The sequence below is a fragment of the Nyctereutes procyonoides genome, unplaced genomic scaffold (genome assembly GCF_905146905.1).
Source record: "Nyctereutes procyonoides isolate TBG_1078 unplaced genomic scaffold, NYPRO_anot_genome, whole genome shotgun sequence".
Taxonomy (NCBI): Eukaryota; Metazoa; Chordata; class Mammalia; order Carnivora; family Canidae; genus Nyctereutes; species Nyctereutes procyonoides.
Genome location: NW_026575125.1, coordinates 100,276,886 through 100,348,974, shown reverse-complemented (window position 1 = coordinate 100,348,974; position 72,089 = coordinate 100,276,886). Strand labels below are relative to the sequence as shown.

At 40.8% G+C, this 72,089-nt stretch overlaps 1 protein-coding gene and 1 pseudogene across 3 annotated transcripts in view; both read left to right on the top strand.

Moving 5' to 3' along the window:
- The window catches only part of IGSF1 (immunoglobulin superfamily member 1), a 13,594-nt gene extending 3,538 nt beyond the window's left edge, over positions 1-10,056 (top strand). For 2 of the 3 annotated variants that reach the window (XM_055338540.1, XM_055338538.1), the window contains 15 exons: positions 1-219; positions 462-755; positions 1,217-1,495; positions 1,842-1,962; positions 3,865-3,935; positions 4,031-4,063; positions 4,445-4,735; positions 5,002-5,280; positions 5,781-6,068; positions 6,985-7,272; positions 7,946-8,233; positions 8,428-8,715; positions 8,820-9,098; positions 9,483-9,606; positions 9,761-10,056. The exon at positions 1-219 is cut by the window's left edge and continues 66 nt beyond it. In XM_055338540.1, the coding sequence (XP_055194515.1) occupies positions 1-219; positions 462-755; positions 1,217-1,495; positions 1,842-1,962; positions 3,865-3,935; positions 4,031-4,063; positions 4,445-4,735; positions 5,002-5,280; positions 5,781-6,068; positions 6,985-7,272; positions 7,946-8,233; positions 8,428-8,715; positions 8,820-9,098; positions 9,483-9,606; positions 9,761-9,896 (3,278 nt within the window). In that variant the 3' untranslated portion in view covers positions 9,897-10,056. Of the gene's footprint in view, positions 220-461; positions 756-1,216; positions 1,496-1,841; positions 1,963-3,864; positions 3,936-4,015; positions 4,064-4,444; positions 4,736-5,001; positions 5,281-5,780; positions 6,069-6,984; positions 7,273-7,945; positions 8,234-8,427; positions 8,716-8,819; positions 9,099-9,482; positions 9,607-9,760 lie in introns of all 3 variants that reach the window. The other variant, XM_055338539.1, reaches the window with a different exon arrangement.
- A 28,873-nt stretch (positions 10,057-38,929) lies between these two features.
- Positions 38,930-59,176, top strand: LOC129518083 (olfactory receptor 6N1-like; annotated as a pseudogene).
- The last annotated feature ends 12,913 nt before the right edge of the window (positions 59,177-72,089 follow it).

Below are 72,089 nucleotides of genomic sequence, written 5' to 3'. Positions count from 1 at the left end.
ACCTCAGGTGTCAGGCACCAATCTACGGAATGACTTTTGCTCTAATAAGGCTTGAAGATTTGAAGAAATCCTTTTACCGCAAAAGGCCAATAAAAAATGAGGCATATTTCTTCTTCCGGGCTTTGAAAATCCATGATGCTGGACATTACCTCTGTTTTTACTATGATGGGTCATACAGGGGTTCACTCCTTAGTGATATCCTGAAAATCTGGGTGACCGGTAAGAGAGGGGAATGCCATGGGACCTATGTTAGAGGCTATGGATATACAACTCATTCTGCACCCCCCCCCCCGCCCCAGAAAAACTGATCATGCAACCAGAGCTAATAGTGGGAAAGGGAGCATAATTTGTACAACTGGGCTTAGGGTGGGATTTGCCAAGGGTGGACTGGAGGAAGAGAACCCTTCGTGGTGAGAGGGGAGTCAGAATACTAGCCCTTTATATTTTGGGTCTCATCTTAGACACTTTCCCCAAGACCTGGCTACTTGCTCAGCCCAGTCCTGTGGTCCAGATGGGTCAGAACGTGAGCCTGTGGTGTCGAGGGCCAGTGGATGGAGTGAGGCTTGCACTCTATAAGAAAGGAGAAGACAAACCACTTCAGCTTTTGGATACCACCAGCATTGATGACAACAAGTCATTCTTCCTCAACAATGTGACCTACAGTGATGCTGGCATCTATAGCTGCCACTATCTCCTCTCCTGGAAGACCTCCATCAGGATGACATCACACAACACTGTGGAACTTGTGGTTGTAGGCAAGTGCTAACAAATGTCATTTGTTTTTATCATTACAGTATTCTAAGAAGGAGCTAGCAGCCCTTTACCCTCTTGGAGTTATGAGCCAAGGAAAAATACACTAGGAAGATGGTGTAGAATTTTCTCCAAAAACTTTATGTACTTTCTCTCCTAGGACTGTTACTCAGGCCTCTCAGCATGGCCTAGCCCCATTGTGACCCCTGGAAATGTTATTTTCCTTCTGGTCAGGGGAAACTTATAGATATGAGGTCTTCCTGACAGAAGGTAGAAACCCAAGAGTCTTTAGAGCACTGAAGAGTGGGCCAAGAGGTTCTAAAGCATGGTCAAATTTTAAGACCACTGATCTAGTGGAAGTGGAAAGATAAAAAAGATCAAATAGGAAGCTGAGAAACATTTTTGGGGCCAGGAGTACTGAATTCCAGGTCACCTATTCAAATTCTTGTTTCTGTATTGGTTGCAGATAAGCCCCCCGAACCCTCCCTTTCAGCCTGGCCCAGCACCATGTTCAAGCTAGGAAAGGCCATTACCCTTCAGCACCAAGTACCTCATCCAGTACTTGAATTTTCTCTGGAATGGGAAGAAAGAGCAACATTTCAAAAATTCTTGGTAGATGGAGATTTCATCATCAGTAATGCTGAAGGAAAAGGCACAGAGACTTACAGTTGCAGCTATCACATAGAGGCAGACCCCAACATCTGGTCAGATCGCAGTGAGCCTCTGAAGCTGATGGGGCCAGCAGGTGAGAGGACAACTCTTCCTAGGGTTGCCCCTCCATGGCTTTGGTCATGCTACCCCTGGGATCCTGAAGAAGTGCCCAGAAAGCTATGGAAAGGGGAGTCAGGGATTGTAAATCAGGGCCCTTGGGTTTGGGCACACTTCCCCTGGGGTGATCTCATAATCACTCAAAGACAGTGAGCAGCATACTTTCAAAGCTCCCATTCTTCATGAAAAAGAAGGCCCCTTCTGTCACTCCTTCCTTTCACCTTCAGTAACCAGCTCCTCCTCCCTCCTCCCCGCAACCCCAAATGTGTTCACCTCCCGCCTTCTCTATCAAGGCTCCTGCTTCTCATCTTCTCTAGTCACAGGCTTTTTTACCTGGAATTACGTTCTGAATGAAGCTATCAGATTGTCCCTAATCATGCAGCTTGTTGCCTTGCTGTTGGTAGTGCTGTGGATAAGGTGGAAGTGTCGGAGACTCAGAATCAGGTAACCGTCTTATTCCAGCCCCTTGTCCTTCAATCTAGCTGAGTCCAGGCTCTCCAGATACTCAGAAATGAGTCTTACCCCCATTGACATAAGCCACAGGGCCACACTGTTTGTATTCTCCACCTTCTGGGCTTAAGAAACAAGACTTTCCCATCCCAGCTATTTTTCTTTCACCTCACAGAGAGGTCAGTACCCAAGCCAGAGGGTAGAGAAGCATAATTCTTGGAGGGAGAAGCAATCCAAACCTCATTCTCTGATTCACCTCCCCCCGCTCCTGCCCAGGAGAGTGCCCAAATCTCCCTCCCAAGCCACCCTGCCCCTCGGAGATGATTGATGTCTCTCACTGAATTTAGTTTGAACTTTTTTCTCTTGTAAGAAGCCAAGCTGTCCTGTCTCCCTGGGTGTTATCCAAATCCCATCTCAACTTTTCACCCTTACCCCTAGCTTTCAAGAGCTAGAGAGGCTTGTGGTCCCTCTTAGTCTCCATAGGAACCAGTTTCTCTACTGCTCTGGTCTCCAACCATCTGTGCAGAGCATTCTGAGAATATAATCTTAACCTGGATGGGCATCTGATGAAGCAGTAGATTGGGCCAGAGAATCAAACTGCTTCCTCTGAACCACAAAATGGCAAACCAAACAGGTTATCCAGTCCTTTCCTTTGATCCTTTGGTGTCCCTTGGCCCATCCTCCTCTCTCTCTGATCCCCTGGCCTATGCTCAGGTGATTCTGCCTGAAAACAGGAAGATAAGTGACAGGTCCTAGGTTGGTGGGGGCCTCAGCCCCTGAAGGTCTTACCTACTCCCCCAACCCTCTGCTCCTGGCTGTAGCCACCTCATCATGATCATAGGTCTTTGTGTGTCTGAGAGTATTCAATACACAATGGATGATGACTGTGATTGCATGTGTCTGTTTTCCACCAGGATCTGAGGGACAGAGTGCTTGGGTAATTAGAAGGGAGCCTCCTAAATCATCTGTAAAAACCACCATCCTTTGAGTTTTCAAAAAGTTTCAGTGGGGTGCCAGCCCTACTTGTCCTCAGAATCCATCCTGAGTCCCACACCTTAGGGTAACCTCCAAGCCAGGGGTTAGAAAAAAATGTAGCTTCAAGTGCCCCGCCTCAGCCCAGGACCACTACATCAAAAGATGAGCTCAGAAAGCAGATTTCAGAGAAAGCAGCTTGAAAAGCATGTTTTCCTGACCCAGAAGGAGGGTCAGTGTTTTCTAAGTATGAATTGCCAAATGGATTTTGGCTTAATATCATCTAATTCTACAGGACCCATAACCCAAAGCTGCTGCACATTGCTAGTCATAATCTGGGTGGGGGTAGAAAGATCCCACTCTCTGACAAGCTTAGCTCAGCACTGACAATCTTCGGGTAATTCACTGCGGCTGCCTAGGCAACCCTTCCATAACAAAGGCAGGTGAGGCAGGTCGGTCTGAGGACCAATACTGCCATAATAAAAACTGCTTCCAAACTTAAACTTGATGACAGAGAAACACCCAAGATTTTTCCCTCCACCCCCACACCCGCCACCCAGAGCTGCCGATCACTCTGAGCTCCGGGGGTTCTGAGAGCTGGAATTACAAAAGCATTTTCACATCTGACAACTCAATTCCAGCAACAGCCTAATCAGGGGCCATGGGGAGCTGACATCTGATATAGGCTGGGGAGGGGGGAGGGGGCAGGGGGCACGTGGGTCATGAAAGAGCAAGAGGTTTGTAGGTGGTGAGGCCCTCAAAAAGAAAAGTCATCGATGTCAGAAAAGATTATATCCCATTATCCTGCCCAAATCCAATCCCTATTGGGTGGTGAGTAAGCCAATGACATAAATTGCCGCCCCCTTCTCTCCGCCCTCCCCCTAACCCCAGCAGCTCCTCTCATCTCTTTTCTGGTCTCACTAGAGAAGCCTGGTTGCTGGGAACAGCTCAAGGGGTCACCATGCTCTTCATAGTCACGGCCCTTCTCTGCTGTGGTGAGTACAAAGGGGTGGGGAAGGGGCCTGGGCAGAAGGCCGGGTGAAGTCCTGTGGGGGAGGGGGCAGAGCCTTGGCAGCAATTTCTTTTGCAGGACTGTGCAATGGGGTATTGACAGAAGAGACTGGTGAGTTTTTCCTGCTCCAGACTGGGACATTCCTTCCTGGAGATCCGAAATAACTACAGAGTGTCAGTGTCAGTGGCCAGGGAGTGACTGGTTGGGAGGGAAGGACAGCCAGGAAGGGGCACTTGCTAAAACTGCTGGCAAAATTCAGCCTCCAACTCTGATTTTCTGCTTGCAAAATTTCCCCTAAGCTTCTGCACTTTTCTGAGGCTCAGCTAAGACATAAGCTTCCCCTTTCCCCAGCACCTGCAGAAGGAAAGAAACAGTTTGGGTTTGGGTTGAAAGGGGAGGTGGACATTGTGATCTGGGTAGGGGGTTCAAGGGCAAAGAAACAGGGAGGGAAGGGAGGAGGGAAGATGGCTTTATTAACTCTGCTGTTTCTAGAAATAATCATGCCAACCCCTAAGCCTGAGCTGTGGGCAGAGACCAACTTCCCTCTTGCCCCGTGGAAGAACTTAACCCTCTGGTGCAGAAGCCCTTCTGGCTCAACTAAGGAGTTTGTGTTGCTGAAGGACGGGACTGGGTGGATTGCAACTCGCCCGGCCTCCGAGCAGGTCCGGGCTGCCTTTCCCCTTGGCGCCCTAACCCAGAGCCACACCGGGAGTTACCACTGCCATTCATGGGAGGAGATGGCTGTGTCGGAGCCCAGTGAGGCACTTGAGCTGGTGGGGACAGGTAAGAAAAGGCAGAGGTTCCTCCCGGGGTGACATTCAGTGCCCTGTGATTCCAACACTGTTCCTAAGGGTAGGGAATGCACAGAGCCCAGAGCTCAAGGGGCTTGTGCAGCAAGGAGAGGAGGAGCCCTGAAATGGGGGAGGGGGAAGAGAGTGAAAAGGGCCAGTCCAGGATGGATTTCTTTTTTTGCTGACAAAGTGACTCCAAGTGTCCCATCTGGGCACCTCCAAACTTCGACCTCCTTTTTCACCCCATTTGTTTTCCAGACATCCTCCCCAAACCTGTCATTTCTGCTTCCCCCCCAATTCGGGGCCAGAAACTGCAAATCCGGTGCAAAGGATGGCTGGCAGGCATGGAGTTCGTTCTGTATAAGGAGGGAGTGCAGGAACCTGTCCAGCAACTTCATGCCGTTGGGAGAGAAGCCTTCTTTACAATCCAAAGAATGGAGGATAAAGACGAAGGCAATTATAGCTGCCGTACTCATACTGAAAAGCGCCCCTTCAAGTGGTCTGAGCCCAGTGAGCCCATGGAGCTTGTCATAAAAGGTAGAGCTGAAAAGGGTGTATGAGGGAGGAGGGGGAAGGCAAAGCTCTGGGTCAGACACTCCTCTCCCCACAGCAAACTTTGCTGCTGGTCCTAGGAGCCTGTGTCCAATCTTAGAGCCAGGCAGGCGTGGCGCTGGGTGTGCCAGGGCCTCTGGCTGCACGATATTAATAGCCATAATCGTTATTAATAGCTGGGGTTTGTGGAGGGTGATTTAATTTTTCTAATTATTTTCATATCAATTATCTCATTTAGATATAGGCCAAATATTCCAGGGAGGCAGAGCAGGTACCATTTCCCCTTCTTGCCCAAATGGGCAAACTGAGCTGCAGGGGACCAGCAGAGCCCTAATGACAGTTCGCTCTTTTAGCTAGCCTCCATTGCCTGCCCTGATGGCTATAGAAAACAAAGCAGCTTCCAGGAACCATTATTTGCTATATTAGCTATCTTTCTTTTTTCTCTTAATTTGGATTTGTGTTGTGTTTTGTTTTTTGCCTTCTAGAAATGTACCCCAAGCCCTTTTTCAAGACATGGGCCAGCCCTGTGGTCACTCCTGGTGCCCGAGTGACTTTCAATTGCTCCACTCCCCAGCAGCACATGAGCTTTATTCTTTACAAAGATGGAAGTGAAATAGCATCCAGTGACAGGTCTTGGGCAAGTCCAGGGGCCAGTGCGGCTCACTTTCTGATCATTTCAGTGGGCACTGGTGATGGAGGGAATTATAGCTGCCGCTATTATGACTTCGCTATCTGGTCTGAGCCCAGCGACCCTGTGGAGCTCGTGGTGACAGGTCAGGAGTGGGGAAACACAGATGGAGGCAGAAGTGACTCTGGAATGGTGGGTGGAAGGGCTGTCAGAGGGAGAGGAAACATGCTCCTTCTAAAAGTCACCAGAATAGAGCACAGGACTCTTGATCTCAGGGTCATGAGTTCAAGCCCCATGTTGGGTATGGAGCCTATTCAAACAAACAAACAAACAAACAAACAAACAAACAAACAAAGAAATAAAACTAAAAGTCACCAAGAAAGTGCTTAGGAACGTGACTGGTACATGGTAAACAGTTCATGAAAGGCAGCAGATTCTATTATTATTAATACATGGAGAAGAGACAAAGGAGAGGGGAGAGGCAAGTAATTCACTTCTAGGAGAAGAAATGAGGCAGATGAGGGTGTCCAATCTCCAGTGCCAAGCTCACATTGCCCTATTTCTGAAATCTTTTTGTGACTTGGCCTTGAGCTTTAGGCTCAATGTTCACTTTTTCTTTAGCTGGGCTGTCAGAGATTGGCAGGCTGGATGGCCCTCAGAGAAAGGGCAAAGACCTTGAAATGACAGCTGCATATTATGCAGCCATTACAAATGATAGTTTTCAAAGGCTGATTAACGTCATAGGAAAATGTTTACTATATAAAGTTAAGTGAAAAATATTAAATTACACAATTTTGCATACAGTTGGACCCCAGTTATGCAAATAGTTACAGCTACAATAACATGGAAACATAGAGAAAAAAATGAAAAAGAAATATAGAAGCGTGTATAAAGAGTGGTTATCTTTGAATGGTAGAATTGTATTTTCTTAGGTTTTTTTTTCTACATTTTCTAACTTGTTACAATAAACACATATTGTTTCTTACAATAACACTAAAAGAAAACAATCTGCATAAAGTGAGGAGCAGGCGTCTCTCAGGTTGTGGTCTGTTGAATTTCAGAATTCTACCCCAAACCTACTCTTCTGGCACACCCGGGTCCTGTGGTGCTTCCTGGAAAGAATGTGACCCTGCGCTGCCAAGGGGCTTTCCAAGGCATGAGGTTTGCCCTCTTGCAGGAGGGAACCCAGGTTCCCTTACAGTTCCAGAGCACCTCCCGGAATTCAGCTGACTTCCTCCTCCACACTGTTAGAGCAGAGGACTCTGGGAACTACAGTTGTGTTTACTACGAGACAACCATGTCAAATAGGGGATCACATCTCAGCAAACCCATTATGATCTGGGTGACTGGTAAGAACAGACAAGATATATTTAAGAAACAAAACAGACGAACATATGGGAAAAAAAGAGGAGGAAGCAAACCATAAGAGCATCTTAATGATAAAAAGCAAACTGAGGGTTGATGGAGAGAGGTGGATGGAGGTGGGCTAAATGGGTGATGGGTATTAAAGAAGGCACTTCTTATGATAAGCACTTATGATGTAAGTGATGAATCATAAATTCTGCCCCTCAAACCAATATTACACTATGTTAACTAACTACAATTTATTTTTTTTTTATTTATTTTATGATAGTCACAGAGAGAGAGAGAGAGAGAGAGAGAGGCAGAGACACAGGCAGAGGGAAAAGCAGGCTCCATGCACTGGGAGCCCGATATGGGATTCAATCCCGGGTCTCCAGGATCGCGCCCTGGGCCAAAGGCAGGCGCCAAACCGCTACACCACTCAGGGATCCCCTAACTACAATTTAAATAAAAAAAATTGAGAAAGAAAAAATAATGAGATAAAAAAAAAGAACAGACAAGATATGAGACTGAGATAGAAACAACTCGAGTAGGGATTAGGGAGGGTAGAAGGCTAGGCCAGACCATGGAAGGGAACTATTGTATCCAGAAGGAGAAAGATGAAGGGTTAACACAGCAAGTGATAAGTTTCCATACTCTACATCTTTGGTCTCTTTCTAGACACATTTCCCAAGCCATGGTTGTTTGCTGAGCCCAGTTCTGTGGTTCCTATGGGGCAGAATGTTACTCTCTGGTGCCGGGGGCCAGTCCATGGAGTAGGATACATTCTGCACAAAGAAAGAGAAGCCACTTCAGTGCAGCTCTGGGGATCCACCAGTCATGATGGGGCATTCCCTATCACCAATATATCTGGTGCTAACATAGGGCGTTACAGCTGCTGCTACCACCCTGACTGGACCAGCCCTATCAAGATACAGCCTAGCAACACTCTGGAACTCATAGTCACAGGTAAGGGGAAGGTGCTCTGGGGCAAGCATGGGAACTTAGAGAGGAGAGAATGGACTGCAAGAGGGTTCATTGAAATAATTTTTGAAGAGCTCAAGGAGAGGTAAGCAGTAGTCTTTCCTCTTTATTGAACAGACTCCAGGGGTGGCACACTGGAACATGGCCTCTCTCTCTGACCAGGAGTTAATTTCTTCTAGGTTTGCTCCCCAAACCCAGCCTCTTAGCCCATCCAGGTCCTATTGTGGCCCCTGGAGAAAATATGACTTTTCAATGCCAAGGGGAACTACCAGACTCAACATTTGTCCTGTTGAAGGAAGGCACTCAACAGCCTTTGGAACAACAGAGCCCAAGTGGGTACAGGGCTGACTTCTGGATGCCAGCAGTGAGAAGTGACGATTCTGGGATCTATAGCTGTGTTTATTATTTGGACTCTGCTCCCTTTGCGGCTTCTAATCACAGTGACTTCCTGGAGATCTGGGTGACTGGTAAGGGCCTGCAGACCTCAGTAATAGTCTAGTGAAGTAATTAGTCCCAAAAGGGTTCAGGGCCACTTCTTCTAACACTGGTTGGTTGTCCTGGTTGGTTGCAGATAAGCCCCCTAAGCCCTCGCTGTCAGCCTGGCCCAGCACCATGTTCAAGCTAGGCAAGGACATCACCCTTCAGTGCCGTGGCCCCCTGCCAGGTGTTGAATTTGTCCTGGAACATGATGGAGAAGAAGCACCTCAGCAGTTCTCAGAGGATGGGGACTTCATCATCAACAATGTAGAAGGAAAAGGCATTGGCAACTACAGCTGCAGCTACCGCCTCCAGGCCTATCCTGATATCTGGTCAGAGCCTAGTGATGCCCTGGAACTGGTGGGGGCAGCAGGTGAGAGGATAATCCCTCCATGGTCCTGGCATAACCTGCCTGGGGTACCAGAGACAGTCCAGATAGAGATCACCCAAAGATGGAGGTGGGAGAGTTTGGAGTCAGAGACTTCAAGTGTGGTCATCTTTCTCCTAGGGATGGTGAGGAGGTGGACCTCAGATCCACCCACAAATAGTAAGCAGGGTACTTTCAAGGCCTCTTCCACCTTCAAAAGGAGGTCAGGTTCTGCCTTAGCATAAGTGCTGGCTCTAACATTCTCTGCATTCTCAACATGGCTCCCAAGTGAACACTGGAGGAGGCCAGATGAGGGGGCAACAAGAGATCAGGGGGAATGTACATGTGCTAACCTCCATGGCTTTGGTTTCTGCTCTTTTGTCATTACAGGGCCTGCTGCCCAGGAGTGCACCGTGGGGAACATTGTCCGAAGTAGTCTGATTGTGGTGGTAGTTGTAGCTTTGGGGGTAGTGCTAGCCATAGAATGGAAGAAGTGGCCTCGACTCCGAACCAGGTAAATGCCTCATGTCAGCCTCCTTCTATAAACCCAGGGCTGGTAGAAAAACAATAGTCTTAATGTTCCTCGAGTATCTGAGCCCCATAACAAACCTGTTTTCAGGTTGATACTTTTAGATCCTCCCTTAGTCATATCTTTTTTCTCCACACAGGGACTCAGAGACAGATGGAAGAGACCAGACCATAGCCCTTGAAGAGTGTAACCAAGAAGGAGAACCAGCCACCAACACCAGCTCTCCCTCCTCCGTCTCTCAGGGAACCTCAGTGGAACTGCCAGTCCCAGTATAATAATCTCCTCCTTTACAAGAGCTTTCTTCTCTCTTTTATCCTCAGAGATCTGCAAATCAGACTGGTTATACTGGGAGTCAACCTCATCTACTGTTCATTGGCCACTAATCACCTGAGCTGGGTCAAGGGGATTCTGGGATTTGAGAGCTCTACCAGGGTGAGATGTTTCCTGAAGAGAGATTCCCCACCCCTGTAACTCCTCACTGTACTGATTTACTGGTGCATGAAATTCTATTAAATATGTATTCTTCAATAAAAAGAGTATTCACTATTTAACTGCAAAAAACTATGGCAGTGGTTTTTCCATGGGTTTGTTGTCCACTTATAGTTTAGAAATGGTATACTGGAGCTGACCATCATAGCAGAATAAGAGCATGGGGCTGCTAGCACAAAGGAAGGTGCTTAAAGATGGGGTAGGGAAGGCTCCAAAAGAGTACTTCCCAATTTGGTTTGAGACATGGTCACTGAGTAGGATGTCCTTTTGTTCTTCCATCTTGCTATTGAGTGGATGGATGGATGGATAAATGGCAATGTTCCCTTCAAGTTCAGCCCAAAGAGGCTAAACATTGAAAGTATATCCCTTTTACCATGTTACTTCCACAGCATACCTGCTTTTAAACACTAGGATTAGCCCTCTGCAGAACCTTGAAATTGTTGAAGTGTGTTTATGGCCCTTACCTAACAATCTTAGTATATGTGCTGCCGAAGCGAGCACCTTACCTAACAATCATGGAGTGTACATTAATTCACCCATACGTGTAAGTGATTGATAAATGCTGAATACTTTGCCATTCCCTGAAGAGAGTTTTGTTTTCCTAAAGGAATGGGTCTCTGGTAGTGGGATCTCAGAGAGTGAGTAAGCAAGTGAAGCTGGGAGCAGGTGATTCCTGGTGTCTCCTCCCAGGACTCTAAATAGAGACCAGCTTGCATGCTGAACCCATGACCTTCCCTGGATCAGCATACCATTTGCTCTATGGGTAGGAATTCAGTACATATTATGGGGATTGGATTAGGGAAGGGGGCTTACCTAGTTCCTTGAACCTGTTCAAGACCTCAGAAGAATTGACCTACAGGTCCTAGAGGAGGTCATGATTCCTCAAACCTGGCCCTGAAGTTCCTTACCTCCCAACACTGTTTAATTCTAAGCTAACACTGTTCAGTAGAGCAATACATGAGGGTGCTGCACACAGTAAGTTGTTTATCCCAGACCACAATAAAATTTAGAATTTTATTGTAAAATAAAATTTTACATTAAGGAGCTTATTTACCCAGCAACTTAATGGAAAAAAAATGCATCCCATTTCCCTTAATCCTTACAGAATGAAACACTGAATACTATAAACTAATTTGTATTAAGCTCTTTGGAATGTAGAAGTACAAAGTCTCACTCTGATTTCCATTTGATGAGATGCTATTAGTGGCTTATACTAATTTCTTATAGTGTTTCTAAAAATTGCATTTCAAAAATGCTTTTACATTTGAATTTAGCAAAACCTAATTGTTGCTTTCTGCTGATCACTACTCTCAGCCTTCAAACTCCTAATCCCCAACCCTCAATCAAGCTGTACATTTTGAACACTAAAGGGTGGCTTGTTGTTGGTCCTTGGTTTTAGGATAGAAGTTCTTTGCTCAGGTCTGATTTTGTTTTGCAAATCATCAGGTGTTCCAAAGTGTATTGTCAAGGCTAGTGGCAGGGCTATGCAAGTTAGCAAGTGATTACTTGATTACTTTAGCTGTTAACCAAGTGAAAGAAAAATAAAAGAAAAGAGCAGAGGGCCAAGGTCTGAAATCTGGAGAAGCCTCTGAGTTAGAAGAGCAGGAAGAAGATGAGGCAAAAATGACAGAATAAGTCTTGTGAAATCCAGACATTGAATCTGAGATCTCCTATATCATAAAGATTTAAACACAGGTAGGTGCTCATGGAATCAGATAAAATTTTGTTAAACCTTTCAATGAGAAACAAATAGTGAGAAATATTGTGACACTGGACTGTTAGTTGGTTTTCTAAAAACACTCACATATACCATTCTTTCACTTAGAGAACCAAGTTCTACATGTTTTAGAAGGGAAAAAATAGTTGTCAATTAACTGTGAAATACTTAAAGACAAAGAGTGGCATTGGGATTTAACTTTCCTACTCGCTGTCAGAGCTATCTCAATGAATTAAATATCTATTTATAATGCAGAAGTCGTCACAAACTATCCAATGAATTAAATATCTATTTATAATGCAACCTTAGCTTGTTGCTGACAATGCTCCACATGGCACTTTTTTCAACCTGGTTGCCATGGGAATCAGTCCCTTTACCCCTGGCTGGCCTCTAATCATCAGCCTAGCATTGAGTAATTTCTGGGAAATGGAATTTCAGTTAGGGTGGAATGGACATTTAGGAGAAGAACTTCTCTCTGGGACTCTAGTAACACAGGCCAAAGATTCTCTACCCATGTTTTTTAAAAATGTAAATTACTCCTGATCCTTGAGCTCGCACACCTTTGGCCCTAGCATCTCACAGCTACAAATATTGTCAAGGTGGTATGGTCCAATCCCCAACCCAGTACACAATCTCCTTCACAACAGAGCATACAGGTAGGTACACAGCCTCTTTCTGTACACCTCCAGGGATGGGGAATCCACTTCATGACACAACCTGAGAATTTCAAATTGTTTGATTGATCCCATGTCTGCCTGTATATATTCCATTTGTATTCATTGGCTGTAGTTCTGTCTCAAGTAGCAACCCAGATGGAGGCTACTTCTTACACATAAGAGTTTTACAACATCAAGAAGATACTGTTGTCTTCCCTGAGTCCAGAATATCTCACTTGTGGTGCTTCCAGGGTTAGGCCAACATTCATTTGCAAATGTATCTCTATGTAGTTAACTCAGTTACTGAGACTTCAGAGAGGACAGTATTCATGGCCACCCAACTCCTGCCAGGTTCATAGTATATTTTATAGGTTTTTAAAAAATATTTTTACATATTTTATATATCTACTATTGTATAGAATAATATACTATAGAATATTAAACAATGATAAATCATGTCATGAAAAATAAAGCAAAGAAAGGAAATACAAAAGTGTGTGTCCAGTGGGGGAAATTGTTGCAATTTAAAAAGGGTAGCTTAAATTGCACTACTGGGAATTTACCCCAAAGATACAGATGCAGTGAAACAGCAGGACACCTGCACCCCAATGTTTATAGCAGCAATGTCCACAATAGCCAAACTGTGAAAGGAGACTTGGTGTCCATCGAAAGATGAATGGATAAAGAAGATGTGGTCTATGTATACAATGGAATATTACTCAGCCATTAGAAATGATAAATACCCACCATTTGCTTCGATGTGGATGGAACTAGAGGGTGTTATGCTGAGTGAAGTAAGTCAATTGGAGAAGGACAATCATTATGTAGTTTCACTCATACAGGGAATATAAAAAATAGTGAAAGGGATTATAGTGGAAAGGAGAGAAAATGAGTGGGAAAAATCAGAGAGGGTGACAAAACATGAGAAACTTCTAATGCTGGGAAACAAGGGGTAGTGGAAGGGGAGGTAGACTGGGGGGATGGGGTGACTGGGTGATGGGCACTAAGGGTGGCACTTGACGGGATGAGCACTGGGTGTTGTTATATATGTTGGCAAATCGAACTCCAATAAAAAATATACAAAAGAATTTTAAAAACAAAAAAATAAAAAAATTAAAAGGGTAGCTGAGAATATCACACCAAGAAGATAACATTTGACTTACTGTTTGAAGGGCATGTGGAATAAGGCACAGATATCTAGGTAAAGCGGGTTCTTGTCAGGAAGAGAAGTAAATGCAACAGCCCTGATATAGGAGAATCCCTGGCTGGCTGGAGGAACTGTGACTAGATTCTAGTGGCTGAAGCCGAGCAAGGGGGAGAGCAGGAGATAAGGTCAGAGAGGTGGTGGGAGCTGGGCCAAGCAAGACATTTGTAGGTCTCTGTAAGGACTTTGACTCACACCATGAATAAAAAAGGAAGTCACTGAAGTGACATTAGACTTACATTTGCAAAGGACTGTCTAGTTTTCTACATGAAAAGTAGACTGAGGGGAGAAGGTGGAAGCAGAGAGATCTGCTAGAGGCTATTGCAATAATTAGGCAAGAGAGGCTGGGTTAGGTCAGCACAGTAGCAGAGAGGTGATGAGAAATGATTGGATTATTGATATAATCTAAGAAAAGAGTCAACAGAATTTGCTGACAGATTGGATGTGGGGTGTGTTCTGTAAACATTTTCATTAGAAGAAAGAACTGTTTCAAATATTGCCTTAGTGTTTCCCTCCCTGGGTTATTCTAATCTCATCCTCAAGAAGGAGTTTTCCAATGCCTCCCAAACTGGGTTGCCACTTCTGGACAGTTTGTCAATGAATTTATCGTTGTCTATCCAGAAACGTGAACAAAATGCAGTCCTGTACATCTGAAGTGACCTGACGGGCACAGAGCACACAGGACAGTGAAAAGATCATTTTCTGGGATCTCAACTTACCATTTCTATTAATACCGTCTAAAAATTACATTAGTCCTAGGGTGGTCAGATCACTCTGTCGGCTCATAAGAAACCTATGGTCAACTAAAACCCACAACTCTTTTTCATACAAGCTCTTGCCAGTTCAATCCTTTCTTATTCTTCACTTGTGCAAGTGATATGTTATTTTGCAGCTGAGTTTTGAACTCAGATACAAGACTTGACATTTATTCCTGTTACATTTCATCATACAGGCCTCAGCTTACAGATGTCATATATTGCCACTTAATGAGCCTCCTTCAATATGCCACACATATACCCACTACCTACCTCATTTACTCCTAACAACAATTCTGTGTAGCCCCATGTTATTATTATCCCCATTTTACATGAGGAAACAGAGAGTTGAACAGGTTATTTTTTAAATATTTTATTTATTTATGAGAGAGACAGAGACAGAGACAGAGAGACAGAGACACAGGCAGAGGGAGAAGCAGGCAGAGGGAGAAGCAGGCCCCATGCAGTGAGCCTGACGTGTGACTCGATCCCGGGTCTCCAGGATCAGGCCCTGGGCCAAAGGCGGCGCTAAACACTGAGGCACCCGGGCTGCCCTTGAACAGGTTATGTAACATGCCCAAGGCCACCCAGCTCATAGCCAAGGGCAGAGCTGGAATTAGAATCCAATTTTGCCTGTTTCCAAAGCCAGATTCTCCTATGCTAAATCTTGGATAGCACAGTATATGGAACATAGTAGGTACACAATAAATACTCACTGAATTGGCCACCTTCACTCCGTACTTTTTATTTATGTTATTGAACTGACACTCATATTCATTTGGTATTTGTTGAGCTCTGTTCTAGAGCTTTATATTTAATAATCACCTTAATCTTTACATAAATCTATGATATAGGTACTATCATTATTCACATTTTCTACAAAGAAGGAAACAGAGCCACACAGAAATTAAGCAACCTGTCTAGGTGACACAGTCAACAAGTGTTGGGAATGGGCTTTGGACCCAGGCAGTCTGGCTCCAGGGATGACTTTGGTGAGAAAATCCCTTGTTATTTCAGAAAGCCATCTTTGGCACATGTTAAAGGCCTCAGGATGATTCATATGACATCATAGCCTAGCAAAATGTATCTCAGAGGCTAGGGTTCATTTTGAGCTTGAGACAAATCCTATAAATGGTGGCATGTCATAAGAAACTTTTCAAAACTAGTCAAAGTTTTCTTATTTTGCAGGATCGTTACCCAGTTGTCCCATTTTAACCCAGCAGTCAACCCTGGGGAGTCCATCAATTGCTGTCCCAGAGACACCTGGGTGGCTCAGCCGTTTAGTGTCTGCCTTTGGCTCAGAGCATGATCCTGGAGCCCCAGAATCAAGTCCTATATCAGGCTCCCTGCATGGAGCCTGCTTCTCCCTGTGCCTATGTCTCTGTCCTCCCCCCCCCCGTGTCTCTCATGAATAGATAAAATCTTTTTAATAATTGCTGTCCCAAAGTTAGACCTCATGATATACATCTGGGCATAGTGAAAGAATCCTAGACTTGAAGAATATTTGAATTGGCAAGGCCATCAGAGATGATATAATGTACAAACTTTCTACAACATAACAAACAAGTAGCTGGCCAACCTCTGTTTGAACCTTTCTAGAAGAGTGGTGTGGGAGTGGGTGGACTAGACTTACTGCCTATAAGCAGCGGTTGTCCCTTCAATTCAGGTAACTGCAATGGTGAGAAAATTATTTTAATGATCTGAAAGCTGCCTTCTTTCAGCTTTTGTACCAGTTGGCCCACAGAAAATGTTTAACACAAAATTCATCATTCAGTCTTTGCTTTTCCAAGTAAAACATCCTTATTTTCTTCTAACACTGCAACCAGAGTAAAACAATGTCTTAGAGATGCTCTGACCAAGTTTAAATACAAAGAGGTCACCTCCAATGTGATGGACACGCTACATCAATTAATATAGCTCTGAAATCTCAATAGCATATATAGCACGTATAGCAATCACATAACACTATGGGCTTATATGAAGCTTGAAGCAACTGAAACTCCTATTTGTTATTTATTTATTTTTTTATTAATCTCTGCACCCAACGTGGGGCTCAAACTCACAACCCTGCATCAAGAATCACATGCTGGGGATCCCTGGGTGGTGCAGCGGTTTGGCGCCTGCCTTTGGCCCAGGGCGCGATCCTGGAGACCCGGGATCGAGTCCCACGTCGGGCTCCTGGTGCATGGAGCCTGCTTCTCCCTCTGCCTGTGTCTCTGCCTCTCTCTCTCTCTCTCTCTCTCTCTCTCTCTGACTATCATAAATAAATAAAAATTAAAAAAAAATTTAAAAAAATCCCTTTAAAAAAAAAAAAGAATCACATGCTGTACTGATTGAGTCAGCTAGGCACCCTTCCCATGCTTTTTAGAGAAGTATTTCACTAAAAAAGTATTTCACTTGCCTTCACTCTGAGTTTATGTAGTTAATTTTAGAGCTGTAACCTACAATTTCATATTTGTCCCAACCACAGAGTAAGAGGTTGTTTTGTTTTGTTTTTTGGTTGTTTGGCTTCATAGCTATTTGTCCCCTTGGCAAATCACTGAATCTGTCAACCTCAGTTTTCATATCTGTAAAATGGAGATAATCACTATTCTAATTTTGCAGGGTTGTGGTGAGGATGAAACAAGCAACATATGTGAAAGTGCTCTGTAATTAGAAAAGTATCATGCCGCTATAAGGCCTAATGATGATAATGAGGATTCTTATTTTCTATTGTACAATGTACACAGATATCCCCCCCAAACTTGGCCTTAACCTCAGATTTGGTCAATGTCTTAGCTTTATCTTCATTAAAATTGAAAGTACATGCCTTTCTGGGTTTGCAGAATTTATTAAATGTGTACATTTTGTATATGATCATCTAACAAGTTAAACGTTCAACTGTCCATACTATCAGCCTACCCCATTTTTCTACCCTGTCTGAAAGAACATCAGAGAAGTGTTTGTCAAGATCCTTGCTGAAGCCCAGGTAAATGATTTTTGCAGCTTCCTCTTGTAAGCCCATCCAAAAGGAAATGAGCTTAGTCTGGCATGACTTGCTCTTAATGAACCCATGCTGGTTCTTCATGATTAGTAAGTCCCATTTCCAAGGGCTCAGAAATCATCTTCTTAATAATCCATTCTAGAAGTTTGCTGGAGATCGACGTCAAATTCACCAGGCTTTTTGCCATTTGTAGATTCTCCTTACTTTGTAGAGGGGAAAAATTATTCTTTTATTTAGTCTTTTGGCGCCTCTCTCCTTATCCACAAGTCTTTGGAGACTACCAACAGAGATATTCAAACTTATAAGACAGATAATAAAGAAACAATGTGGGGATCCCTGGGTGGCGCAGCGGTTTGGCGCCTGCCTTTGGCCCAGGGCGCAATCCTGGAGACCCGGGATCGAGTCCCACATCGGGCTTCCGGTGCATGGAGCCTGCTTCTCCCTCTGCCTGTGTCTCTGACTCTCTCTCTCTCTGTATGACTATTGTAAATAAATAAAAAAAATAAAGAAACAATGCTAGATCCTAAGCCGTCGTTCACTTTTCCTCATTTTTTTGAAGTGAGAGAATTCAATTTGGTTAGATGATATAGACACACCCTCTACAATTGAGGTTATAGAGTTTATATGCCTTATTTTGGAAAGCCCAGAATGTCAATGGCAGATTGGTTAACAATGCAAAAGTGTCCTTTCCAGGGGATGCTTTACAAGAGCTCACACTTCTAGAGCAGTGCTTCTTAAACTTGAATGGGCACATGAATCACCAGTGGATCCTGTTAAAAAGAAGATTTTTGATTCTCAGTAGATCTGGGGCAGAGTTTGAATTTAGGCATAACTCCCAGGTGAGGTCCATGTTGTGGGTACACAGATTATACTTTGAATAGCAAGGCTCTAGATTAATCATTCTAGACCTTGGCTACACACTAGAATCACCTTAAGCGCTTTTAAAAACTTCCATGACCAAACTGCTCCCCACATTAACTAAAGCAGAATCTCTGGGGTTGGAACCTAGGAATGGGTATTCCTGAAGCTCTTCGGGTTATTCCAATGCACATCCAAAGCTGAGAGCACTCTTCTAAAACTAGTTATCTTTAATCTTTTGGCCAGTAGTCTTCAGGAGGACTCAAACTTTATCCCTTGATTCAGGCAACTGCAGGACCTACCTATTATAAGCCCATGCATAAAGACACTCCTTTTTAGTAAAATGTTGTTAACCAAGAGTATTGGAAGTGTTGTAAGAGACTATATTCCAATGTTGGTAATTTTAGGGTTACTTTGCTTTCCTTGCTGCCTACTACCATAATTGAGGGGTCAGTAGGGTGACATGTGAGGGAGGAAGGTTAAGTTAGAAATAGTTTTGTAGCAATAAAAACTCATGTTTCCCCAGTGGGTTGTTTTATATAACACTACCACTTGGACAACAATTTAGAAAGTACCATAGAAATGAACAGGTTTTGGTTTGGCTTGGACCTCCACAGAAAACTCCACTTACAGTAAACAACTCTCTTTTGATCAGAGTGAATACACACATAAAACAGAATATGCTTATTTGTTAAACAATCTCTGTCTTTATTGATAGCTAGTTAATGACAGCAGAGGCAGGCTAGCCCAGGCAACTAAAAGAATTTGAGATACATTAAATTAAACCATAAAACTCAAAGACAAGTCATTTAAAGGTATAGTATCTTCCATGAAGATTCTTCAACATAAAGGTTAAGGATCAACACCAAAGAAAAAAAAATGTAGCAGAGAGCAGGCATTGAAATTTTACAGATCTGGACATTTCTTAGTTGAGCAATACTGATATAAATCCTCTCCCTGGCCGTTAAGCACAGGGAGAAAGCATATCGGTCTGTGGGTGGGGTGTGTGAAGGGTAATGGCTTGGCTGGCGCTCCAGCTAGGGGCATACCAGAGGGAGAACCGCCAAATGAGGCCAGGCTCAAAGGGGGAACAAAGAGCAGGCTGGATGGTGGCAGGTCTCAAAAAAGTTCTAGGCAAGATCCTCCTTTGGCAGCAATTGTTGCTGGCGCCAGACCTGACAATCCTTTGGGACAACATAGAAAAGGGCCACTTTGAGGCCTGCTAATAGGATCACCATTATTACACTGTTGATCATTTTATAACATTTAGAGAGTCAACTTTCAGCAAATTCCTTCTCTTTATGCCCTGGGAATATGTTAGAGAACCTAAAAAGGGAAGGCCTAGGAGGGAGAATCTGTGGCTCCTTCAAGGAAGGAACGGCACTGTCAGAAGCTTTTCCAGTGACTTATTTCCCCCTGGAGAACCTCCCAAGGACAAAGAAGAGATGGGACTGCACTTATTGCCCCCTCCTTCAGAACTGAGTTCATCCCTACTTCTCACCCCTTTCACACCTCCACACTTCTTCCAACATTTCATTCTAAACCTTCCAACAGCCTGGTAAGTCAAAGAGAATAAAAAAATTTCTCCCTTGTAGCACATCTTATTTCCAGATGCCGCTCAGTGTGGCATCAGCAGTTCAAGGATCATTGTTCTGAAAGAGACAACTCTAGTCTCTGAGAGGTTTTTCTTCCATGGGCCCTAGGCATTGTTCCACACTCTCTATTAGACTGCGCCCACTCATCCTCCCAAGGCTAGTGCACAATGATACTCCTAATTCTCCTTGTCTGTCCAAAAGCAAGCCACGTACCCTTCTGAGGTGGTACAGTACACAAACAGTTCATTTTATGATGTGATGAAGAATGCAAGCTTTGGAGTGAGGGAGCAAGCCCAGAGTTTGCATTCCCCATTGCCACTTACCAGCTGCACACCCTTGCATGCCCACTAGAACTCTTGGTACCTTAGTCCCTCCTTATTTCAAACAAAAATGAATACTAATAGTATGCAATTCAAGGGTTGTTATGGGGATTAGCTATGATGTACATCCATTGCCTACCATGCAGTAGGTAAATGGTCAATAAATAGTAGCTTTCATTATTTTTTCTAGACTTCTCTCTTGGCAACTATAAAGAAAACAACTAGTGAGGTTTAAAAGATACTAACTGCAAACAAAAGTTGAAGGCTACAAAGTCACAACAATTTGAAAGTAACATACAAGAAAAAAACATAAAAATCACTGAGGTAATCACTGAAATATGAATAGAAATAACCTTGAGCTGTCTCTGCCCAAAGCTTGCTGAATTTCAAGATTTTTGCTTTTTCTTTAAACTGCAGTCTGAGGTAGAGATGAAGGTTCCTGGACTTAGAGTCAAACAAGCCTGAGATCAAATGCCAGCACTGTCCCTTACCAGTTCTGTGACCTTGGACAGGTCCCTTAATTCCCTCAGCCTCAGTTCCCACATCTGCATAAGGAAAATAGAGTATCCAATTCCTATGGCTGCAGTAAGGATGTAATGGGCTTGTTATAGCATAAGAGCTCAGTAAAAGGAAGTTGCTCTCATTAGCTTGTGTTCCTACCTCCCGGGCCTGCGAATTTTTAGGGCTGTGTTCATGGATCCCATCCACATCTGAGTTCTTTCACATTCTCTTTCCTCCTAGGTCCTCTTTTGCATTCCAGGAAAATCGAGCTGACACATTTCCACCCATCGGTTGAGCTTAATCACTCCAAGGAGGAAAGGAACAGAGGAAACACACCCCAAAACTGTAGGAGACCCTGCAACCCTGCCGAGCAGGAATGGGAGGGGCAGGATGGGAGGCAGAGAGAGGAAATCCTTCTCCCTCTGCCTTTTTGGCCCCTCTTCTACATCGGCTGAAAGCTTGCTGGGCAGCTCTGTAAAGGCGAACAAGGATTGGTGTGTCAGCTCTGCTGCTCCCTCCAGTGGTGGGGCCTGGAGAAGCCATGAGGTGGAGACGAGGTGAGGAGTGTAGTCCTAGGACTCATGGGGAACAGCAATAATCCCAGTGACAACCATAGCAACAACAGTTTATACAACAGTAGCAATAATACACCATAGGTTCGTAGGGAAGAAGTAATGATCATAAAAACAACAATAATGATAATATTTGGTGGCCTTGCAGAGGAAGAGGACTAAAGTTCTGGGAAGATTCATGGTTAAGAATGGATAATGAGATTTACAAGTAATATGACAAAGATCACAGTAATATTTAGTGGCCTCATGTAGAAGAATAATCATGATTATAAAAGCAACATTTAGCAATTACTCCCTACACATCAGTGCTAAGTGCTTTGTATGTATTATTTTACACAACCCTTCAAGGAACTTCGGCCTCAGAAAAATTAAATAACTTGTCCATGGTCACATGGCTAACAAGTGGCAAAGCTGGTAGGAAAATCCAGGTATGTCTGACTCCAAACCTGTGCACTTCCCCCTGTACCATGCATGTAGTGGCAATGGAAGAAAACCAGCTGACCGAGCTAGTTAGGACACCTATTTGCCTTCCAGTTCTTAGCCATGGACGTCTGCAGAAATCTGCAGGATTCTGAGCACGACTGACTGGTTACCATGGGAGCCACCCTCTCTCCCCTAGGCTCTTATTACCAGTCTTGGACAAGGGGGCTTTGGGAAAATAGAATTCTCTCCCACCTCCAGTAGGGTGGCAGGTTCCCCACTGAGTAGAACAATCTGGTACCCAGACAACCAGGTGTGTAGTCTTCTCATAAATGTGTGAATTGAGGGACATGAGGGAGATTCCTCCTTCTTAATTGCGAATGTTTGAAACTGGACCTTTGGAACATTCTGTACTTTATTAAAATGCAAATACCTGTTTTGATTCATTTACACCACAGTGTGAATCTTTTAGTTCATCATTTCCAAAAAAACTAGTCTCTGAGACTTTCATCCTAACATAGTTAGGACTACAGGCAAAGCCCTTCACAATATCTCCATCTCTGGCTTCAACTGCCCCCACTCTCTGTGCTAATACTTCCTACCACACTCCACCTCAAACCAATGAGTTCAAATATGTTAATGTAGTTGTACCCTACCTCCCTTTTACCTGATTTTTAATTGTCAGTCAACATTCAGTACAGATGTCAACCTCCTTCCGGTCTGCCTCTCTCCTCCACCCATGTACCACCACACACAGGGTTATACCCTCTGGTTTAGGTGACTGTCCCTTGTACTATTAGAGCAGCCTCTGTTTTTATCTGACTCTATCCATATAGGTAATTATATATATATATATATATATATATATGTATATGTATATACATATATATATTGTTATTGTATATATATACATATATATAGCTATGGCATCTATTATTATGTTAGTTCCATATGAAATAGTATGTATTCAATCAGAATAATAATAGTAACAATAATAAACGCACATGATTAAAATACACAAGCAGTGCAGATTATGAAGTGAAAAATAGAATATTTCTATATCTTTCCCACCACAGTCTCAATCTCCAGAGGTAATCTCTGTTAACAGCTTTTCCAGAAATGTTGGATGCCTATACAAGAATATCTGTATATGTTTCGTTTTCACACAGGAACTACATCTTTCTTTTCTCATTCTGTAGATCTGGGGGAACTTCCCATATTGAAATATATAGCTGTCCTTAATCTGTTGTAAAATATTCAAAGGACAGAAGTATCACGATTTCCTTACCTATCCAGGAGTCTATCTTTTTTTAAAGATTTTATCTATTCATGAGTAACACAGAGAGAGACAGAGGGAGAAGCAGGCTCCATGCAGGGAGCCCAATGTGGGACTCGACTCCTGTGTGGGACTAGATCCTGGGACTCTAGGATCATGCCCTGAGCCAAAGGCAGATGCTCAACCCCTGAGCCACTCAGGCATCCTCGATCAGAAGTCTATCTTTGTTGTTGGTTTGGTTCATTGCTGTTGTGCTTGCTTTGGTTTTGTTTGCTGTTAGAAACAGTGTTGTAATGAACATCTTCTTACAAATATATAATTGCCTGTTTGTATGCATATACACTTAGGATAAACTCTTGGAAGTAGAACCACTGGGTTGAAGGGTATGGCCTTTTACAATCTTGATAAATATGTCAAATTGCTCTACAAAAGCATACCTTCAAGTTCAACTCCAGCTGATTGCAAACAAGAATTATTGTATCCCCACATCCTCAAAAGCATTAGGTTTTTATCATGTTTCAAGTGTAGTAGGGGAAATTATATCTCATTGTTTTGATTTATCTTTAATCATCAACACATTTGAGTTGAATTTTTATATTCCTTGGACATTTGTATTTCTTTTCCTGTTAAAAATTTTATAAAGATTTTATTTTTTCATGAGAGAGAGAGAGAGAGAGAGAGGCAGAGACACTGGCAGAGGGAGAAGCAGGCTGACATGGGACTCGATCCCATGTCTTTAGGATCACACCCTGGGCTGAAGGCAGCGCTAAACCACTGAGCCACCCGGGCTGCCTGCCTGTTAAAACTTTTTAACCACTCTATTGTGAGGTCTTTTTCCTTCATGCACTAAAAGTTTTTGGCACATACACTTTTAATTATTGTTTTTAAATTTTAAAAAAGGGCTTAAAAATCTTTATTAAATGTATAACCCATTTTTTCTTTGTTATTGCTTTTTGATTTGCTTATTTATTTGCTATTGCCATATATAAATGATAATATTTATGTAATTGAATGTATTAATCTTTTCCTTTAGAGTATCTGGTTTTTATATCACACTTAGATAAAAATATCTCTTTCACTGCAAGATTATAAAAACAATCACCTTTGCTTTCATCTAGTACCTTATGGCTTTTCCTTTTTTAAATATTTAAGACGAGTGATCCAGAATTTGTTTTGGGGTAAGGGGTCAGATACAGATTCAGGTATTTTATTTGAATGGCTAGCTAGTTGTACAATTACTTTGTATTTTTTAATATTTATTTGTCCCTTCCCCTAGAATCTGAGCTCTTCCAAGAAAAGAGCACTACTTTACTATTGATTGTAACCCAACATCTAACACTGCCTGGACTATAATAGCATTTACTCTATACATGTTGAATGAATGCCAGATATGGTTTCAGTTTCCTCTGTTGGTAAACAAAGCCTGCTGGAAGACAATTAGTAGCCTATATGTGCCACATTTTATTAACTCTACTGCTAAACCAGTAGGAGCCTCTCTTCTTATCAGCTACTGCTTGGTACCTATAACCTCTTACCCAAGCTAGCTGATTTAAAAGGCTAGATAGGGCAGCCCAGGTGGCTCAGTGGCTCAGTGGTTTAGCGCCGCCTTCGGCCCAGGGCCTGATCCCGGGGACCTAGGATCCAGTCCCGCGACAGGCTCCTTGCATGGGGCCTGCTTCTTTCTCTCTCTCATGAATAAATAAATAAAATCTTAAAAAAATAAATGGCTAGATAGACAAAACCTGAGCCTACTTAAATATTGCAAGCTCATGGTAAAAAGAAACACAATAAAACTCCATTGGGCCAAGAAGCCCCCTATTCCATAGTTACTACTGACTGAAATTCTATCTTTAGGGCTTGATATCCTTTATTAAAATGCAAATATCTCGAGATACCTGGTTGGCTCAGTGGTTGAGCATCTGCCTTCAGCTCAGGGAGTAATCCTACCATCCCGGGATCGAGTCCCACATCGGGCTCCCTGCATGGAGCCTGCTTCTCCCTCTGCCTCTGTCTTTGCCTCTCTCTCTGTTTTCTCTCACGAATAAATAAATAAAATCTTTAAAACAAAATAAAATGCAAATATCTCGTTGAGCTGGATTTCTTTTTTTTAAAATGTTTTATTTATTTATGATAGGCACACAGTGAGAGAGAGAGAGAGGCAGAGACACAGGCAGAGGGAGAAGCAGGCTCCATGCACCGGGAGCCCAACATGGGATTCGATCCCAGGTCTCCAGGATCGCCCTGGGCCAAAGGCAGGCGCCAAACCGCTGCGCCACCCAGGGATCCCGAGCTGGATTTCTTTATTCATTTACACCACAGTGTGAATTTTTGTTGCCTAATCCAATGCAAAGAAGAAAGTCTATGACAACAAGTTTTGAGGGGATGGTTGGAAAAAAGTAAAGGGCAAGAAAGGGATCGCTGAGGAATGCTGGAGCAAAGGATTGCATGGGGGAAAGCACTTAATTCTAACATTCCAACATGGCACTTTAATGTACCAAGCCACTTAATCACAAAATACATCATCCTACACACCCTTCCCTGAATTTCAGCAATCTAGACTCTCCAGACTCATTGGACATATTTGTAGGGAACTATTTAAATTAGAGAAGATTACATCAGTCTGCTAAAGGCTAATTTCTTTGGAGTGTTTTTGAGAATTTTATCTAGAAAGAACATATGGGTATTATATTTTCATTTAAAGAATCTAATAGTTGATTCCAGTGCCCAAAATGCCTTCTCATCCTCTGTTGACTCCAAACTTAACATCTACCTGATTAAAAGTACTTTGGGGAAGGAAATGGCAAAAAGCAGAAGGTCAAGATGTACCTCTGCACTCTTCTAATTCAGGGCTTTTAAATACATATTGTTAAACTCCCTCTTCCCCATTTTGTCTGGCTGAAAAGAAATCCCAATTTTAAGAATCTTAAATTGGTGTGACTTGCAAGCCTGCTCAGCACCTGGGCTTGTGCTTTGGGGGTTGACGTCAATGAGCAATGGGGGTTAAGAAAGTCATTTTCCTGGTTTATTAGAATCTCTCTCTTTGGACCCAGGTCATTCTTCACATGCCCTGGTCATGTTGGTCTAAGCTACTTCCATCACAAGCTGTTTTTCATTTCCTAGTTTGTATGAAAAATTGACCATAAAAGTCTGTACATGAGCCACTTGTTTATTGCTAATCCATCCCTGGAGTTTGAAGGGAATAAAATAACTAATGGACTCTGAAATTAAGCCCTTATTAAAAGTGTATATTCAATGGAAAATGCAGCATTTAAGTTAATACTCCTTCATATCCTACTTAGCATGAATTAGTGTTGGAGGCTTTCCTACAGAAACTCTGAGGATACAGCTTAGGAAAGAGTAAAGAATAGAAAGGGAAACAGGGCATTGGACCCTAGGGGAGAAAGTACCACTAGACCTAAAAAGATCCTGAAACAAGTAGAATAACACCAGAAATAATCTTCTGTTTTCTCCCAATTCATCTGAAATCCAGTCCCAGAAAAGAAAGCTCTGGAAATTCCCACTAATCTATTAACCCTCGGCAATAATAATAATAATAATAATAATAATAATAAATGTTAGGTAATATTCAGTGATGAACCAGAAGACTTCAGAAATTGAATTGAATTTAAATATTTTAAAGGTCCTGTAAAATAAATATATGCACTTATATATTAAAAAATAATCACTATAATAGAGAAGCTGATGATATTAGTGGCAAGTTATGTTTACTGAGCACTTTGTGCCAACCACTGTGTGCATAATAACTCATTTAAGCTTAACAATTTTTAGGAAGGCACTATTATACTCTCAGTCTTACAGAAGAGGAAATCCGGGCTCAATGAGATTAGTAACTTGCCCAGTATCATACAACAACTAAGAAGCAGAATCTTCTTCCACTGGCTGAGAACCAAGACTGAGCCCAGAAGCCCTATACTGCACCATTGTGCTACTTCAGGCTTGTGCTGCTGCTGCTGCTGTTTGTTATCTCTAGGCCCCAGGTCCACAGCAATTCTTGCTCTGGATAGGATTCTGAGTCAGAGTTGGCCTTTCTGTATCTTATTTTCTCCAGCTGGGGGCCCACTCCTCTAAATACTTTGAAGGCCATTTTTGTATTCCACCTTGGCACCTCCCTCCTAAATTGACTGATCCAAATGAAGCAAGGACACGTCTCTTGCATGTCAAACATTTTCCTAGGTGCTTTCACACTTGGTCTTCTTATTTAATATATCAGCCTTTGAGGTAGATATTATCATCCCCATTTGGCAGAAGCGCAAACTGTGACTAAAATGAGAATATACCTAAGACAAGTGACAATTTGGATATGGGTCTGTCTGATTCCAGAGTTTGAAAGGACTGGTGAGATATAAATAATTTATACTTCTCTAGACTTCTTAAAGGAGGATTGGATGAGTAATTAATGTTGGAATCTCTGTAAAAGGGACAGGTAGATGAGGCATATGTTTTGGGACAAGAGGCTTCTATCCTAGGGTCTTCTCCACATCACCCCAAGCAGGAGTTTACTCCTTAACTCACCCCACACACACATAGCACTGGCTAGGCTGATCTTGCCTGGTCTGTTCATCCTTTCCCTTACTAGGATTGTCCTGAAAATCATTACAGTAATACAAAGGTCACCCTCTAGTTTAGCTCCTTTTTTCCTGGCTCAGTCTGGTTCTTACATAAAGGCAGAAAGCTCAACATACATTAGAAAAGTTAGATGGGAGTAGGGGGAGCTTTTCTTAGTCCTTTCGGACTGGAGCAAAAGTATCTGGAAAGAATCAGTGGGTCCTGAAATAGTCGTGTTGGCTCAAGCCCATTTGGAACTCAAACTGTCCCTCTTAATCCAGTTACGGGAACCACAATAAAATGATGCCCCCTCCTCAGTCTCCCCAACATTGATGAGTTATTAAATAAGTATTTTTATTTCAAATTTAAATAAATTAGAATAAGGACTTAGACTTTCTAGCATAGACAATTATATTTATCCAGTCGCTTAATGAAAAATGCATCATTGAAGCCTTGCAGTGCTTAAGCACATGGAGCACTGTAGATTAATTTTATTAAGTTGTTTTGCCTTTAGGATACCAAGCACTCACTTTCAGTTTGATTAGATGAGAACCCATCAGATGTGTATGCTAATTTTATAGTGAATCTAAAATTTTCTGCTGCAAATCACCTGTCCTTATTCTTTACTGAAGCCTCTTTGACACTGTAAAACACTCTTTATCCAACTCCACCAAATTGCCTGACTGGTACCACTTCCAGTATGACTTGACTCCATTAAAGGTTTTTGCCTTAACACACTAAACACCTGGATTCATGTCTTATCTTCAATTGGAGATCTCATATCTGTGGAAGGAGTTGAATTTTTAAGACCTGGATGTTTACAAATTTGAATTCTGAAACTACCCCTTTCTTTATTCATTTTAAATAGAAGCTCTAGGGATCCCTTGGTGGCGCAGCGGTTTGGTGCTTGCCTTTGGCCCAGGGCGCGATCCTGGAGACCCGGGATCGAATCCCACGTCAGGCTCCCAGTGCATGGAGCCTGCTTCTCCCTCTGCCTATGTCTCTGCCTCTCTGTCTCTCTCTGTATGACTATCATAAATAAATAAATAAATAAATAAATAAATAAATAAATAAATAAATAGAAGCTCTAAAATCTAAAAAGAACTTAACACACTCAACACCCAAAAAACAAATAATCCAGTTTAGAAATGGGCAGAAGACATGAATACACACTTTTCAAAGAAGACATCCACATGGCTAACAGATGCAAGAAAAGATGCTCAACATCACTCAACTTCAGGGAAATACAAACAAAAACCATAATGAGCTATCACATCTGTCAAAATGGCTAAAATTAACAATGCAAGAAACAACAGGTATTGGTGAGAAAGGGGAACCCTCTTACACTGTCGGTGGGAATGCAAATTGGTGCAGCCACTATAGAGAACAGTATGGAGTAAACAGAAGAATAACAAACAAAATTGAAGGGAAAATTGATCTAACAAACAAGAAAAGTATAAAATCTATCAAAGTTGAGGAGAGGTAAAAATCTTCAAATAAAAAGCACACACCAATTACCAGGAAAGCTAGCTTAATAGAAAGGTATCCAACTGAAGACACATGATGGTGAAATTTCAGAACTCCAAGGAGAGAGAAAATAAAAATGTGTGAACATTTCCAAAGCAGTAAATAGGCAACCTACACAGGAATGAGGATCAAACTAGGATCAGATTGCTCATCAGCAATACTCAATGTTAAAAAGTAGTAATAGAATAGCCTCCAATTAATGAGAAAAAAACAACTTGGAATTAAAGATATTATACTCAGAAAAAAACAGTATTTCAGTTGGAGGGTTGGAGTCTGAGTGAAATGAAGATATTTTTCATTGGGCATGCAGAAATTCAGGTATTTCCCCACCTGCAATTTATCTTTGAATGAATTACTGAGGATGTTCTCTAGCAAAATGAAAAATGAACCCAAGGAAATGATGTGAAGTAAAAGAAGTAATGGGATCCAAAAGTCTGTAGAAATTATAATAAAGTCTAAGTAATAATTGACTGAAAAAAATAACAATATGGAACTAAATCCCAGATGATCTCTACATGGGAAATTAAGGGGATTAGGAGGAAAAAAGAGGTAAACTATTGTTATGGTTGTTGTTTTTTTTCAAGATCAGGATATAGATAATTATACATTCTAGAAATGTGTGGGAAATATGTGTTTAAATACTTTTTAAGAAATTAAGGGTAACAACTGGAATATGAGATATAATATAAAACTTCCCCCCCCAAAAAAAATACTAGAGAACACAAAATAAAACACAGGAAAATGTTATCTCCTAAAGTTACTGGAAAGGAAAAAACAAAACAAGAAGTCATGGTAATTAGAAAAAGTAAAACAAGACAGGATAATCATAAATATCAAGAATAATTTGAGTCTACATAGATAAATATTGTTAAAAGACAGATCATCTCAGGTTGGACAAATAAAATCTAGCCATATCTGGTTTAAGAGACACATTTTAAACCAAATGGCACATGAAACTTGAAAACAGATTTAGAAAGACACATAAAAAAATACTAACAAAACTCAAGTCAGGGGGATCCCTGGGTGGCTCAGCGGCTTAGCGCCTGCCTTTGGCCCAGGGCGTGATCCTGGAGTCCTGGGATCGAGTCCCGGGATCGAGTCCCACGTTGGGCTCCCTGCATGGAGCCTGCTTCTCCCTCTGTCTGGGTCTCTGCCTCTCTCTCTCTCTCTCTCTCTCTCTCTCTCATGACTAAATAAATAAATAAAAATCTAAAAAGAAAACCTGAAGTCAGGTGTAACAATAGTAATACCAAGCAAAAGAAAAAAAGATAAAAATTAAAAGGGACAAGAGCATATTTCATATTGGTATAATCCACCAGGAGGATATATCATTTATTAGACTATCGTGCCAATTGTTTGATTAATTATACCAATTATTAGATTAATAAAAATGTTACTCTGAAATAGATGAAATAAACATGGAAAACAAAAAAGAAGAAACTGGAAATCCACAAAATTAATGGGAAACTTTGACACAACTCTTGCTCAGAAACCCAGCAACAGATCAAGTGGGAACTTAAATACAAAGGAAGAGAATTTGTAGAACCCGTGAGTTTGATACAACATACATGTACATGCATGTATCCAACAAGCAGAGAATTGGCATTCTTTAGACATATATGAGACATGCACAAAATTTGACTGTGTGAGTTTACAAAAATCTCAACCAGTTAGGAAAAGCTAAGAACATTAAGGTTATATACTCTGAACACATCAATACAATTGGAAATTAGTAATACTGGCAAAAGAAAAGAAGTTTTGAGAATTTCTCCATAAAATCTTTTAAAGTTTCTTCCAATGACTCCATGTTAAAGAAAAATATCAAAATTAAAATTGCAAACTATTTAGGAATAAACAAGAATAAAGGTACTATTTAGTGGGGTCCCTGGCTGGTTCAGTTGGAAGAGCATGCGACTTGATCTCAGAGTCATAAGTTTGAGCCCCAAGTTGGGTATAGAGACTACTAAAATATTAAATAGACTTTTAAAAAAACATTACATAGCAAAACAGATAGAACATGGTCAAAATGGCACTGAAAGAAAACATCATAGTCTAAATAAATGTATTAGAAAACTCAAGATGTTAGGGAAAGAAGAACAAGGTTAACTAAGGGAAAATAGAAAGGAATATAAATGTAAAAGCATAATTTAAAGAAATTTTGATAAGAACAAAAAGAAACACAAGGGTAATATGGATCCATAAAACCTAACATAATTTCTTTGAAAAGGTTACTAAAATAGATAAACCTTTGAGGTAGTCTGAGCAAGAAAAACAGATGGGAGATATAAATGTTTGAAACAATAGCTATAATAAATACATATATTGAGGTTATTTAATGTATTAAACACAGTTATGCATAATTTTATGAGAGTAGAATTTTTAAAATCAATACTTAATGAACTATTTTTTAGGAAAACACGTATTGCTAAAATTGATGCAAGAAAATGTAGAAAACCTGAATAGACTAATAATCTGGAAGATAGTCATAGATCTACCCTGTGAAAAAGGAACGGGGCTCAAAAATTAAATAGACAAGTTCTATTAAATCCTCAAAGGACAAGTCACTCTTGTGCACTATAAAATGTTCTGGAGCATGGAGAAAAAAGGAAATATTCTGCATTCATTTTGCAAGTCTAGCATAACTGCCATGCCAAAAGTTGGGCAAAGATTCCAGAAAACAGAAAACTATGGAGCCAACCTTGCTTCTGAGCCTAGATGCAGAATACTAAACAGAACATGAGCACTTCAAGTCCAGGAGTGTGTTCAAAGAAAAAGTACAGTATGAATCATGACCAATAAGACTTTTCTGTGAAATGAATATGGCTTAATATTAGGTACTTTATTAATGCCATTCACTACATTAACAGATTGTGATATAAAAATTATATGATCGCCAATAATTTGATGCCCCAAGTTTTTTCATGAAACAAGCTATTCCCATTATGACACACATCCTAGTAGCATATCATATTTTAGTACCTATAAAACATTACTGTTTTTATTCGGTGCACTGAGCTTCCAGATTTAACACATACTTTCAAAGTTCTGCTCATGTTGATTACACCTCATTGACTATTTGCATGTGATCCTTTGGGTTAATTCATCTTAAGACTTTACTCTTTTAATTTCCCTTTCTCCAAGGTTCTGTTTTTGTTGATTTGAAGTTTAGTTTCTATCTTATCATTTATTTGATTTCTCCACTAAAGTTTATTGACATATCTTCCATGGTTCCTCAGAGTTCTTGTATATAATACAACCAGGGTCACACTCTAAATTTTTTAAAGATTTATTTTTATTTATTTATGATAGACATAGAGAGAGAGAGAGAGAGAGGCAGAGACACAGGCAGAGGGAGAAGCAGGCTCCACGCCGGGAGCCCGAGCGGGACTCGATCCCGAGACTCCAGGATTGCGCCCTGGGCCAAAGGCAGGCGCGAAACCGCTGAGCCACCCAGGGATCCCCTCTAAATTTTTTTTATTAACACCTAAATGCATAAAATAATGAATAAGTAGAGTTGTGCTAAAAAAATTACTTCTTAAAAATAGTCCCTGTGTCAATAGAATCACTGAATGATTAGAATAAATGAAATGAAAAAGTTTTGATAAAGTTGCAATGAAACTGTTAGTATGCATATATATTGGTTTCAAGGGCAATTTGACAGTATTTAATAAAACTGAAATATTCAGACCCAGCAATTCCACATCAGAGAAATATACCCTAAAGAAATGCTTGCACGCGTGTACAAAGAGATGTCTAAAGTTGTTCATTGCAGAATCATAACTGTGATCATTTGTAAACAACCTATGTATTTATCAGTGGGGAAAATAGCTAAGCCAATGATAGTATATGCATACTATGCAGCCCTTTATTAAAAATGAGACAGTTTTATACATACCTACATGAAAATATCCCCAAGACATGCTGTTGAATGAAAAAATCAATTTGTAGAACAACACATACAGTTTGATACCATTTATTTTAAAACTAACCCCCACACAACAATACATATCTATATGTCTGTAGATACATAACAATTGTTTGGAAATATGTACTACAAATGTAATTTCTATCTTGAAATAGGTATGAAATAGAGGGCTGAGGGGGGCCTTTGGTATTTTTTAACATTTTTACAATGATAAAAGACCCACATATTGTGAAATTTTAAAAATAAACACACAAAAAGATGGTAACAAAGACAATTAGGGGCTTTCCTGCAACTTCCACATTTTATAAGTGAAAAACCTGAGCTCAAAAGAAACTGAGTTACTGTCTCAAGGTCATGCAGTTCATTAGTGGCAGAACTGGACTTGGAATCCAGACCCCTAGTCTCCCAGGCCAGGGAGCATCACATAAGTAGGTAGTCATCTCCATTATTACCTAGAATCTCTCTTGTTCCACCAACAATAGAAGTCATTTTGTGATGTTACCAGGATTGCCATTTGGGGATCAGTAGACCAGTACCTTGTCTATAAATGCTATATAAGCCAAACAGAACCTTTTGGCCCCTGTAGAATGGAACAAAACAAAACATCATTTTCTCCTATCACCTATTAACCTTAAGATAAATTACCTTGGTAATCACAATACTGGATGTTTTTTCTGTGATGCACAAAGGGAAAAAAATTCACAATAGACCTCATCTAATGCCTCATGGTGCTGAATGATTACTTTTATTAAATATGTTTCTGTTTGGGCTTTAGTGTTTGATCTATCTGCAAAGTCCTCTGTACAATTATGAAAATATTTTCATTTATACATTCTGAAAATTTCTTTAGCTCCTGGAGCTGGATCTTTAATAATTGAAGCATAAAGAATACACTATTTGGATAAATATTTTGGACCCTCCACAACATGGCTTCAGACAACCATTATAGGAATTCTTCCCTTTACTACCCTATGAGAATTCTTGCCTCTAGTCACAGTGTACTGGGATACTTAGTGCCCATGGAGCACTCCTTGGCAATTCTTACCCCTAGAACATTGTTCAGACTTGTATCTCCCTCCACTTTGTAATAGTCAACCTCATCTATCTACCCACACCCATGGAAGGGCAGTACAGTACAGTGGTCAAAAGCATATGCTCTGGATTGAGACTGAAGTTCATATCCCATCCCTTACACTTACTGTGTGATCTTAAGAAATTTATTTAACATATCTGATTTTCAGTTTCTTCATTTTTAAAATGGCAATAACACAGGCATCTGGCAACTCTTGATACTGGGGTCATGAGATTGAGCCCCATGTTGGGCAGAGAGTTTACTTAATAAATGGCAATAATGATCCTACCTCATGTGGATGTTCTGAGGATATATAACTCCCTTGCCATAGTGTCTACAGCGTAGTAAGCCATTATTATCATTATCTATCTTTCATCAATATCTCCAAATCCTTTTATTTTCAAATACATGCAAGAGCATATGTGGTCACATGTATGTATGACCAGACGTATGAGTTTACTTGCCACTGAGCTCATGTGTAGAAGAGGGTGATTCTCATCCTAACAACCAATCAGAACCAGGTCAATTGTACAACAGCATTTTAATATCTTCCCTATCTTCATACCTTAAAAAAAACTGAGGCACACCTTCAGTTCACCACTCCATTCTGCATGAACTAGAAGTATTCAATGGCTGACTGTGAAGACATAAGAGATTTGCTGGGCCAAAAGTGCTTCTGGAAAGGGGGAGAAATTAGAGATGTCATCCCAAGGAGCCATGTCAGAGTTGGGACCTGATAGGGAAGAGTAAGAGCCACGTCTACTCTAAAATGTTTCCCCATGAGTCAAACTTACAGGTGCCTGAAATTTTCCCATTAGAATTTTAAGTCTGAAAGACCTGGAATTTGGAGCCTTGTGCATGAATTTCTAAAAAATAAATTGATTGTGGGCATGAAAACTTTAAAAGAAAGACTTATTATTTCCAAATTAAGTGATTGGCCTTTATTAAAATGCAAATATCTTATGAAAAGATACAGAATTAAGTTGTTTTCATCCATTCACACCACAGTGTAAATTTCTATATCACATCAGTTCCAGAAAAACAACTAGAGAAAACAAGCTTTCAAAGAAGGAGATTAGAGGGGAGAAAAGGTCACTGCTATGCACATGGGCCCTCATCCCTAGGGAGAAGAACGGGAAAATGATTTCATAGAAGACAGCACTTAAAAATCATGTTCTAATGCAGGGACATTTATTTACAAATCAGGTAAATTAAAAAATGCATCCCACTTACTTCTTTATGAACCTAGGCAAACCACATTCTCTAGACTGATTGGATATGTTTGTACAGGACGATTTCTCTTAGAGGGGATTGCATTAGTCAGTTGTGGGCTAATTTCCCGGTATATTTCCCAGAATTTCAATGGGAAAGAGTATTTGGGCATTTTATTTTTCTGTTTTCTTTAAAGACACTGATGATTCATATGATGAACATACCCTCCCCACCCTACAAAAATAACCTTATTTTTAAAATATTTACTTTGAGTATTTGCTATTCATAGGAACCTGAGGAAGGTTAGGCAATAGGGAGGGGGCAATTGAGAGCCAGGTTATTTCCTACAAAGATAAACTCTCAAAACTGGCGTCTCTCCCTGTTCTGGTCAAAGTTTTCATTCTACAAATCAGTCCATAGTTGTATCACTGTTCTTACTATATCACATTGCCATTATCTACTGAAGTCTCTAATCTTCCAGAAAACCACAAGCTACAGAAAAGCAGAGATCACGGATTTATCATCAAAGGACCCTTAAATCTTTGCATAGTATCTGGAACCTAAGAGATACTCAATAGAGTTGAATGAATGAATGTGCAAATGAATGAATGGAAATCAAAAAGCCAGAGTGGTGAGAACTCCTGACTAGGTCATCCGAAGCCTATGGTGGGAATAGGATATTCTCCTGTGGGAGAATGAGAATGAATTACTTGCCACCTTGAGTGAAAACAGATTAGAGGCCTCAAGGTCAGGCATAACTGCAAGGCCCCTGGAGTTGTAACAGTCAAATGGAATGAGTATTTGAAGCTTTCTCTCCCACACTCCAGTGGCCTTCAGGAGCCAACAACAACATCTCCTGGGAACATGTGGCCCTCAAGGCCCCACACTCTCCCTAGGGAGTGGGAGAAGAACCAGATTTGGAGCTAGAAGGCTGGGATGCAAATCCTGATTCTGTGCTTACAAACTCAAATCCCTTGGGGAAGTCACTTGCATTTTGAGAGTCTCAGTTTCATTATCTGCAGAATGGGAATGATTAATAAAGTCCACGCTACTGAGCTGTTCTGCAGATACAGTGAGTCAGCCTATGTGAAGGCACATAATAGGAATTTAGAAAATGTTACATTCTAGGGCCTATCCTTGTTTGTCAGCAATACTGTTGGCCTAGATTAGGAACCCCTTAAAGTCCCTGAGATTCCAGGGGGCAGAAAAACAGACTTTGTTTTAATTGAATCTGACATCTCAGATGTCAGCAAAGGGCTTGGGAGTATGTGTGGGAGGAAGAGGGGAATGGGTAGAAGCAAGAGTAGAACCATGGGGAAGTGGAAGTTGCTAGGGAAATAAAAGAATAGAAAACCTTGTTATACATTTTATGGAAAGTGGGAGGAGAAAGGCAGGAGAGAGAGGTTGATAGGGCAGAAGTTGTAGTTTAGGAATGATCAAGGGAAGTTAGAAAAGTCCCCAGAGTAAGAAGAGCAATGCTCCTTGGGTATATCCCCCACCCCTGGTAGCTACCATGAAGTAGGACCTTAACTGACTAAAAGGGAGCCAGCAGGGAGCTCTCAGCCACACATCTTCACAAAAAGAATTGTCATGTCTTGCCATACCTCCCTTAGCACAAGTACTGCCACCCCAGAGATTCTCCCAATCCCTTTCTGGGCTAGAATGGCTGGTTATGAGTTCAAGGATAAGAGGGCAGATCTGTAGGGAGAAAGGAGGGGTCTGAGCATGATGAATTCACCTGATACATCCACCATGGCCCTGAGCAGACATTGGCTCCCCTCAAATGAGGGTGGAGTGAGAGAAATAACCATATGAAGGAGTGATTCTCTGGCATCAAGAGAGTGAAACAGTAAAATCTTTCCCTGGCACTCACAGAACAACTCTAGAGGTACCTCCACATCACCTTCTCTAACCATGTGCCTAAAAGACAAAGGTCTACTCTCTTTTCCCTTTGAAAATCCACATTCCTTCTCAAAGCTTCCTCTTTGGAGACTTCCTTTGGGTCTGAGATAGCCAAATGGTTGCCATGGGAACCTGCCCCTCATTTGCCTCTAATCACCTATTCTGGAGGGATAAAGCTTCAACTCCTATTTCTATTAGATGAGATCACATCAATCAGTTATACTAATTTCCTATAGTGTTTCTAAGAATTTCGTCTGGAAATAGCTTTTATGTTTTGTTAAAAGAAGCCAGTTGTTGATCTATGTATTGCATACTGCCATCACTCCTGCCTGTTCCTGTGAAAACCTCTGTTTTTAATACGCTTGAGTCCAGTCATATAGTTATGAAATTTCAGCCTTCTAGAGTGGGTTTAATCTATCAGATGTCAAAGTTGAAACTTTATCTTGTCAAACTTCCTGTAGCTTCTTAAAATAGAAGCTAGAGAAATAAACATCTTGAATTAGTATGACAGGTGAACTATTAGCACACAAAGTTGTCAGAATCCCACTCATGTGGAACTAGCCTCAGGTCCCTCTGTGTAACATAACATAGCATTGTATCAGAGGAAAAGTACATTCTCCAGATTCTTGGATTTGGTCTGGAGGAAAGATGGGAAATCCACAACCTTTCTCCTTTGTTCCCCTCTTCTGTGCTTTTCTCCCATTACTGGTAGCTGAAGTTCTTATGTCAGTAGAATTATGAATAGTTTTGTGCCTAGAGATGGAGTAAGATTGAAATTTCAGTTTCATCCCCCTTAGATGGCTTTCAAATTTCTAGTTCAGTTCCCTCCAGTTTCATGATGGAGACCACAGTACCTCTCCCTGCTTCTGTCCCCTTCTACCTCCTCTACTCTTCTCACCTCAATCAATGCCTGAATAGTGCAAAGCACTCCAGCTGCTGACCCACAGCGGTTCAGAGGCCACTCTGCTCCCTCCACCCCCACCTTCTTGTAGTGCCCCATACAGAGCATTGTGCCTAGCACAAAGCCTTTTGTAGAAGTTTAATACATACAGACAATAAAGCAGGCACATTTGCATTTTCAATTCGGGGAGAAATTAGGTTAAGGGGAACTTCAATGCCTGAATCTTGGATAGGGAGTGGGAAAAAAGTAAAAGACAGGGTCTTCAGGGAGATGCCAGAATCAGTGGCCCAAGGAGGCTGAACTCCAGAGACTGGGAGAAGCTAATGGGGAAGCCAGGACAGAAGAGGGAGACTGTGAGGAGGTAGTGTAATTTGCTTCAAGCTGGCTCTTACTTGTGACTTATTTGTGATTCAGATGAAGTCCAGTTCCCTGGCACTGAAAGAGCTATGCCCCCTCCCCATCTTCTAAGGACATCAGAAAGATGAATACAGGAGGCAGACCCAAGAGAGCTATGGAACACTTTGTAGGGAAGAAACTTAGAGCTACCCGCAGTGCGGTGAATTTTATTAGTGAGCATTATCTCTCTTGCTTTTCAGAAAATAACAAATGGCCTTAATAGCTTAAGGCATAGTTACCAACAAAATATATACTGCAACTTTCTTATAACATTTTTCACTATAGAACAAAACAAGGCAGGTCCATCATGGACCCCATTAAAGGAGCTTTAGTTACCAAAGTATCAAAAACATCTTGCCATTAGGTGTTCCCAAGGCAAGAAACCCGAATAAAGTGTTATTGTGATACCAGGGGTAATAAAAGCATCTAACGAAATGAGATACTTTCTTTCCTTTGCAGCAATGACTGTACCCATTGCTAACAGAACATACACTGGCCCAGATCCCCTCATGGCCGATAGCAACAAATCTGCAGAACAAAGGTAAGCATAGACTGAGTCAAGGTCAATATCCCTACCACATTAAATCCACATAAGGGCATGTGAGGAATTTGATGAGCCCACAAAGAAATTATCATATATCTAGATGCTTATTTATTTTCTATCTACTTTTAAAAAGGAACTTAAAAAACAATGGGTAAATTCTTGGTACAATTAGACAGAAATCTGTTAACAAAGAATAAAAGCAGTGCAATGGGAAGAAGATGGAGACAAAATATACTAACCGCCGCCCTCATATTTCTGGAATGCTGAAACAATCGAGTATACAATGTAGAACTGAGTTTCCTAGCAACCTAGGTGAAAATCAAAATACTATGTTAACACTCAGATTGTGATAGTACCATTTATGCTAGTTTCCACATGGACTTTTGCAATATGCGACCCATTTGTCTCATGGTCAATTAACAAGGGTAGTAAGAAATCATGATTGAACTAGTCTAGGGAGGTAGTAGGATTTAGAAAATCAAATATTTCCTATATGCTATTAGAGCCAGGTCAGTGTACTTCTATAAAGCTATCAGATCAGCAGATCTTTCCATACATCCCATGGACAATTAGGCCTTTTCTTCTGCCTGAGCACTACCAGTTTCCAGAGCTTCTTGGTCCTTCAAATCAGTGATTCTCAAGGGCAAGACTCGTCTGAGACCTGTTTCCTACACATTCCTGCTTCTTTCTAACTCTAGAGGCCAGGCGCAGCTCCTAATTTTCTGCTAGAGAATCCCCAGCACGAATCAGCTTAGAAGCTGATGACGCCATCATTGTTGCCTGGGAATTCTCTGGATTCCCTGTTAGGTTTGTTTGTTTGTCTTCCAATTTTTAATTTAAATTCTATTTGGTTAACATATAGTGTAGTATTGGTTTCAAGAGTAGAATTTAGTGGTTCATGACTTACATATAACACCCAGTGCTCATCATAACAATCTGTCAGGCTTTTGAACATGACTCTTCATATTCAAAGAAGACTCTTTGAATAGTCCTCTTCAGAAGTTGTGGCTTACCCTGTTTCCCCAATTTTAAGTGAACTTTATGAGCAGTCCTCGGCTTCTTCCTCACCTCCAATACTCCTACTCTTAGTAGATCCAAAATATTTCATACAGCTGGAGAGTTTTTGTCAACCCTCTGGCTAGGGTGTGGGGGAGAGTTAACTTCCATATGATGGGTTTCATTGCTTTCATTGTCTGACAGAGGAAAGCAGACACATTCACTAGGAGAAACAAACTTTTTTTTTCCTGGCCCTGATTTTGGAGAAGAATTTGTCATGAGGTTTTATATAAGGAGGAGCACTAAGCAATATAATATGTGATGTCCTGGAACAGGAACGAAATATGGGGAGCCAGCTGCAAACTACAAAAAACATCAATTCACAACTCTGCATCTGGTGCTCATAAATCAGAGCCTCACTGAGCTTATGATGCTGTTGCTGACACTCCAAGACCATGAAAATTTAGTCTGGGGCCAGGCACACCCCTATATTCCCATTCCAACCAGTCTTTTCATGGTTTTCAGAATCCGAATGCCCCAAATGCTTACTTCCCACTCTCTTCACTAGGCTTTAGCTCAGACCTGCCAGATGTGATTGAAGCTTGTCCTTGTGATAAGCATCAGGTAGAGAGCCTTGTGGAAAGGGGTTTTTGAAGGCCTCTACATCCTAGATAGTAATATTCATTGCCAATGAAAAGAAGTTAATTGTTATCAAGGAATGACCCTGTAATTCCTGGTTACTCTGCTTAGCAGCCATCCCCAATTCCTCTCCTCCCTTGATGGAGGAGGTTTCTCTGTCCTGGGGTCTGCCAACATGAGGGCTTTTCCTACAGAAGCCTCCTTTTCTCTGCTCTCTATTTATTACCCTGGAGTTTGTTTGCCAACAAACAGAAGGTGACTGATTGGCTACAAATATAGGAAAAAGTGAATTAAATATGGAGAAGGAGAATAGAGCTCAACTAGAGAGGGGTTCTATCTGTTCCCCCTTTGTCTCTGGAGCCAGTGCCTCACCCTTTCTTCCACCTTTCTCTGTCAGGGAAACACCCAGCCAGACAGAAGAACAATAAGACAACCATTTTGGAAAAGAGAATCAAAGAAGCCTTCACCCCAAGTCCTACCTTCCTTTCTACCTCTCTAAGGTAGTGAGCAAATAAAGAGACCTCTCCTCAGAGAGCAGGAGTCGTCTGCTCCATTTTTTACCTCAATTCAAAAACAATTCAAGTTTATATATCTCTCCTAACTTCATTCATGTTTATGCCTTCTATTCTGTCTGTAATTCCTGAGATCTCAGTTCATCTACTTAAGATGAAGGACAGCCAGTTCCCACTATAAAGATATAATTGTTTGTCATGGATGCTGTAGTCAGTTGATTAATGGCCTCCAATGATATTCAGCTCCTAATCCCTGTAAACTCTGAATGTTACCTTACATAGAGCAAAGGAAATTTTGCAGGTGTGATTAGGTTAAGAATCTGGAGATGGGGAGATTACCTTGGATTATTCAGGTGGGCCATAAATGTGATCATAATTCTTGAAAGTGGGAAGCAGAAGAGACAATATGACAGAAGTACAGAAGGATTTGAAGATGCTAGGCTGCTAGCTTTGAAAATGGAAGAAGTGGGCATGAGCCAAGGAATACAAAAAATGCATCTCTTGAAGCTGGAAATGGCATGGAAACAGATTCTCCTTTGGAGCCTCTAGAAGGAGCACAAACAAAGAGTTGCAGAAGGGGAGTTGGGTGGGCCGATGGGGTAACTGGGTGACGGGAACTGAAGAAAACACTTGATGGGATGAGCATGGGGTGTTATACTATATGTTGGCAAATTGAATTTAAATTTTAAAAATGTAAAAAAAAATAGAAGGTGCATGGCTCTACTGACACCTTGATTTTAGCTCAGTGCATAGATTTGTACTGCTTTAAGCCACTAAATTTGTGGTAATTTGTTATAGCAATAGGAAACTAACACAAGTGTCCTCTGTTTTGCTTGTGTCAGGAAAATCAGCCCATCCTACTCTCCTTCCCATGCCACAGAAAAAGCCCCATGTCAAGGATCTTCCTGAGAATGTGAGAAAAGTGGCCAGAAATTGTGGAGAGCCTCAGGAAGGTAGAAATAAGGTGATGAAGAGGGAAAGAGGAGCTAAAGGTGATGCCTGAAAAGAGCCCCATTTGAAGGAGGGACCTGTTCCCAGGGAAAGGCTTTGGGAGATTCATAGGCACATGGATTGAGGAAAGGCTTCTTTGCAGCTCTTATTTTCCTTCCAAAAAATGAAGAACCATAAATCAGTGTCATCCACCAAGACTGTATTTTAGTTAGGCAAGTCACTTTGCCTCTCTCAGTTTCCATTTCCCTCATCCCTGCATTGTATCAGGACAGTGATTCTTATTTCATAAAGTTGTTTGAGGGAATTAAGTGAAAGAAGGGAATAGGACATTACCATGGCTGGCAGGTAGTAAGCACTTAGTTAATTTAAATTAGTGCCCCTTGCCTCCTTGTCCCCAGAAAGCAACTTTTAAACACTCTGCTTTCCTGTCACTCTGTTTCCTCTTTCTTTCTATTACCTTGGTGAGGGCCTCTCCATCACCTACACAGAGATACTGTGGAATTTAGCATATGGTACTGGACTTAGTTTGGGGAATATTAGAAGAAGTGAACTGAGAACAGATGTCCAGGGCCTAGAACTGGCTGAGACAAGAACTATCAGGCACAGCCACAGGTTGCCATGGCGATGAATTCACGTCTTCCATTCAGGGGATGGAGGGTGAGATAGGGGACAGAAAGAGCAATAGAGCTTGTTCTGCAAGGTTCTGGTTTAGGAGTAAAGGAAGACCTGGCAGAGGTCAGAGCCTCTATGCCCAACCTGGTGTTTTCAAAACTTGCTTTGTCCTTTGGGGCTCAGTCCACCTTGGTTAGGGTCTCCCCTCCCAGAATTGCTTTTATTAAAGCAATGATTCAAGGTCAGGGAAGGACCTTTTTAGGGAAAAGATAATAGGATATGGGAATCGGGGTTACACTTGGAGTGTTCTGGTGTTCTTGACATGGGGAAGAACTACAGTCTGAGATACTTATCAGAAAACTCTGAACACCTCTTCTAAGATGGGAGTTCAAACTGAATTATAGGCAAATGGGGATATTTATTGATCTGTATCGCTAAACTGGATGGCTAAAACCACTAAGTCATCTCAGGCCTGAACACTTCTTTGAGTATTTAATAAATTCTCTGCTGTGAAGGATTTATTGATAAGGAGATAGTTTTAGAGGACTTCACATGCATGCATCTGTGTGTGTGTATGTGTGTGTCTGTCTGTCAAATATATGAGAGGGTTGCCTAAATTAAGTAAAAGGATTGAAAAAAGAGGTGAGTAGTTACTGCTAAAACAATAGTTGTCTACTTCACTAGTATATTTAGAGCCATCATTGGCTCCCAGAAACATATAATAAAATGAATAGATCACAGATAGAAAAATGGAGGAGGACATTACTTGACTGTAGTGTTGGTCTTTGCCTTTTGGGCAGTGAAGACCAGCCTAGCCAAGATTCTTTCACTGAACCATTCCTATGTTTTCAACTATATCAGCCCACCATACTTCCTTCTTAAAACTTCTCAAAACTTGAGAAAAGACTCCATCTCTTGATGGAGGAGAAAGATCATGGATTTTGGAGCTTGCACATTTTAGCTCTTGAGCAGAAAAATTTACCCACCATTTACAAGCTGTGTGAATTTGTGCAAGCAGACTCTGGTCCTCAGTTTATTAATCTGTAAAATGTAGGTAATACTCTACATATTGCGAGACTGTAAGTATTAGTGACAATACGTGTAAAGCGATGGGCATAATAAATGACATCCAGTACCGATGTGGTGTAGAGGCAAATGCATAGGCTTTATAGCAAGAAAGTTCTGAGTTCAAATCCTAGCTCTTCCACTTATGACCTAAGCAACTTCAGGCAAGTGTATGCATTTTCTGTTTTTCTATGGACATTCTTGTTCATGTCTTTTGGTAAGCTAATGTGCTCATTTATCTTGGGTATGTATACCTAGAAGTAGAATTGCTGGATCATGGAGCATGCATATGTACAGCTTCAATAGATGTTGCTTATCAAAGGTTTTCAAAGTGGTTTTACCAGTTTACACTTCCTCCAGTAGTGTATGAACAATCCAGTTGTTCTGTGTCCTCACCAACTCTGGTGTCATTTATCTTTATCATCTTTTACCATTCTGGTGGCTATTGTTTTGTAATACTTTTATTCACTCTCTATGACATGACTCATGTTTCATAGTGGTTGTTCTTTAAATCTTGTTACTTACTTAAGTATTCAAAAACTACTTATTGAGTGCTTTGTGTGCCAGTTGCTGGGGACAGACTCCTGAAGCCCTCAGTCCTATGCCCACTCTCCTTCCCTTCTACAGACAATCTACTGGCAGCATCAAGACCAGCCAGCACATGGTGTACAAACTTCCTTGAAAATTCAGAATGGGGGTGCCTGGGTGGCTCAGTCTGTTAAGTGTCTGCCTTCAGCTCAGGTCATGATCCTGGAATCAAGCCCACACCCAGCTCCCTTCTCAGCAGGGAGCCTGTTTCTCCCTCCCCCTCTGTAGCTCCCCAAACTTCTGCTCACTCTCTCTCTTTCATTCTCTCTCTCTCTGTCAAATAAATAAATAAAATCTATTTAAAAAAAAGAAAATTCAGAATGTTTCCAGTTTAATGTCATCTCTCCATCTCTAAATATTTATGTAACTTTTGTTGGCCTCTTTTCTTTTTTCTTTTTTCATTTTCCAAAGAAGTTATCACCCCCATATTTGCCAAAGCAAACATTCCACCTAGCTCTTGGTCCTACTGTTTTGTACACTCATCAGGATCTTGTTCCAACCACTATTACTCCTGACCTGACCCCAAGTTTTTAATCTCTACTAGCAAGTGTTAATTAACATTTTCCTTCAGCTAATAAATGTGCTAGGATCATGCTTACCCTAAGAAAGTCTTTCAATAATCCTACTATCCCTTAAGTATCTCTTTTGTCCCTTTAATTTCAACACAAAAATTCTTCTGAGCATTCTCTATAGCCACTGTCTCTGATGTGTGATCCTTACTCTCTTTCTCTTCTTTATCCCCTTAAAATCTGGCTCTACTGTGGAACTGCTCCTTGTCAATCACTAAAGATCATCTAATCACCCAAATCAGTAATATTTTCTCATCCTCCTTTTTCTCTGACCATCTCTACAATGTTGATCACTCCATCTTCCCCAAATCCTTATTCCACTATTTCCTGTTTCCTCCCTTCCTCATGTCATTTCTTGTCAATCTCCATTATAACTGTCCCTCTTTGCTACATCTACTCAAAGGAGGCATTCCCCAAGCTTTTGCCCTTGGGTCTTGTCTCTACCCACATTAACCTCAGCCATTTCCATAGTTGCAAGGATCATTTTTTTAAAGATTTCTCCCAGCTTCAATCTCCAAAGAAGAGAGAAGTCCAAACTTCTCCAAGGTAGCAGTCCCACAATTCCGTGATAGCATTACCATTCTAGTTAGAAAGCCTCCACACCTCAGTGTCAACTATTTAAGTTCTACTTCTCCGTCTCTCTCAACCCCCATATCCGGTTAGTCATGATTTCTTTTTTTTTTTTTCCTTTACAATGTCTCTCCTTTGTCCATTCCCCTCTTTGGCTTTCTTAGCTCAAGTGCTTAATACACTACCTTACATTCAGACTATTATACTGCAATAGTTTCTTAACTGCCTCCAGTGTCTCCCCTTTCCCATCCATCCTCTGTACTGCTGACAGACTAATCTTCTTAAAGCACCACTTTGACTGTCACTCCACTACTTTAAAACTTCCCATGGTTTCCCATTGTTTACAGGATCCAACCCCCACTCTTAAGGCTGCCAATAAGATGCTCCACAGTTCGACTGCAGTTGCCATTCCTCCTTTTCACATGCTCTGTGCTCCAGCCACACTCTGATTTTGTTGCTTTTCATACCCTGACTTACAACTATTGGTTAGTTGCATGCATGGGCTCTGGACTCAGATAAGCCCAAGTTAGAAACCTGGCTCTGCCATTTCATAGTTGTGTGACATTGGACAATTTATATAGCCTCTCTGATCTCAATTTTCTTTCTTTTTTTTCAGTTTTTTTAAATTTAAATTTAATTTGCCAACATATAGTATAACACCCAGTGCTCATCCCATCAAGTGCCCTCCTCAAAGCCCGTCACTCAGCTACCCCATCCCCCCACCCACCTCCCCTTCTGCAACCCTTTGTTTGTTTCTCAGAGTTAGGAATCTCTCATGGTTGGTGTCCCTCTCTAATTATACCCAATCAGTTGCCCTCCTTTTTCTAATCTATACAACAGGGACAATAGAGGAAACCTGCCTCATAGGATTATAATAAGGATTAAATGAAGCAATGTATCCAGAGTGCTTAGCAGAGTGCCTGGTGCATTGAGAACAACAACAAAAAAGGCAAGAGTTGGGATACCTGGGTGGCTCAGCATTTGAACATCTATCTTTGGCTCAGGGCTTGGGGTCCAGGATCGAGTTCCACATCAGGCTCCTTGCAGGAAGCCTGCTTCTTCCTCTGCCTATGTCTGCCTCTCTCTCTGTGACTCTCATAAATAAATAAAATCTATAAAAAAGGGCAAGAGTTTGCTATAATTGTACCCATATTATACCCATCTCCTCTCTTTGCTCCATCCATTTCTTCTTCCCTGAATGTCCTTTCCCAATCTCATCCACTGAAGTCCTTTGCACTCTTCAAGAAATACCTCAAATACTATCCCCTCCAGGAAGTCTTCTCTGCTTCCTCCAACCTGAGCACTTTGCTTGAACCCCTCTTGGCATTTTTCATCCCACCTTGGAATAAAGCTATCATCATTCTGTGCCAGACAATGCAAAGCTCTTTTCCCCCCAACCATATTCTAATTCTGTCTATATCACCCACAGCAACTACCACAATAGGTGGTACAGAACAGGCACTGAGTAGCTATCTGTTGCCTGACTATAGCTTGAGAATATAAGCTCAAATGGCAAAAAGAGATAATGGAGGAGGCTCAGAGTTAGTTATGGTAAACCATAACTATGGAGTGATTAAAGTTGCTAGTGGTGGCACTAGCACCCTCCCTCCTTTTCTTTCTCTTTTCCCCTGTCTCCTACTCCTACTTATTTTCTTTTCCATCTTGTTCTTTTCCTGTGTGGTCCTTACTATTGCAGTGTGCACCATGGCCATTATTTAATCCTGCCGATGGCCCTTAGCAGAAAGAGGTTCCTATAACAACCTCAGATCTTGTCCCTTTGTCCTTACCACTTAAGCTTTGATGAAAACCATACTCCTATCTACTACAAATTCTTACAAGAGGGGTTCATTAAACTTATGATCCAATTCTCCATCTGGAACTTCTGATAAAAATACAGGAAATTAGACTCCTTTATGTAAGAGCCACTTACTAGCCTTCCCAGATACCAATCACCACTCTGTATCAATAACATTCTTCAGCTCTTGAAGATTGTCTAGCTCAAACTTTTCTTTTAGTCTACAACTAAACTTTGAACATTAGTCATCCAATTTCCAGTCTTTTCTTCCTTGTCATCTCCTAAGTAAGTCTTGCTAAGTAAAAAGTTGTGACCATGTGAGATCACCTGTAAGCTTGATTGGTGTCCTCTGAATTTTCAATCATTCACCAAAAGCCATATGATTAGAGAGACAAATAAAATATGATCAGCTCTTTGCCCCCAAGGAATTTACAGTCTTTTAAATTAAGCTTTTACGATCTTTGCATTTTATATTCTGCTTGTTGAGAAACATTGGCTCTCTCAGCTCCTGACTCCTAATTATAGCATTACTCTGTTCTTTCAGCTGCTTTTCTTTCTTTTTAAGAAATATTTACTTGGGGATCCCTGGGTGGCGCAGCGGTTTGGCGCCTGCCTTTGGCCCAGGGCGCGATCCTGGAGATCCGGGATGGAATCCCACGTCGGGCTCCCGGTGCATGGAGCCTGCTTCTCCCTCTGCCTCTGTCTCTGCCTCTCTCTCTCTCTGTGACTATCATAAATAAATAAATTTTAAAAAATATTTACTTACTTAATTATTTACTTAATTACCTATTTATTTTAGAGACACAGAGAGAGCACAAGCAGAGGGAGGGGCAGAGGGAGAGGGAGAGAGACTCTCAAGCAGACTCCTGCTGAGCACGGAGCCCAACATGGGGCTCAATATAGGACCCCGAGATCATGACCTGAGCTGAAACCAAGAATCAGACACTTAACTGACTGAGCCACCAAGCCCCCCCAGCCACCTTTCTTTGCAGTGAATTAACTCTATCATCTTTGTTTGCTTTTTTCATTAACGAAGCTAAAAAGGAAAGAAGAAACTAATATTTGTTGAACACTTATTTTAGTAGCTGCTTTGCATACAAGGCACTTGCATTTAAATCACACAACAACCTATTGATGTGGTTGTTGTCCCCATTTTACAGATGAGGTTGCTGAATTTCACTTAAATAATTTGTTCTAGATCACCCAGCTAGCAAGAGTCGATGTTGGGATTTCATGGGATCTTTCTGGTTTCAAGCATGTGCTCTCTTCACTGCACAGCACTACTAAACCCCTTTATAAATCAACACTTGCACTCCAGAGTAAATTCCTTTTTCTTGGATGCAGGCCCTTTCCAATAAACTCTGGTATCAAATTTCTACACTGCCAGTCCCATTCTGTGATTCTTAACATTAGTGAAAGTCAGAACACTTTCTTCAACTGTTCCATCTACTCTGAAGTGAGTTCTCTGTGTGGACATAATCTCTGAGAACATTATAATATTTATTCTTTATCATGTGATCACACCTCAGAATGAATCCCCTCATTTTGACCATAGGAAACAAAGGTATGGAAAAAGCCCTACTAATGTACCTAGAGAACCCTTCATGGATGCATTCTAGAAAGAATGAAGCAAGTATTTGCTCTCAGTGTCTTCCTTAGAGAAAGAGGTAACACTGTTCTGGAAAAAAAAGTAAGTGTGCTTTTTAAATTTGTCTTACCAAAGAGATTTTAAGGGTGTAGTGGTAGATGTTTCCCTGATGCTATCTGAAGCCCAGAGAAATCTATAGTCCCATGACTCTATAATATTATAGATTATAATAATTTGGAATAAAGGCCAGCTTAAATTACAGGGCTAATTCTTTTTTTTAAACAAGATATACTACTTTAAAAATCTAAATTTATAAAACAAGCACAGCAACCAGACAAGTAATTATACTACAAAATATTCCTCACTCTTCCAAAATTTGCTTTAGGACTTCTGTTATTAGGAAGCTCCCCTAGGGACCTTGATGGGATGAGCACTGGGTGTTATTCTATATGTTGGCAAATTGAACACCAATAAAAAATAAATTTATAAAAATAAATAAATAAATAAATAATAAATAAATAAATAATAATTTGTAAAGTTAAAAAAAGAAAGCTCTCCTAATGCATCTGAAATTGGAGTAGTTTTACAGAAGCTAAAAGATACACACTTTAAAAAAAGATATATTTATTTATTGAAGGGGGAGGGGCAGAGGGAAAGAATCTTCAAGCAGATTCCCTGCTGAGTATGGAACCCGATGTGGGGCTTCATCTCATGACTTATGAGTTCATGACCTGAGCTGAAACCAAGAGTCAGACACTTAACTGACTGAGCCACCCAGGTGCCCCTAAGATACACACTTTTTAAAGGAGTACCTCTATTATATAATTTGAGATATATCTGTAGTGGGACTCTGCATGTATCAGGTATTCAGTAAATATTTTCTGACCAAAGAATAGAATGGAAATCTACAATGCAGCCATTTTCCTCTTGAGTATATTCAATAACTTGGATCAACAGCTTTAAAAGGTTGTCAGATGTCTGAGGTTTCTGCTTTAATGAATAGACATAAATCATTTGTAATCAGCAATATTGATTTATACTAGGTGTGCTCAGTTCTCTTGAGGAGGTTCAGCACGACCCCTGCAACCTTGTTTACAGTGTTAATTTTCTCAGTAAATACTTCCTTCATAGCTAGTGCAGTAGTGAGGCTCTGTAGCTTGTCATTCATAGAATCCCAAATTCATACTGAGTTCAAAAAAACGAACTACAGATCAGAGCCTGAAAAGAAGGACTGATATTTTCAAAAAGTCTCCTAGCAATATTGAACCAACGGGTTGTGGGGGTGGGGGCAAAAGTTTGAAAATACTTTTGGTCAGCTGTTGATTCATTACTGAACATACTCAAGAGGAAATAATTGTATTTTCAGATCTTTATTTAGTCAGCAAATATTGAAAGATTTCCACCATAGGTATATATTCAGTTTTATATTAGATGAGCTCCTCAAAAACCAGTGTATATTTAACTACAAATTAAAGTGAAAATAGTAGTTTGAAAGGAACTTCTATAAGTACTGAACTAGAGTTGAAGAGAGAGGAAAAGTGTTCAGAGACAAGATGAAAATAGAGTCAATCAAGATAGATGAACAAGAGAAAGAAAGATAAAATGTAGTAGCTGCAGATCAACCTTTCCCAGTATCTCAGTGTTGCCAAGAGTTGGCCCTATTCATAACAACAGAGAAATTTGGCTTTCAGAGTAATAATTGGCTCCTCTGAACTCACAGACTTCAGAGGTCAGGGTTTGGTGAGAAATTTGTTGGCATGAGACATTCTGGATGTTCTTTGTATACTCTATTATTTTATTTAACTTTCCCAGTAGAGGGAGAAAATCTTACCCTTGGGAAACAGGCTTATAGGTAATTGATTTTCATGAGAACAAGACACTGAACAATCAGGTAGGATCTGACTCCCAAATGGGAGGAAGTTATGGTAGGATATTAAGTTGGGAAGTTAGAGCAGCACCTCAACTGAGAATGTTCTTGCATGTGGATCCTAATCCTCCATCAAGATAAGCAAAACATCCAGAACCATAGGGTCATGGTGGCCATCCTTCTTTGGAGGACAAGGACAATGAGAGGTAAGAAAAAATCTATTTAGGTTTCTGTCAGCCGTGACCAAAATAGAACTTGCAGATTTGTGTTGGGATGGGGAAAAATGTTATACCAATAAATATTTACTAAGATCTTACTGGGCACTCACTTCTTGTGCTAGATCAGTGAAGGAAATTAGATGACAGCAATTGAAAAACTCCAAGATTGCACCTACCTTTCAAGGACTTAAAACTTTGTGAGAGAAATGACACATGAAATGAGATATATAGATATATATGTAACCATAACCATATTTATATGTACACAATATAAAATGTGAATTAAATTGAGCACTTATAGAGTGCTGGGTACCTCACCAACACTTCATATGGATTATTTCATTCAATCCTAAGGAAAACACTGTGAGGTAGTTTTATTATTTTATTATTGTTGATTTTCCAGTTGAGAAAATCAAAACACCAAGAGGTTACATGTCCAGAGTCACACAGAGTATGCAGTAAAATCAGAACTCAAACTCAGGTCTGTTGGACACAAAAGACCATGCTGTTCTCTACTCCAAACTACTACTTACTTGTGATATGATAAATCTTCTAGTACAAGCCAAAAAAAAAAAAAACCATGAGACTGTAACTATTGCAGCTTCCTCACTGCTGTAAATTTGTCACGATCCATGAAGAAGAGGAGTCTGAAAGCTTCAAAAAGAAAATGTGAGTGGTGACAGATACAGTTTTTGAATGCTACAGGGTGGAGATTAGAGAGCAGCAAGTAGGAGTGGTACTGAGATTTTTCCCATTGTCACAGTCAAACACCAGGACGGTGAGTGAAAGATGCAAGAAAATAAATGTCACTGCTATTCAGATGCCTGGCACTGTGAGCATATGAGCAGAGAAGTATTAAAATAATGGATCAGGATATTTCAGTTCTCCTGGATATAAACGAATGGAGGAGGCATAGAAAGTGTGGCAAATGCTCTTTCCTGACTCAGAGGACAAGGTAAACATAATAAGCCAATTAGAAAAATATAACTTCTTCAAAGGTAAACTTCTCACTCAAACTGAGTATTAGCATTGTGGAGACTAATTATTTTTTTCTAGAATGGTTTATTGATGAAATGTTTTCTGAATTCCATCAATTTCAGATTGTGGCTATAAAGTAATAGCCATAATTAGAGTCTATATTGATGGGGTAATTGAGAAACTGCATTTAAACAGATTATTTGGACCCCTAAATTTTTATATGAAATATCTTGACAGTTGAGACTAAAAGTATGAGCTCATTATTCTTTGCACAATTTACCAGGATAATTGTTGCTATTCTTCACATTTAGGCTAGGTATGTCTCATAATGACACATCACATATCATTTGGCCCAAGATATTTCTTGGCCCGTTTCATTGTCATGTTGACAAATGGAATAGAACAGGGGGAAAAAGGTATTTGGCACCAAAGAATATAGTTGAATTAGAAATATCTGTCACCAGGTCTCAATAATGTCTATCTTCCCAGTCTGTTTCTGGGTCTCAATAATGTTTGTTTCAGGCATTTTAGTAATGCCTGTCGCCAAGTCTCAAGGTGCACAAACACAAATAACAAAATCATTCCCTTGGACACCAAGGGGTTTCTCAAATAAATGTGCAGTTCCTTAAAAAGTGAGCTGTCTATAATGTTCCACAAGTTGTATTCAAAGGAAAAAGAAACTTTTACCAAAATTTCCTGCTGCATGGCACAAACAGGAATTACTCAAGAAAGACACCACGTGGGGCACCTGGGTAGCTTAGTGTTTGAGCATCTTGCCTTTGGCTCAGGTTGTGATCCTGGGGTCCTGGGATTGAGTCCCATATCAGGCTCCCAAAGGGAGCCTGCTTCTCCCTCTGCCTATATCTCTGCATCTCTGTCTTTCATGAATAAATAAATAAAATCTTTTAAAAAAATACTTATCTAAGAATTGACCCAAAAAATCAACTTCCTTTACTGGTAGAAGAGCTAGTATATAGTACCAGTTAAGGATTTCTTCTCTGCCCTTTCAAAGAGTCTATCTCTGGGTAGTTTTCCTGCTCACCAGCCTTTTCTCTCTCAGAAATTACTTTCAGGAACAGGCTTATACATATTTGGACCAAGGGATGACTTAAATTATGATGCTTGTGTTATCCAGATGATCTTCTGCACTACCAATTAACCTTGACATTTATCATTAAATGATTGTCCCAGATGTCAGCCTAGAATAACTTTGGGGAAAATAAATATCTAAGAGAACATTTGAGTGTTATGTGTTTGTTGCTTGCTTATTTATTTATTTATTTATTTATGGATAGAGTTAGGAGTTTGGAGGGAGGGAGAGCACTGGATATCTGATGTTTTAAGGATGCATGGTATGATGATTGAATATACATGTATCATGAAGTGATTACCACAATCAAGTTAATTAACACATTTTTCATTCACACAGTAACTGCTTTTTGTGATGAAAATTCTTAAAATCTACTCTCCTAACAAATTTAAAGTGTACAGTGACTATGATACTACAGAACAGTATTAGCAACTATAGCCATCATGCTGGGCGTTAGATTCCAGGATTTATTCATCTTATTACTGGAAGTTTGTACGCTTTGACCAACATCTCCCCATTCCCAGCCCCCGATAACCATAGTTCCACTCTCTGGTTATCTGAACTCATCTTTTTTTAGATTTCACATATAAGTGAGATCATACAGCATTTGTTTTTCAGTATCTAACTTATTTCACTTAATACAATGCCCTCTGGGTTCATCCATGTTGTTGCAAATGGCAGGATTTCCTTCCCTTTTTAAGGCTGAATAATATTCCACTGCATATATACACATTTTCTTTATCCATTCATGTATCAGTGGACATTTAGGTTGTTTCTATATCTTGTCTATTATGAATAATACTGCAATGAACATGGGAGAGCAAATATCTCTCTGAGATAGTGACTTCTTTTCCTTGGATATATATCCAGAAGTTGGGTTGCTGGATCATATGGTATATGTTTGATATAGCCAGATCATTGCTCTCCTTATCAAATTATAATACTTCTCCCTTCCAGAAGTTGTAATCTTCAGCTGCTTTTTGCTTCCTCTTCACCATCTCCTTTTCCAAGAGGTTTCCCTGGATTGACTCTAGAAGAGGTAACAAGTTTGGGCTTCCATAGTTAGTTTCTTACTTCCCTAACTATACTGATACGGTTTTGATTTTATGATTGTACTTTTGCAACTATTAATATCTCAGAGGTGATGGGAGGAGGTAAATTTGGGGGTTTTATTTTATATCGGGCACCAAATAATTTTTCATGCTAATAAATACTTTTTGGTGATTATAAGGATATAGGAGAATTAAAACCAGAGAAAAATCTGATTAAGGATATGCCAGGAGAAAGAGTGTATGTTTAATTGGATTTCTGGGTAAAGGAGAGTTCAGAACAAGCTGTTTTCCACCGTGTTTGCAAAAAGAAAAAAATTCCACTAAGATATCTGAATCTACTGTCCCAACCTAGTAAATCAAGTATAATGATATACTTGAATCATTCTTTACTGATTGAGGATCTTTCAGAGCCTACAACCATTATTTTGAGCATTAATTCTGACTGGCCAGAACTACAAAAGGAGATGGAGAAGAGAGAGTAGGACTGAATGTATTCTGACCCTAGGACATCTCCTGAAAATTGTTTTCCTGTCTAAGCTCATTTCATTATGTGACTCTCTCATGTAAAATCAAAAAGAAACAAAACAGAATTTTTTAAAAATCTCAGATACTTGATAGCTCAGGGTAGTTGGGTGGCCATTAATAAAGGTTTTGTGGAGACTCATGATGAAGGAAGTCTAACAGTCCCCATGGAATTATACTTTCCTGTGTTTCATCAGCAGGGGATGCTCCTGATAAGCTGTTTCTAACCCTGAGCTTTGAGCAATTTCTACAGAGTGAGTTAAGAGTTACATTGACCCATTCACTATCTTCCCTGACCCTTCCGAGACCAAGGGCAAGAATTTGTTAGGCTTTAGCTTAAGAGCTCATTATGTGACCACAGTGAGAGCTCTGTCTCTTGGGGCAGGGGCTCTGTCTGTTACCAGATTGTTGACCCATATGAGGATTGCAACTGTCATCTCAGCCATGGATCATACCCCAATAGATCTTTTGAAAGGCAGGAAGGAAGAAAGGGAGGAATGAAGGAATAAGACAAAGGAAAATTCCCCCAAGCTAAATTACCTACTTGGTCTATCTCAGAAAAAGACATGGTCATCCAGGTAGTTGCTTAATCGATGTCATTTTGTTAGAATAAACTTTTTTTTATTAAAGTATAATATGTATACATAAAAGCACAAAAAGATGTATTGGTTCTATGTAAAAAGCCCTAAAATTTTAAAAAGTATGGTTAGCATACAATTTTATATTAGTTTCAGGTATATAACACAGTATTTTGACAACTCTATACCTTATGTTGTGCTCACTATGGTAATTGTAGTCACCATAGAATATTATGACAATATTATTGACTATGTTCCCTATGCTGGGCTTTTCATCTCCATGACTTATTTATTTTTTAAAAAAAAAGATTTTATTTATTTATTCATGAGAGACACACACAAAGAAAGAGAGAGGCAGAGACATAGGCAGAGGGAGAAGCAGGCTCCATGCAGGGAGCCTAACGTTGGACTTGATCCTCCCGGGGTCTCCAGGATCATGCCCTGGGCTGAAGGCAGCGCTAAACTGCTGAGCCAACCGGGCTGCCCTCCATGACTTATTTATTTCATAACTGGGAGTTTGTATCTCTTGATCGTATTTCACCACCCTTTCACCCACCTCCCACCAGTTTGTTTTCTGTGTTTGAGTCTGTTTGGGTTTTTTGTCTGTTTTATTCTTTTGATTTCACATATAAGTGAAATCATATGGTATTTGTCTTTCTCTGTCGGACTTATTTCACTTAGCATGATACCCTCTATGTCCATCCACATTGTCACAAATCACAGGCTTTTAATCTTTTTTATTAAAAAGCCCCCAAATTAACTCACCTTGCTCCATCCCAGCCTGGTCCTAGAAACCATGTCTTACTTGGATTACTGTATTAGCTTACTCACCAGTTTTCTCACTATCCTTGTTAGCCCCTTACAGTCTGTTCTTTGCATAGAAGCCTAAGGGATCTTTTCAAAATGTAAATCAGACCACACCTTCTACAAACTCACCTCCTATCACTCATCCCTGAGCCTGCCTCACCTGTTGCCCTCCAGCCACAGTGGTTTATTTTGTTCTTTGCTTGTTTGTTTTATTTCTTCTAGTGTTCAGATGCTCATCCCACTTAGGGCCTTTGCACATGACACCTTTCTACCCATAATACCTCCCCTCTGATTGTTCTCCTAGTTGGCTACTCCATATACGACATATTTCAGTTGAAATACAACCTCCTCCTCAGAGCCATCTTCCCTGACCATCTCATCTCCAGGCATATTATTCTTTGTATTAGGATTCCATATTTCTCCCTCATAGCATTTATCACAGTAGTAATTTTACAGTTACTTTTAAGATCACCTCCACTACTAGGACGCAAGCTCTGGGAACTTTAAATTTTTATTTATTTATTTATGATAGTCATCACAGAGAGAGAGAGAGAGGCAGAGACATAGGCAGAGGGAGAAGCAGGCTCCATGCACCCGGAGCCCGACGTGGGATTCGATCCCGGGTCTCCAGGATCGCGCCCTGGGCCAAAGGCAGGCGCCAAACCGATGCGCCACCCAGGGATCCCCTCTGGGAACTTTAAGATCATGGCTTTCTTGTTCCTAATTTTATCCCCAATGCCTATCTTACCCAATATATGGCACATAGCAGGTGTCCAAAAATATCTGGTAAGTGAGGAAAAGACTGAATGAAAGAATGAATAGAATTCTCAGCTGAAGCCTCTCTTTTGCAGCAGCATGAATCTGTCTTCACTGCAAGAAAAAAGAGGATGGGAGAGGATTCAGCGAGGCTGGTGTGCCTTTGAATTTGGAGGCACTAAGGAGCACGCTTGTAAACTAAAAGGGGAAATTAAGTTTATTTCATTATTAATTAATGAGAGTTGGGATTGAATAATAAAAATCTAATGATGTTAATGTCAGTTCTGAATGCTGAATGCAGTCTCTGAAGACAAGGTAAAATGGTAATAGGACACTGCAGTTTAATCCCCCAATTAGGAAACAGCTGTCACCCCTAGGGACAACTCTAGTTACTGATTGATTTTCCTTATACACTGTAATTATATTCAGTACCACCTTAGGCACCCTAAATGTCCTGGATACCCCATTATATGTGGATCTCCCTTTACACAAGCCCAGTGTATTAATCCAGATTAGTACAAAGGGTAAATTACGGAGAATTTTTTTTTCATGTCACAGGAGCATTCTTAATAAGATTCCTTTGAATAGCAAGTTCCCTGAGTGGATTTAAAATAGGATTTCATTTGCAAAAAATATGACTTAACTGTAATCTGTTAGGGACACATTGTCTTTTTCAAAGCAAAGCAACAGCTTTATTCCCTGGCCAGACTGAGGCTTCATTTTAGAACACCAACTAAACCAAGCCCCTAACCCTGGCTTCACACTTACCCCTAATTTAGGCTACAACACAGTCTGATTTTCAATTCAATCACAGCCCAGGCGCTAAGACCACACAGCCATTTCAAAAATATGAGTCTTTGAGCTCTGGGGAGGGGAGGGGGCCTTGTAAGGAAGGGAGAGCTGCAGCCATGACTCACTGCAAACCCATCCCTGCTGCTGAAAAAAAAAATAACTCTAAATGCACATCCTACTGCTTGTGAGTCAGGGATGTCATTTTCATTTATGAAGGATGGAACATTATTTTTCTCTAACATTTCAAGTGAATAATTTTACATACATTTCCCCCGATTTCCATAGGAATTTGATGCCATGGAAGCAATCAGCTACATGTCCCCAGAGCCTGGCAGAGAGTCTTATTTTTCTTACAGGTACAGTAAGATCAATATCTCTGAATTTTCCTCCTCCCTCTAATTATGTTTCTGGTGAAATCCACCCTGATTTAGGGGTTCAGTGGGAGATAGGGTGGTCTGAAATTCTTGATGTTATTTTAGGATCTTGGACTCATGCTTTTATTAACTCTCAAAAGCTGAGTTTCAGAAGTTCAGAGAAGCTTCTACATGATGCCCCTATTAAGAAGTGTTTGCCTCCCACTGTGAGACTCCCAAAGGTAGACTTGTCACATGTTATGTCAAGGAAAAGAGCCAAAAAGAGCAGAGGAGATGCCCTCTATGTTCACTCTCCAGGGCATAGTTTCTGATTCTGCTACAAGTATTAGATAAATATACCTGGTAGAACAAAACAGAAAATTTGTTCTGGAGGAAAAAAAAGACAAAACCTTTGAGTACTATAGTATACGATGTTTCTGGTGCCATCACTTCCCTCCAAGAGCACAGCTCTTTCTCAAATTGGTGAGATTTCTTTTGTTTTCTTTTCTTTCCTGTTTTGTTTTGTTTTGTCTAATCTTTGAATCTCACAGACACAGGTAATCTGACCATGATCAAAGAATTTCTCTTCCTGGGACCTGGGAATCTCCAGAGGCTACAGTCTTTTCATGTGGGATATTTCTGGGCATCTATGTAGTGACCATGCTGGGGAGCATTTTCATCCTTCCAATCATTGCTTTGAGCTCAGCCTCCAAACCCTCATGCACTTCTTTTGGTCCAATCTTTCCTTCCTTGAGATCTGGTATACTACTTCCATTGCCCCTAAGATGCTTCAGACCCTCTCTCAGATCTTGGGGCAATTTCTTTTGCAGGTTGTGTGGTCCAGTTTTACTTCTTCAGTTCATTACGGTAGTCGAGTGCTTTGTGCTACCAGCCATGTCTTCTGACTATCACCTTGCTATCTGCAGCCCCCTCCAGTACCCATCCCTCATGAACTCCTACACATGTAGTCTGTTTGCAGGTGGGCCTTGGCTGGATGGTTTCCTAACCCTTGTAGTCACTGTTTCCATGACTTTCTAGCTGCCATTCCATGCAGCCTATGAGATTGACCACTTCATCCGTGACCTGGCTCCTATATTGAATCTGGCCTGTTCTGATCCTGAGATGGTGGAGAAGGCCACTTTCCTCCTGGCTTCCTTTGCCTTGGTGCCAGGCATGAGACTGAATACTTGGGGATTCAGGCCACTGCTGCTCCCTCATTCTAGGGCACTGGCCAGCAGAGCAGGGACCCTCCTTCTGGTCCTATAGCCTAAAGCCCTTGGGACCTCCAGGTTAGTCTTTGCCTGGTAAAATCGAGTTTGCCAGACAAATGCAACTCCATCAGGCTATACCACCATATATAAATGCCTTTTAGGGGAAAATATGAAAGACCCAATTTACATGTTACAAAAATCTCCTCTCCCTTTCTGTCTCTCTCTTTCTCCTTCTCTTCCTCTTTCTGCTTTTCTCTCTTATAGAAATATCTGTTGGTGCTAAGAGTTTTGGCTGCATTATGTACATGTACCCAGGTATACATACACACATTTATATACACGCATAGTCAGCATCCAACTTATTGTCTAGTGCTTACTATTATACCCTATTAGCTTCTGCCTAGCAACGCCCTTTACTGTGCCTCTCCTCAGGATTCATGCACATTCACTTCCCCTTCTGTTATTTCTTACATCATCTGGCCCTCCACTGAGCAGAACTGTCTCTAAAATCCTCGAACAGCTATTGACTGTTCCACTCACTTGAACAGTTAGTTATGCAACCCCCTTGAAGATTGGAATAACATCATTCTTACTCCTCTTAATGTCCCCTAGCATGGTGCTCTGCACAGAACAGATACAAAATAATTATTTGTTGATTGAATGAATCAAAGCAATCAATGTTTGGTGTATGAAGAGAATGAGGTAAGTTACTTTTCTCTGCCTACAGTGGCTTTTCCTCCCCGCTTCTTCCTCATGGTCATAGATACCCCCAACTTTCTCCATAGCTCTGACGGAGCCCTCCTCTCAACCTTGATCCTTGCCATACCCTCCCATCCACTTTCTCCAGAGTGGCAGGTGTATCTTTCTAAAATACAAGCCTGGCCCTGTCCTTTCTCTGTTTCCACAAACTCTCCATGATTTTTACCCCTGTGATGGAGTCAGAGCTCCTGAGCCTGGCTTCTAGGCACCTCCTGAGCTCACCCTTCAACAGTCCCCTCTTCCCCTTTGTGCTCCAGTCACACCAAATCTCTCAAATAGACTTGGAAGCCCCAAAAGACAGGATCATATACTTGCCATGTCTCTCTCACAGTATCTAGTTCCAGAGTGGGACAAATAAGTAGTTGCTCAAACAAAACATCTTCAGTCAAATTGTAATGCAATTTTCACTTTCCTTTCCTCTTTATTTCCATTTATTGGCTTATGAAGCACTTTGGCTTGAGGAAAAGGTAATTGTGATTGGCTGTTAGTGGTGTGTGCGTATGTGTGTGTGTGTGTGTACCTCATTTCACCTGCCCACCCTCCTGGTGGGCACCACCAGGAGTACAGATACACCCTCCAAGAACTAACTACAATATTAGTCAAAGAATGCCAAACAGTTTGGGAAATACTTTCCCAGCTGGTTCTTCCTACTCCCTTCCCAACCACCCACAGAGCTCCCTCTTGTATAGGGTCTAATTGTCACTAATCTAGTTTTAACTTCTTGTAATTACCCTCAATTAGGAAATAGAGCCTTCAGAACACGCTCCTTGTGGTTAAGACATGGATCCAGAGTAGAAGTGTAATTACTTTTCAGCCTCTCAGGGGTTCTGTCTAGCCTTCTGTGCAGATGCCAAATGGAAATGCTTCATCTGTTCCATGCATACATGTCTTTCTTTTTTTCTTTTTCTTGCATCCAGTTTTCTGAGATACATTGAGGAGTTTATTGAGCATGTTGGCTATTGGGATATTTTAAAAAAAACCTACTAGTCTAAGATAAACTAAATTTAAAAACTTTCAACGACTTCCCATTGCTCTTGGGATGAAGTCCAAATGCCCCATGGAAGTGACCATCATTACCTATCATGACAGCCAAGGACATGGAGCCAACCTAGAGCCCATTTAATTGCCAAAAAGCAAATAACTCTTGCCTCAGTCTCCAGTCTCATCTGCTTTCTTGCTCTCAGAGCTTCTTTCCTCTCAGAATTTAAGTTCCCCAAACATGTTTTCAAAACTTTCACACATATTGTGCTTTCTCCCCTTCCTCACTCCACTTTTCACCTGGCTCATTCTTTGGGTGCCACCCAGTCTCTTTATGGTATGTTCTTAGAGTACATTGACTTTCTCATTGCCTCATTATAAATTTCTCTGCAACTGAATTATCTGAGTGATCATGTATATAGATGTACAGGCACATGAATATATATTCTCTACCTGGATGATAAACTTCACAAAGGCAGGAACTGTGCCTGTCTTGTTTGAGCATTACATCCCCAGTACCCAGCACATGCTTAACACAGAATCATTGTTCGATAAATACTCGTTAATAATACAAAAGAGTCATTTCATTTATTTGATAAACCATTATCTTGCTCTCACTCAAGATGTGGTTATTTAATCTTCTTGTGGGCCAATTAGTTTCACTCTGTTCCCAAAACCACAGTATACCCCTGTATTCCCTGCCAATCTCTCACAAATGTATGTAATTCCCTGAGGGAGCTGAGGAGAGTGTATAACTCAGAATAGCCCACCCCTACTGGTGAGAAATGTGTCAAAGTGCATGTCTTGCTCACATTGGTTTACAGCTTCCCTGACAAATATAAAAGGTAACATTCTTCTATTATTGTGCTTTGGTTGATATATTGCCTCTGCAACATGAATAGATTTTTCTCTATTTAGTGAAACATTATGTTAATGATTGGACAGAGTAATTAATAGCAAATCAGATTGAATTTTCATGTCTCTGTACAAGCCAAAGAGAAATTATCCCCATTAACCTGATCAGCACAAACTGTCATAGTAGATTAAAAGAGCTCCAGCTTCAATTTATACTTTAACCTCCACTGTTTTGGCCAGATGGCTCGCTGGTACCTCAGCTACTGCTCAGGAGAGTGGGAGAGGAAACCAGGAATGGGTAAGTCAGGGGCAAGAAGAAGCAAAACGGGCTTCAGCCTTGGCCTGAAAGAAGCTTGCCAACAGTACTTGTCTCAACATTGGAAACCCATTCACATTAGCATTTCTATACAAAGGACCCAGGCTAGGAAGTGGGAATGGCTGGATGGTTCTTAGGGCAATGATGCTAATTGAGAGAGGTTATAATTGTGTTCCAGAACAGTACATCTGTAAGTAGAATTCCAGAGAAAGGGCCTGGAGACTTAAGATTTCAGGACCTTAGAAAAAGAGGACTGCCAAGAATTAGACAGGTATCGGGAACCCAGCCAAATGAATGGGGGTTCAGAGGGCATTCTGGCAGGAGCTCCAAGATTTCTGTACTTTAACATCTTCTTTCCTTCCATTCTCCAGCTCTATAGGCTCCTCAACTTTGCCTTCTATGTCCAGCTTGAGCTATAGTGCAAGATCGCTGGCATAAAAATGAATGAAGACACAAAGTGTGGGTATGTGGTGTCTGGTCTCACTACCCTTCCAGTTGATTAAGATTGGAGTTTAATAAAGCTGATATTAAACTGTGTTTCACAGTGCTACTAAAGTAATAGAAGGGATTGTGTGACAAATCCATCGGAATTCATATATCCAAATGAGACTTATCCCCTTCAAAGAAGTCTACTGGGAAACTATATATGTATTCCATTGATGCTAAAAACAAAATCTCTGGAACTTCCTTTTTGAGTATTTTCTTTATATCCTTAGATGCATGTTTTTGGATCTCTTCAGCTGAGGTTAACTCTTTCATCTTTTGAGGATATATTCTACAAAGAGTCAAAAGTCTTTTTGAGCTTGGTCTGATAAATGACTCTGGAGACTAAGTTGAGTGGTACCATTCAAATAAGTTAAGTCCAGACAAACTGGTAGAGTTTATATAAGCTCTAAGAAGGGCCTAAGCATTATGGAGTACGTCAAGCAGGTGATCAAAGTGTCAGGGAGACCTAATAGTGATAATAGTGTCAAGGCAAGAAATAGGTAGAAAGTATCTGGAGTACCAACAACAGATAAAAGTATAGTATTAAAGTAAGGATTAGAAGGGCCTGAAGAGGCAAATTAGAACACTACTTTCAGAGGGAATGGATTACCAGTTGGGAAACCAAATAAGAGATTTGGATTCTAGAAGAGAGTTACAGGAAATTAAGTAGGATCTCAAGTAAGTTTATGGGATAACAAAGTCAGAGTAAACCTGAGTTTCTGATTTCCCGTGCACAAAACTAGGATTGTTCCAAGATCCAAGTATGGAGTTGAACCCACAGGAATTTTTTTAATGCCCTCAGCACAACTAAAATTGCAAAAGTGATTTACCAACCATGGCCCTTTGTGGTGAAAAACCCAATCACAGAACTCCTCTAGTGCCTTATAATTTTTATCCTATTAGCCTAACTGCTTTTGAGAAGTGAATTCTATATGAACAGTACAATTACTAGCAGAACAACACAAGCCCGTTGTCCTCATCCATAGTCAGATTCTGCACCCATCTTAGGGTCTCTCACATGGTACAGTTTGCCTCTGACGATTCTATCACTTGTTTCTTGGTCATATTAGAAAACCCATTTCCTAACCTGGTTACTATTCTGCTTGAGAATACCTTGTTTTGTCAAGTTTCCCTTGAAAGTTCAAAACAAATGTCAAGCCCTTCCTGTTTTCGTTCATCACTCAAAATGCATTGACTTCTTTTCAGAAACTTTGTGTTTAGGGTTTCTTCCAGAACAAGTTAGCTGCTTCCTCCAAATTGGATTCTTCAGCCATCATTCTCACAGTTGCAAGGCATTAAAACATTTAATGAAGCATATCTCTGACCTTTTCAATATTTCCATTGGTCCTGTGGATGACGAGATGACCAAGTCATGCATCATCAAGGACACTGTTCCTAAACCTTTTGTGTCAGTCCCAATTCTTGTTCTTGATATTATTCAGCCCCTCATAAGCATCTCTTAACACATAAAGTATCTCACTTGCAAATTAACTTCACACAATACTTGATATTGATCCTTTGCTCTAAACAATGGCCACTCATTTTTTCAGTGACACAAAAGTAGCATGCATTTCACCACTGATGCTAGCTAGTACAAGACTGATTGGCCAATGTTGCCAACTTTGCTCCTGAAAGTTAAAACATGTTGCCAACTGACCTTGGTCACAGTTCCAAACTTTGAGTAACAGCTTCCCTTTAGGTTATATAGATGTGGCTTCAAGGATGATTGGTTTAGAAATTAGGACACTTTTATAGTTCTTTCTCTTCCATTTATTTTGTAATCATCATCCTAGCCCGGATTAGCTGAAGGTCATTGCCTCATGGGTTTGGAGGAAGATATGTGGGTTTTGAAAGGGCCCCTTGATAGGAGTCTAAACTTAGCTACTGACATATCTGTCATAGTACCTTAGAGTATTTGTCTTATCCCATCTCTTAAGGAACTACAGCATATAGTAGTGTGTAAGATAGCAGGCTGGGAGTTAGAACTGGGTTTGAAACTCAATTTGACTACTCACTAACTTGGTCCAATGAATCACTTTCACAAAACTGATGTTTCCTTAATTACACAATGGAAATGACATCCACCTACAAAGTTCATGAGACCTAGATGAAATAATACATGCAAAAAACTTAGCATGATACCTGGCACATGTTAAGCTACCTGCTATTAATTGGGAAGACCAGTCTGACTTAGTAAAAACTCAGAATATCTTTCAAAACTATAAAGTAATACCTCCACTAATATTGACTCTCTCTTCTTGTTTAGAAATTTCCTTCACAGGAGCACCTGGGTGGCTCAATTAATTAAGCGGCCAAATCTTGACCAACTCTTGATTTTGGCTTAGGTCAAGATCTCAGGGTGGTGTGATCAAGCCCTAGGTCAGACTTTGCACTGGGCGTGGATCCTGCTTAAGATTCTCTCTCTCCCTTTCCCTCTGCTCTTCTAGCTCTGCTCTTTCTCTATCTATCTATCTATCTATCTATCTATCTATCTATCCCTCCCTCTCACTCTCTCTCTCAAAAAAAAAAAAGAAATCTCCTTCACAGAGTAATTTCAGAAACATATTCCATTCCAGTCACATTACAAGAGAAGGCTGTGATTGAGGCTTGTGAGACATATATTTCTGTGTTCCTGAGATATGACCCCTCATCAGTTATTCTTGAGCTAAAGATACTCTGGACTTTTAGCTTCCCCTGCTAACATAGCCTTGGTTCTCTCTTTTTTTCAGCTGCCACTACTACTACCCAAGGACTGAGAGCTTCCATGAATTCTTTATGTTTCTATGCACCAGGCTGACATTATGCAAATTAACTTTAATGTCAATTGATTGAGGTATTATTCTTTGTTATTGTTCTTTCCAAATATGTACAGTGAATTGTATCACTGAGTAGATTGCTTAATGGGATCCATATTAATAGATAGAAAAGTATAGTCAATTTCACATGTATTGTCAAGTTTCACATGTAAATGAAACTTGCATTAATTACCTTTATGATTCTGTTTGAAGTATTAATTTACCAAATACACCCTTCCTTTTTGTGAGGTTTACTTTATGTGTATTAACCCCAACTATAAGTGATATATCACTTATCTGAAAGTTCTCTTCCTGGAAACCATAATTGTCTAGTGCTCTCAGAGCTAAAAACTAAGACTTAACCTTTAAAAATCTTAGAGCAAACAGAAGAGAGATGATATAAAACCTATACACCAAAACTCATGCAGAGTACTTATAGAAAAACTCCTAAGGCTCTCGATCTTACTTTATACACAATTGTAACACAGCTTGGTTTCTGAGTCCAGAGTAGAATAGAAAATGTCAAAGGGCTACTGGAGGCATAAACAACATTATCAGCAAGCAAGGACTTTCAAAAGAAGACCTGGATAGTTCTAAAAAAATGGACAGCCTGGGGCTATTATTGGATGATTAAACAGTCTGATCCACCTCAGCATAGTTCCTAAGGACACCCCTTACCTCCTAGCCCAACTCAATGATTAGTGTCTGTAAAGATGGCTGAAATCAACTTGAAAAGGGCAAATTATGTCAGATTCACTTGGCATGAAAAGACAGAGACCTATCTATTTGAAACAATTACAATGAAAAAGACTTGGCTATTGCAAGGACGCTTCCATTATTTGGGACATGCGCTTGCAAACATTTCCTTCCTGGTCAATGCCAAACAGATCAGATGTTAAGGTATCTGCCAACCAAGGCATGTCACACTTGGTTCTGCCAGGCTGGTTTCAATAAACAGATAGGTTTTGTGGTAACCACATTGTTTGTATGTAAGTAAAAACAGATGCTAGTGAAACAGTATAAACAGTTTCTCTCCCCTCCCTGAAGTGGCACACTTGTGAATACCACCAGCCTAGGCAGTGTCTGAGTTATTTACAACTGTGAGCTAATGAGGTGGCTGTTTTGCTGCAGGTATGTGGGAGGTGAGGGGTGGGGAAGATGGGATTGTTCTCCGGGGATGAGCCCTGAAACTCCAGAGAGTTTATTAACACCACCCTTTAGACAAAAATGATATTTGGGCCTGGCCATTTTGCCACACTACATTCCAGAAGAAATGGGCCTTAGCAAGAAAGGAAGGTATTGATAAAGAAAAGTAATTTTTCCAGGTTTCTAATGAAGTCAGGGAATTTCCTCTCACCTTGCAACCAACAATAAACATGTAGGGGTGGGGGCAGAAGGGAAATGCAAAATAATAGCCTCTCAAGGAGCTGTTTTGCACTTGCTTTTAATAACTCCCCCTGAGCATATCTCCCAGTGAAGTTCTTTATAGTTAAAAATGCCTTCTTTAACTAAGTCAGGTATGACCAACTAAAACCACCAACTCTACAGTGAATGAGGTGCTAACTCCTTAATCCCAACAATTAGTGTGCAAAAAAGAAAGGAAAATGACGAAAGAAGCAAGCTACTGGCTATAAGAAAAGGAGCCACTTACAAACCTTGCTGTAAGGAGGGAATAGGTTGCTTGTAAGTAACTGTACTGTGTGTATAAGTAAAATTTATATGTACATCTTATACAGACACTTATATGAAATATGGTGTGTGTGTATATATTCATATCTATATGTATGGGTAATATGAGTATCTGTGTAAATAGGGTATTTAATACTGGGGCCGTTTATTTTTTTTTAAGATTTTATTTATTTAGGGATCCCTGGGTGGCGCAGCAGTTTGGCGCCTGCCTTTGGCCCAGGGCGCGATCCTGGAGACCCGGGATCGAATCCCACATCGGGCTCCCGGTGCATGGAGCCTGCTTCTCCCTCTGCCTGTGTCTCTGCCTCTCTCTCTCTCAATCTGTGACTATCATAAATAAATAAAAAATTTAAAAAAATGAATCTTTATAAAAAAAAGATTTTATTTATTTATTCATGAGAGACATAGAGATAGAGAGAGAAGCAGAGACACAGGCAGAGGGAGAAGCAGGCTCCATGCAGGGAGCCTGACATGGGACTCAATTCCCAGTCTCCTGGATCCCACTCTGGGCTGAAGGCGGCCCTATACCGCTGAGCCACTGGGGCTGCCCACTGGGGCCGTTTAGTGGAGGGATAGAGTCCAAGGCATCTCAACATAGCTCCTAATAACACCCTACGTCTCAGCCTAGCCCCCAATAATGAATGTCCATAAGGATGGCTTGGAATCATCCAGAAAAAGTTAAATTGCTTCAGATTCAATGGGTATAAGAAGACAAAAAGCTATCTGTTTGAAATGATTATGATGAAAAAACTTTGTTCCCTTCAAGGAATACTTCTATTTTTTGGGACATGCAATTGTAAATAGCACCTCTTTCCCTGCCAATTGCAAACACATCAGGTGTTACAATATCTGCCAACCAAAGCATGTCACACTAGGCTCTTCCAGCATGCATATGGGGCTGTGTGTCAGCATTTTATGTCTGTGGGGTGTGTGTGTGTGTGTGTGTGTGTGTGTGTGTGTATGTGTGCTGGCTCAAGTTGGGGTGTGTTTGTGCATATAGGAATAGGTAGTTATAAAGGGATGCACTTTTTTGAGGGGACATACTTTTAAAGTGGGTTCCATCTAGTGTACATGGTTTCTGCTCAGCATCTTGCCTTGACTATCATTCTTAATTTCCTGTTCTGATTGCCCTAGTTTGCCTTTTTCAATGGAGATCCCATGGGTCAAATTTGGCCCAGTTGGAGATTGCTCAGATTATTTGACCCTGCCCACCTGCTGAGCCAGCAACCCCATAGCTGTATCCTGTAGCCTCAACTGCATCCTCTTGCCAAAGCTGCCACCTGTTCTTTGGTCCATTCTGGCCAGAGCTACTTCCTTGAAACTGACCTGATGACCCTGCTTAGGCTAAGTTAAGCACTAGTCCTGGCAGAATCAGGGGCAGAAGCAACATGACAAGGTTGGACTGCAGGATTTTGCACAGTGTAAACCAGGCTTCCTTGGAGACAGTAGGTACTTGAAGGCATGAGAGGCTGCCCAATGTGGGGACTGCCAATTTTGGGTGGGAGGAAGCATACTGGGAGCTCCCAGAATCCTTGATCAAAGAGACAAACCAAGTGGAGAAGTGAAATGAGAGCCAAGAGTGGAGGGTGCTGGGTCATCCATAACAGCAAGGAAGAAGAGGGGAGAGTTAAAGCAAAGTATTGAGTGTGCTGAATATCACTCCAAAGAGAACCACAGAGTCCCAGTGCTTCCCTAGGAACATACCAGACAACCACTTATTGAAAGACTACTATATAACAAGCACTTGCCAGGCACTGGGCATATGTCTCACTAAACAGGATATAGCCCCTTCTCTCAAGAAGCTCACTGCATATTTGAGGAAATGAAAAGAAAGTTATTTTTCATATTTGTTTGTGTAAATTTGTACAGTACATGTAAGAGAAGGCTTCCTGGAAAAATCAAGTTAGGCAGGTGAATAGTGGGGAAGGAAATGAATATTTAAAGGCCAATCACTTGGCTTCAGGATAAAATCCAAGTTCCGTGGCCTGGAATAGAGGCCCTTCATGAACTGGCTCCAGCTTCTTGGGTCTTAGTTGTCACTACCATGCCCACACAGTCTACATCCAGCCACACTGGATCACTTGCAGTAGTTTGGATGTGTACACTCTCACTTCCAAACCACTATAGAGATGATCACTTTATATAAAATGGTCTCCCCAGGCCCCACCAATGCAATCCTATTTATTTATCTTGATTCTGCTCAAATAACACCTCCACTGGGAAGTCTTCCCTTAACCTGACAAAATCCCTTCCCTCAGACTGGTTTGGGTGCCTGTATTCATTTTCTAGGTCTGCCATAACAAAGTACCATGAACTGAGTGGTCCATACAACAAAAGTTTACTTCCTCACAGTTCTGGAGGCCAGAAGTCCAGGGTCAAGTCAGCATTGATTTCTTCAGAGGGCAGTGAGGAAGCATCTGTCACATGTCTCCTGGATTATGGTGGTTTGCTGGCAATCTTTGGTGTTTCTTGGCTTGCAGATAGCATTCCAACTCTGCCTCCATCTTCACATGGCATTGTTCATGTGTGTTGTTGAGTCTAAATTTCCCCTTTTTATAAGGACACCAGTCATATTAAATTGGAGCCCACCTTCATGACCTAATTTTAACTTGATTACCTCTGTAAAGACCCTGTACAAATAAGGTCACATGCTGGGGTACTGGGCATTAGGATTCCAAAATATATCTTTCTTTGGGGAACAAAATTCTACCCATAACAATAACTCTCCACAGGACACTGTAATTTTCAGAACATTAATAAACCTGATTATAACAGTTTACTTGTCTGTCTCTTCCACCAAACTGTGAATTTTGTGAAGACAGAGATAATGCTTTCTTCATTGTTGTAACTCTAGTGCTTGAAACAAAATCAAGTACACAGTAGGCATTCAGTACATATTTGTCACAGTTTAAGTGTCATTCCTTTGATCAGAGGCCAGTCCCTTCACATGTGCTCTGGACCTTCAACTTCTCAACCTTTGCAGGGGCCATAAAACATTGTGTCCTCCTGGCCTCCTGCATCTTCAACTTCTCCCTTTCTAATCAATTCTTCTTCCTACTGGTATTGAAACATTTTCTATTCTTTCCCATTATAAGAACAAACATCTTGCCTTAAGTTCTCTGTTCTAGCTCTCACCAAATCTATCTTTTCAGAGCCAGACTTCTCCAAAGAATTATCTACCCATAGTGTTATCTACACTTTTTATTCATTCCTGTATCTCACTCCAGTGTGGCTTCTGCACCCATCACTCTACCAAAAGTTCTGTTAGTGAGGCCATCAGTGTTATCAGATACAATGAATTCTTCTCTGTCCTCATCTTGCTCCTCCTCTCAGCAGCCTTTAGTATAGTTTACCAGCCTTTCTTCCCTAAAAAATTCTCTCCTCAAAAAAAAAAAAAGACTTTTCTTCCCTCTACTTGCATGTATGGATTTCCTCCTATCTCTCTATTCTTCCTCGGTCTTATTTACTGGTTATTCTTCCTCTACGTGACCTCTAAATGGTGGAATTCCCAGGGCTCCATTCTTAGTTCTCTGCTCCTTCTACACTACTTCTCTACATGACTTCATCCATTTCCAAGCTTTTAAATGCTATCTACGTTCTGATGGCTTCTAAATTCATATTTCTAGCCCAGATATCTCTTCTGAGTTTCAGATCAGTATATTTAACCACCTAGTTAACATCCACTGCTATGTCAAAATACTCTCATACAAAACTGAGCTCATCATCTCTCTTCTTCCCCAAATGTGGAGCTACTCCAGGGCTCTTCCATCCCAGTGAGTGGCCCAAGCACATATTCAACTCACAAACCAGTAGCCTGAGAGTTATTACTGATGCCTTCCTCTATAACCCATCACCAAACCCTATCATTTCTACCTCTGAATATATAGAGCTCAATTCATTTCTCCCCATCTCTGCCACTACTCTCCTAGTCCACACTACCAGCATCTCTCACTGGTAAAATTGTAATAGTGCCCTAACTGGCTTATCAATGTCTGTTAGCCTCCACCCCTATTAAAAGTCATTCTGTATATATCAGCCACAGTGATTTTAAAACATAACATGAATCATGTCACTCTCCTAAAGACACTTCAAAGGGTTCTAATCTTACAATGAAATCCAGTGAGACCTTGTATTATCTCGCTCCTGCCTACCTTCTCAGCCCCATCTACCACATTCTTCCCCTTGGTAACCACCTACCACATTCTTCCCCTTGGTCACCACATTGTAACCAAACTAGCCTTTTCTCTGACCCCAAACACTTCAAGGTCCTTACCACTGCAGGACCCTGATGTGGGCCAATCTCTCTTTTGAAATCTTTCCCTCCCCTACCCGACCTTGTAACCTATCTTTGCCTGGCTTATTCCTACTCATCTTTCTGGCCTCTGTTCAAATGCCATATCTTCAGAGAAGTATTTTTTGATATTTCCAACCCAATCCAAATTAGTTATCCTTCTTATATGCCTTCCCAGCAGACTGATTTTTCTTCTTAGTATTTGTCATAGCATCAAATTATGGAGGGGTCATCAGTATATAGGTGGTACTTGAGGCTAATGAAATAAAAATAGTCTACTAGGGAAGGAAGATATACAACCATTCAGCTAGTTACTCAGCAAGTGTTACTTAGGTGTCTCCTATGCCAAGAATTCTTCTAGGTACTGAAGATACAGTGGCAAACCACCAGATAATGTAATTCCTGCTTAAACATAGGTTCACAATGAATCCATGGAGATGCAGGAGAGTATCCCTTTATTCAATGTGTTGGATGGAAGAAAACAATCAGGTAAGTCTTTCTAGTTAGGATGGCAATGCATGCAAAAGATGAAGGGGCATTAGCCAGGTGAAAAACAAATATGGGCAGAATCTTCCTGGCAAAGGGCATGAGTAAAGATGCATAGGTGTGATATGGTAAACCGAGATGGAGCCTGGTGGGAAATGAGAGCAAGGAAGGAGGCAGAAGCACGACCATGGAAGACCTTGATTTCCATGCTGAAGAGCTCAGATTTTTATCCTTTGAATACAGGTCTGCTGTGTGTAATGCACTATTCTGGGTACTTGACTGTACAGCTAGAAAGGACTTTCTGTCTCTGTCC